Source organism: Xiphias gladius, chromosome 19 (genome assembly GCF_016859285.1).
Source record: "Xiphias gladius isolate SHS-SW01 ecotype Sanya breed wild chromosome 19, ASM1685928v1, whole genome shotgun sequence".
In the NCBI taxonomy this organism is placed as follows: Eukaryota; Metazoa; Chordata; class Actinopteri; order Istiophoriformes; family Xiphiidae; genus Xiphias; species Xiphias gladius.
The window spans coordinates 326219-398307 of record NC_053418.1 but is presented as its reverse complement, the minus strand read 5'-3'; the positions used below and the strand labels follow the sequence as shown (position 1 = coordinate 398307).

At 44.4% G+C, this 72089-nt stretch overlaps 2 protein-coding genes across 8 annotated transcripts in view; both read right to left on the bottom strand.

Moving 5' to 3' along the window:
- Positions 1 to 6878, bottom strand: part of prdm12b (PR domain containing 12b) — an 11818-nt gene extending 4940 nt beyond the window's left edge. Inside the window, exons 1-5 of the mRNA XM_040156278.1 lie at positions 6620 to 6878; positions 4515 to 4580; positions 3498 to 3622; positions 1977 to 2132; positions 359 to 473 (exon numbers count right to left, since the gene is read on the bottom strand). Coding sequence (XP_040012212.1) covers positions 359 to 473; positions 1977 to 2132; positions 3498 to 3622; positions 4515 to 4580; positions 6620 to 6878 — 721 coding nt within the window. The remainder of the gene's footprint in view (positions 1 to 358; positions 474 to 1976; positions 2133 to 3497; positions 3623 to 4514; positions 4581 to 6619) is intronic.
- Positions 6879 to 16440: 9562 nt separating this feature from the next.
- On the bottom strand, positions 16441 to 49777 carry LOC120805079 (far upstream element-binding protein 3-like). 7 transcript variants are annotated; one of them, XM_040154933.1, is made up of 19 exons: positions 49591 to 49777; positions 40327 to 40435; positions 38592 to 38625; positions 38276 to 38325; positions 36129 to 36200; positions 35405 to 35462; positions 35138 to 35300; positions 34933 to 35031; positions 33849 to 33950; positions 33618 to 33720; positions 32452 to 32552; positions 32222 to 32360; positions 28630 to 28790; positions 27860 to 27930; positions 26148 to 26233; positions 25080 to 25148; positions 24110 to 24181; positions 22318 to 22415; positions 16441 to 21274 (listed from the first exon to the last, which is right to left on the bottom strand). In XM_040154933.1, the coding sequence occupies exons 1-19, from the start codon at positions 49681 to 49683 to the stop codon at positions 21266 to 21268; spliced, it is 1689 nt and encodes a 562-aa protein (XP_040010867.1). In that variant the 5' UTR covers positions 49684 to 49777; the 3' UTR covers positions 16441 to 21265. The 7 variants fall into 7 exon arrangements, with proteins under 7 accessions (XP_040010867.1, XP_040010870.1, XP_040010868.1 ...); XM_040154936.1 differs by having other exon boundaries at positions 38276 to 38322; XM_040154934.1 differs by having other exon boundaries at positions 38592 to 38622.
- Positions 49778 to 72089: the final 22312 nt, after the last annotated feature.

Genomic DNA, 72089 nt, shown 5'->3' with positions numbered 1-72089 from the left:
GTAACACGTCCATTCAAGAATGGGCTTTCATGCTCAAGGTAATTTAATTTCATCATTTATGATTCAATCTTGTTAAATCACTTCATTTTAAGATCAGTTTATCTCAATAAGATCTTTATCTTAAGATCTCAAACTATTTTCTCGTGATGACGGTTTAATTATGTCGTTATGTGGAGATAAAATATTGTTGTAAAATTGTGTGTCAAGATTGTGATTAAGTCTTTTTTCCTCTGAGTATTTGTCTGTTTTCCAAATGTCTCCATGAAGGAGCGAATAATGAAACATTTGAGCGATTTAAGATCTGGTCCAGTTTCAGGTTCGTGGATGAGTTTACAGATCAATGATCGATAATCTTTACCGTTCTTGCTCTTCTTGCTCTGTTCATCATCTCCTCCGGGAATTCCAGGGATTCCCAGGAAGGTGTTGTGGGAGTTTCCGTACCAGACCAGCAGCTCCTGGTCCGGAGGGATCGTCTGGGGGGAAAAAAGCACGTAGGTTAATCCTCTGACAGCTTCAGCAAACGCAAAACTGCCTGGAGGAGTTTTACAGGATTTTCTTATTTCAAAGCTGAGAACATAAACACCAGGCTGCACGTATCCTGTCTCTCAATCAAAACAACTAATGTCTATCTATCGTTGATATCGATCTTGACCGGGACTTCTCTGTAGGTTTGTTGTCTGAGAGTTAAAGTCGGAGGAGCAGGAACACTGGAACAACAACTGTTCATCTGTGTGCCAGCAGAGGGCGACACAGACCTGAACTGCTCCTGCTGCTCTTCCTCTGAAGGTGAGAATCCAAATGATTTCCGAACACGTAAACTCTGCCGTTTTCTGCCTTGATTGATGATTTGTTTCGCATCTTTATGTCCTCTGTTCTAGATGAGGAGATGAGGATCACTCCCATGTTTAAAATACTTTTCCTGACTTTACTCGAATGGTCTCTTGAATTCTTCTATCTTGTATTACTGGAATTGGTTTTCACCAATTTTATTCTGGTTCAATTAATGTCTCCTGTTGCCTGAAAATTCTCCATTTGACTAGATTTTATGTTCGGTTTCATCATTTTTCTTGATTTTAATTTTCTGCCTTGTATGAAGCAGTTTGTCAGCTGGGTTTTAAAAAGTGCTCTAGAAATAAAGGTCATTATTATTAGAGAAGCTTCAGTTTCTGGAGAACTGATACTAAATTACCTCAAGACCTGTTAGAGTAAACTGGTTTATAAATTACACCAGAATTTACCAACCCGTTACCGGTTTTTCTCACATCCTGAACTTTCCAGATCCCATTCCTGTGTCTCCACTGTGTTTTTCTGTATTCAATAGTATAATTTACAAGATTTTACATGCAAAACATATGAGGGGTTTACAGAATATGATGCAGTGCTTTACTATTAAACCAAGCCGTGGTGTGTAAAGTACATAAAATTGGCTATACATTGACAAATTACAACATTACAGCATTATGTTATATGGGCTGCGTTCAAAATCGTTCACATTCACCTGAACTTGACTTTTTGAAAAAGCAACTGCCCTATTAAGTAATAATATCCAATAATACGATGCATTATAAATAAGATAACGCTCTGAAAGGAGTCTTTCTGACTTTTGCTGCATTATGTACATTTTGCAGATAATATTTCTGTAATTTTATATCAGAGTCACAATGAACGTGTGATTTTTACTTGTAATGGAGTATTAGTAGACTGTGCTATTCTACTTTTACTTTAGTAAAATATTTGAAAACTTCTTCCACCACTGCTTTCACTTAAATATCATGTTGAATGCTGTACTTCTACTGGAGTACTTTTACAGCGTTACTGTCACCCTTACTTCAGTAAAGGATCTGAATACTTCCTCCCTGACAGTCAGTACCGGTAAACAGCTCAGAGATACACTTTTAAACTGCAGAGTGTCTGCAAAACAACAGGGTCTGTGGTTGTTACTAGGGTGGGGGTGAAAAGGTGACGCGTTCACTGACCTCCACAGCCTTGTAGAAGATGCTGCTGCCAATCTGAACCACCTCCAGGTTCTGCTCCTGCTCGTTCCTCGCACATTTAATATATGTCATCCAGCTCCTCTGGTCCTCCTGACTCGCATCGATGAAATACCTCACTGTCCCATCCTCGTTAAACACCTGAGAACGAGAAAAACACGTCAATTATATTTCTTTTTTTCTGGTTACCTGTTTTCAGTAACTACGATTAGCTCTCGAGCTACTTACAACAGGTTACTGGTCACTAGTCGCAGTCAGTTATTTACATGGTCGCTCAATATTTACCCAAGTATTTAGGTTTTCTGTTGTTACCTAGGCAGTCATTAACCATCTAGTCAGTTAATGTAGTCAGCTAGTTAGTTAGTTTGGAAAATTAGTTAGAATACCAGGACGTCTACACTAGCTTGTTTAATCTGCTGCCACCGTGACACCATCTCTGGAAGAGCGGTGGCAGATGGATGGATGGATGGATGGAAGGACGGATGGATGGAAGGATGGATGGAAGGATGGAAGGAAGGGGTGGATGGATGGAAGGCTGGATGGAAGGATGGATGGAAGGGTGGATGGAAGGATGGATGGAAGGATGGAAGGAAGGGTGGATGGAAGGAGTGAAGGAAGGGTGGATGGAAGGGTGGATGGAAGGAGTGAAGGAAGGATGGATGATGGAAGGGTGGATGGAAGGAGTGAAGGAAGGATGGATGGAAGGATGGAAGGAAGGGTGGATGGATGGAAGGATGGATGGAAGGAGTGAAGGAAGGATGGATGGAAGGAGTGAAGGAAGGATGGATGGAAGGATGGAAGGAAGGATGGATGGATGGATGGAAGGGTGGATGGAAGGAGTGAAGGAAGGGTGGATGGAAGGATGGAAGGAAGGGTGGATGGATGGAAGGGTGGATGGATGGAAGGATGGATGGAAGGAGTGAAGGAAGGGTGGATGGATGGAAGGATGGATGGAAGGGTGGATGGAAGGGTGGAAGGCTAGCTGGCAGTCAGTCTGTGCCTGTTACAGGTAATTGGATAGTTACTCACATCAGCTCGAGCTAATCAATCATTCGCTAGTTACTTAGCTAGTTAGTTTGTTACAGTCAATTAGCTCGTTATGTACTGTAGGTAGTTAGTCAGTCAGTCACGCAGCTGTCAAGATAGCCACCACTTTGTTGGCTAGTGAGGAAGTGGGGTTATTCAGTTAATTAGTTGCAAGCTATGAGTCAGCAAAGTGGTTTGTTGCTTTTCTTAGAAAGCAAGCTAGCTGGCTAGCAGTCAGCTAAAGCTAGCTGGACCTATATCAGTCACGCAGTTGGCTAGCTACGTGGACGCCTGCATTCACCGAGTCACCTGGTTGGGTAGTTACCGAGCAAGCTAGCCGGCTATCCGGGTAAAGTTGCAGTTAGTAAAACAAAAACAGACCTAAAATATTAAATGTGTCCTGGATAAATCCATCTGCCATGTGTCATATAAATATAACGTAACGTGGTGAGTGAATGTAAAACGTAAATGTCAGTTTACCTCCCACATGAGGTTGTTGTTCTTGTACAGGTCGATGTGCTCAGGTGAGATGAGGCGTCCAGTGAACGGTCCCATCTCCGTTCCTGCTTTGATCCAGGTCTTAGAGAAAATGCCCAGACCTTCTCCTGCAAAACAACGACACAACAACCGTGGGAACACGAACGCCCGTCTGCTGCCCGCACATTGCCCGCACATTGCCCACCAGCGTCCGGCTTTACGGCGTGAAACCAACAGGGTGTCGCCTCCGTCCCCCGCCCGCCAAGTCACAGGCAGTCGCGCAGAGCTGAGCCGGGACCGGATGAGTTTCCTCGGGTAGATTCTTTCTAGCTATCGAAAGGTCTCGTCTCTCAACCTGACGCCCAAGTCGGCTGGACCCAGGCCACTTATCAACACGTTACTGTCTGTTTCATCGTTATCCTGCACAGGCACAAGTAGACCAGCGCACGTCGGTGCATTCAAAGTCTGAGCCATCGGGAACAAAACGACGAAATAAAAACAGCCTCAAAATGTTGCACCGGATCATTTATCAGCTCGAGTCGAACCGTCTGGGCCGGACTTGAATTCGGCATCGTCGCAGAAAGGTGGTCTCGTTAAAACACACGAACACCGATGGGTTGATCCTTGTGCTCTGCGGGGGACCCTGGACCGCAGAGCTCTCGGAAAACCCGTGGCCTGGACGAAAACCATTTCTCCCAGATTTATAGTTTTCCCAGACTTTTCCCAAATTCCCCCGATATGAACCAATGGGCAAAAAGCCACGAGCCGCTCGCCGACGTGACCCGCCTTGGTTGCAAAGGGGCAAACGACAAACAAACGATTCGCCCCCGTTGTACGGTTCCCGGCCGGCAGTTACTAAACCGGTCGGAAGAGAAGAAAATATCCTTCTCCGAGTCCTGAAGCGGAGCCGCAGAGGAGATAAACTCGAATAAGGCTCGGCTACAGGTGCGCTACGGAACGAACAAAGGTCGAGTGTGTGCTCACCCCCCAAGAGACCGGTTAGAAAGAGAGAGGCTTTACCTGGGACCGAGCTCTGGGCGATGATCACCTCACTGGGTAACACCAGACTGGACAACTTCTGCACCTCTGGACACAAACACAAGTAGGAAACATCTGTTCAATTTCGCTCTTCAGACCCTTTTCAAGTCATCGTCTCCGCTTAGAAACGACTCGGATCGGAAGAGTAAGATAAGTGACAAAAAATAAAATAAAAAAATGGATTTCCCCTCACCGAACTCCATTAAACATTTGGCATATTTTACATGGAATGAAAAGGCTTAGTGTGTGTGGTGCCGCAGCCCTGTTTTCAGACACGGCCTCGTGTTCCTGGATCCAGCCGAGAGGCTGAATTTTCCCCTGAAAACGGTGAAAACCACACGAAACTGCGCGGAAGAAAGAAAAACCTCGGCGAGGAGAAAAAAGGAGGTTAAATGCTCCTTTTTTCTCCTTCGGCGGCCGCATGCTGCCCACACCCCCTCCCCGCTGTCCACCGAGCCGCATGAGGGGAGAAATCTAAATTCATGACCGCTTTAGGAAGCCGGAAAATTCAGAGAGAGAGATTAAGAGGAGGCCAAGTCGGGACGGCACAGCGAAATAGAATTTAAATACCAGTAAATTTAATTTCATTACAATTTAATTTAATTTAATTACAATTTAATTTAATTTAATTCAATTAAAAAACACACACAATAAAATAAAATGAAATAAAATAAAATGCAAAGAGAAGCAGAGAAAGTCTCGCTCCTCCTTTATGTCACAACCTGTTTCACGCTCCGGACAGAGCGTGAAACAGGTTGTGACATAAAGGAGAAAAGAGACTTAAATGGAGAGAAAAGTGCTGAGAGATTATCCCGATTTAAAACCGCAGAAGAAGAAAAGAAGAAACTCATAAACGCCATCGGGAGAGACGCGAGGCGCTTCGAGGGCAGCGGCGGGTCCGGGAAAGGCGGATTTAAACTCCTGCGGAGCGAAATAAAGCAGAAATAATCTGGTAGAAATGAAACGGGAGCAGCCGGACACCGGGGACGAGCTCGCCCGGCTTCTCCGAAATTGTTCCCAACGAATTTTACCGAGAACGGAAACGAATTCCACGTCGACGTGAAGTTGAAATTAAAAAAGGCGCGGGGTGAGATCGGAGCCCGAGCAGCGGGGACGGCGAACGCGGCGGCGGCTCCGCTGCCGAGCAGCCGCCGGTCGCCGGAGTCCCCGATTAGCTCGTTAGGGGGGTCGACGTGATGCCGGAGAGTCCGGGCGGCGGCGCGCGGGTGGAGGGTCTCGAGGTGACTCCGCACGTTCCCGTTTAACGGCCTTCCACCTGCCCCGTCGCTCATCGATCAGGTCAAACTCATAGATTATCTAACGGACAATAATTAAATGAAGTCGGCGGCAGGTTGCCCTCGCCTCCGGACGCACGTTACACCTTTTACACCTTTTTTAAATCCACTCTTTTCACTTTTTTTTGCTTCTTCAGGCGGATTCTACTCATCAGCTCGTGTAACCGGGAAACGCGGGTTCTCTCTCCCCTCGGAACCACCGGTAAATCAGCGCCTGGGTTTTTCTCTTAATCCGGTCAAGTGACTGACAACTAATGAAATGATCTGCAGGTTTAGACCCAATCGATCGATCAGTCAATCAATCAATCAACCAGACCGAAACGCAAGTGACTTTCTTAGAATTCAGAACGAGGCATTTCGATCGAACGCCGCCCGTCATTCGTGTGTGTGTGTGTGTGTGTGTGTGTGTGTGTGTGTGTGTGTGTGTGTGTGTGTGTGTGTTACATGACGAGACTACTCTCACGCCTCAGCTCGGGTTTATCTCGGTGTGGTTTCGGCCTCCGGTCAGATCCGCGTCTTCTGCCGTGTCAGGTCGGAGACGAGCTGCATTTTTCCCCCCGAGGGGAAGAGAAAGTTTAGAGCTGCAGCCGGACAGTCGGTGATCGAACGGGAGGGAATATCGATTCGATAAGATGATATCTTATCGATGACTTGACTGATCTTCCCAGAGGCGAACTGGGCTGAACCGAAGCTGAATTACCGAATCGAACCGATCACGAGATTAATTTCAATTTAATTTCAACTGGGACATTTGATTGAATCTAATCGGTTCATCGAAGCGTCGTCACTGACCTCCGGAGAAGGACTGCGCGAGCACCTCGGCGGTGAACGCGGTCTTGGGGCTCGCGCTCGGGGCGGTGCGGTCCTCGGGCTGCAGGTGATGCTGGTGCGGGTGCGGGTGGTGCTGCTGCTCGCCCAGCACGTGCCTCCAGCGGCCGTACAGGAAGCTGTGCAGGATGTCCGAGGTGATGATGTCGGCCAGGGAGAGCGGCTGCTGCGGCTTGAAGCCCGGCTTCAGGGCCAGCGAGGAGCCGGGCAGCACGGAGCCCATGGCGGGGCGGAGGAGGAGAAAAACCCTCCAGGTGACCCAAACTTTAAAAAACCAGAAAAGTCTCGCAAAAATTAAAAAGCTCCACCTGTCGCTCGTCCTTCTCCTAAATGTCCGGACAAAGTTGATCTGTTGAAGGAGCGAAATTCGGCTTGAAAACGGTTCAAAACCAGAAGAAATCACGGAAATAAAAGAGAGTCGAGTGTGAACAGAAGTTAGGAAGAGCCGAACTAAACCGCGCTGCCGGTCACGGAGCAGAGAGAGTGTGTGTGTGGTGTGTGTGTGTGTGTGTGGGTCTATATACACTCTGTCTGTAATGAGCTGTTATCACCTCCTCCAACATTTCTATAAAGAGAGGAAGGGGGAGAGCGGCACTGTGTGTGTGTGTGTGTGTGTGTGTGTGTGTGTGTGTGTGTGTGTGTGTGTGTGTGTGTGTGAGAGAGAGAGAGAGAGAGACCCTCGCGCGCTGTTTGTGGGCGCCCCGCTCCGGCCCGTGACACCGTAGAGACACTCAATTAGGACTTAATGAGAAAACTGCAACAACAGAACAGACCTCAGACCAGCAGTTAGAGACCCGGTCCTCGGGCCAGGATCACCAACCCCCGCAAAGTGGGGAGGTGTCCCAGGGGCCCCGGACCCCAGGTTGACTCCACATCTTTTAGGACGTGAACTTTCCTCATCTGCAGTAGAACGTCCGCTTTATCGGTCCTCGATTTTCTTTGATAATCGATCGATCGATCGGCCGATAAAACGTCAGAACAGAGCGAGAAATGCCTCATTTCCCCCCGAAGCCCAAGTGAACACGTTCAGACGTCCTGTTGTGTCTGAGCAACGGTCAGAAACACAAAGATGTTGAGTTCACTGTCGGAGGAAACACGAAGATTCGCACTGAGAAGCCGGAACCAGAGAAACTCTGGTTCTGTTGCTTAAGAAAACGACTGAAACAGGCGCCGAACGGTGGAGGCCGACGCCGCCCAACCACCGATGGCCTCTCTCCCAGGCTTTGGCCTTTATTTCCTGTCAAATAAAGGAAAACGCCCCAAAATTAATCTTTAAAAACGACTTCAAAGGTTAAAACACAGTCAAAATGGTTGCCGATTAATTTCCCGTTAATCGACAAACTGATTTGCTCTTGACAGGCTGCTGGTTGGCTGGTGACACCTGAGGGGTTCAGGAGTGGTTGTGGTTTTCCGTGTCCAGGTTCTCAGACACCGGACTCTGGCGTTTCTGCCACGATACTGAGAAACCACAGGAACCTCTTCCGGAGGATCCGCAGAACAGTCAGCAGGTCACGTGGAGAAGTGTGTAGTGGTTCTGGACCGAAGCTGAGCAGGTGAAACTCATCTGTGTGCTCTGATTGGACGAGGAGCTGACTGCTGCGAGGACCTGCAGGAGGCGGCTGACTCCCACCACCTCACCGACCGGTCTGGGACGGTTTGATCAGGTGTCCATGAGGTGCAGGTGGTGCCGAGACACCTGACGCGTCCAGGTGGTGCCGAGACACCTGACGCGTCCAGGTGGTGCTTCAACAGAGGAGAGTCCAGGACTCCAGGATCATCCTGGGTCCAGTCGGTCCCGCGGAAGCTGCTGCAGGGGTTGTGAGGTCTGACGCTGGTTCCAGCTCGTGCCAGAGGTGCTGGACGGCGCTGAGGTCCAGTTCCCCCACACCAGACCGGGACCAGATTGCTCATCACAGCAGGTGGCGGCTTCCAGTCGTTGTTGTTCCGAATGAAAACGAAGGAGCAGAACTTGATGTTTCTCCTCAGAGCGAACAAACGTCTGTCAAAGTTCTGAAGCCGGAAATGTCAGCTCCGCGTCCACTGTGATGGATCACACACCTCAGGCCACTTCACCTCGCCATCGTGTGTGTGTGTGTGTGTGTGTGTGTCTGAAGCTTTAACACATGGAGGTGACCTCGGAGCTCCAGGGCCGCTCTTCGCGAGGTGCCTGGATACTCCCGCTTCCAGGCGAACCGGCCCCCTGACTTTTCCTGTGGTGCGCCCGAATCGTCAAGTCTGAGGGGCGGATTTCCGTGGACCGTGTCCCGATCCGGGTCCTGCTCTCCAGAGGACTGTTTTTACAGAACCATCCGGGTGTGTTTAGACGCCGAACGCTCTTAGTTACGGTTGCGGAAAGACGCGATGGTTCACGCGCTTCTCTGATATTTTACAATAATTAAAAAAGGGTTGAAGTTTTAGTGGAAGAAGCAGTGGAATGTGAGGAGGAGGAGGAGGAGGAGGAGGAGGAGTGCAGCAGCAGCAGTGTGAGTGACAGAGCAGGAAAACAGATTAGAGCACAGATTACCAAGACAACAGCTGCTTTCTTCGTCCCTCCATTCACCCTCCTCCTCCTCAAACCCTCCTGTCGTCTCTCGACAGGATTATTATTCTCTCTTTCACTCTGATCTGTATTTATGAGCTTTTAAACATTTATTGTCGACACTCGTGAGCGCGACACACACACACACACACACACACACACCGTTTGTTGTCGTCTTTCTGTCGGTTGAAACATCAGAATTTTATTTGATTTGATTGATTAAAAAACTCCGGACCTGTGATTTTTTTTTTAAACGTTTTCCTCAAGATTAAAAAGAAACAGGAACAAAAAAGGAGAAAAAGTCAAATCGAGCTGCCGGTTTCCGTGAGATGGAAACGGAGGCCCGAGTCCGTCCGGAGCCTCAAACCCAAACGGAACTGAGGGCAGATTCTTCTGGGTCGGACCGATGGAGAGACATTGATCTGGATCTGTCCGCCGCAGAAACAGCTGGATCTCTGAACCTTTGTATTTAACGCGTGTTCATCTGAATGTGTTGTGTGTTTCAGTCATTTTCAGGAGGACATTTCAGATTTTCCTTTTCTTTCTTTCCTTGTTAATAAAATGGAAACATTTTAATTTGAAATATTGAAACATATAAAGCAGAAAATATATCCACATTTCATTTAGAAATTATTTCAACGCCACGAATCCTGCGCCGCTCAGAAACCCTTCCGCGGGCTCGGCGAGTCCCCCGGCCGGCTCCGCGCTCTCCTCGTGCGGCTTCGCCCTCGGCTCTCCCCCGCCGAGTTCCCCGGAGCTCCGTGCGTAACGGCTCGGTGCCAAACACGGAGCCTGCGCGCTTTTGTCCCGAGGCACAGAAGAGAGAGCGCGGAGAGAAAATCCGGGAATAATGGCAGATTTGCAAATGTTTTTCAATTGATTTGACTCAATAAAAGCGGGATTTTCTTTTGCTTTTTTCTGTCTCTTTCTTTCTTTTCAAGGAGCCGAGGAGAGTTTGGCTGCAGCCGCCACGCACGCGGGCCGAGCGGGAGTTTATTAATGGAGAGTCGCGTTTTTATTGAAGGACGACACGGTTTAATGAGCTTTTTACAACAATAAGCTCTCAGTGAGTGTGTCCCGGTGTCCTCTCCGCCTTTATGCTCCCTCTATACAGCCAATAAGAAACCACTTTAGTCCCGAAAAGACGACGGGAAGTCAGGAGGCGGAGGGAGCGGCAGGTGACTGGCACGCGTAAAGACAAGAGGACAACGGGAGCAGAGAGAAGAAGAGGAGAGAGAGGGGGACCGAAAGAAAGAGAAGCGGAGAAAGAGTGCGGTGCGCGATCCGAGGATGCAGAGGAGGTGAAAGGCGAAGTGCCGGGGGTGGGGGTGCTGGGAATCGGCCCAAATGGCGCACTAATATTGTTCCGCTAACGTGATTAGGCGCTGTGCTGCGGCCTCATTAGTATTCATGCGGCCCCACAGACGCAGCATGTGCGCCGCTAATAATCCTCCTTTAAAAAGCCTTTTAATCGTCATCAGCTGCTCGGGAATCAAAATCAAACGCTCCCTCGCCTCCTCCTCCGTCTTCAAGGGTCTGGCTTTCTCACCGCTCTTCATCATCTTCACCACCTTCACCTTCACCTCGTTCAAGCCCCCTGATGTTCAAGTCGGACGGGTTCACCTGTCGCGCTCATTCAGGTTAAGCGTGTTCTCTCACCTGCGGGATGCAGAGGGACCTCGGGCCGACGCGGAGCGGCGGCAGGTCAAGACCCGACCCTCGCGGGATCCGACTCGACCAGACGCTTCTCGTTTCCCCTCTGTCGTTTCAACGAGGTTGCTGCTTCTACCTACGGTCCGGTCCGGACGGATCCAAACGCGCCTCCTGGGAACTGAATCCACCGGTCGTCAGGGATCCCGGATCGGGTTTTTCGGAGACTCGTTTTTAAAGCGGTCGGATCTGAGACCGGCACTAATTGATGATAGGTCTGATTGGCGGGCTAATTAAGTGTCTGGAGAGAGAGAGAGACATGAGAGAGAGACAATGAGAGAGAGACAGAGACAGAGAGAGACAGAGAGAGAGAGACAGAGAGAGGGAGAGAGAGAGAGAGACAGACAGACATAGAGAGAGAGAGAAATTCAGATATAAAGAGAAAGAGAAAGAAAGACAGAGAGAGATAGAGGCAGAGGGACATTCAGATATAAAGAGAGAGACAGAGCGAGAGAAAGACAGAAAGAGATAGAGAGACAGAGAGAGAGAGGGAGAGAGAGACAGAAAGAGAGAGAGAGAGAGACAGACAGACATAGAGACAGAGAGACAGATATAAAGAGAGAGAGAGAGAGAGATAGAGAGACAGAGAGAGAGCGAGAGACAGAGAGAGAGAGACAGACATAGAGACAGAGAGAGAGAGAGACAGACAGACAGAGACAGAGAGACAGATATAAAGAGAGAGAGAGACAGAGAGAGAGAGAGACGGACAGAGAAAGACAAAAACAGAGACAGAGAGAGAGACAGACAGAGAGAGAGAGACAGACAGATATAAAGAGAGAGACAGAAAGAGAGAGACAGAGACAGAGAGAGAGACAGACAGAGACAGAGAGAGAGACAGACAGAGAGAGAGACATTCAGATATAAAGAGAAATAGAGAGACAGACAGAGAGAGAGAGAGAGAGAGAGAGACAGAGACAGAAAGAGAGAGAGAGAGAGAGATTCAGATATAAAGAGAGAGAGAGAGAGAGAGACAGAGAGAGAGAGAGACAGAGAGAGAGAGAGAGAGACAGACATAGAGACAGAGAGACAGATATAAAGAGAGAGAGAGAGAGACAGAGAGAGACAGACAGAGAGAGAGAGAGACAGACAGATGTAAAGAGACAGAGAGAGACAGACAGAGAGACAGAGAGAGAGACAGATAGAGAGACAGACAGAGAAAGACAAAAACAGAGACAGACAGAGAGACAGACATAGAGAGAGAGAGAGACAGACATAGAGACAGAGAGACAGACAGAGAGAGAGAGAGAGAGACAGAAAGAGACAGAGAGACAGAGAGACAGAGAGATGTAAAGAGACAGAGAGAGAGAGAGAGACAGAGAGAGAGCACAGGTCCAGGTGGTTTGGTATCAACATAAACCTGAGACCCCGGTGATGTGGTCTGAGGTTTGCTGGGGCCTCCTGGTCTGTACATGTTGATTAGTGGCTGGTAGATAATGGATCAATTGATCTATCAACATTGATCCGTAGTCTGGTAGAAAATCGATTACTGATAGAGTTGATTGACTCAGGATGTGGCCCATCGCTGGTTCATCTCAACAGGGAGAACTAACGGGCCTAGCTGGTCAGTCCTGGGGGGTGATCACCGGCTGGTTATTGGTCAACCGGTCCCTAGCAACCGACTTCATTTGCGACTAATTCGCGTCTGTAAATATGTTTCAGTTTTAGTAACATAACAGAGAAATGTTAGTTTCCTTCCAAGATCTGCTCCTGGCTGCGAAGTCCTGATGAAGGCTTTCTCTGGGTCGAGGTTCAGGAGAGACGTGGTCTTGGTGGAATGCTGGAGCATGAGACAGGACGAGCGGACTCCTTCAATACTCAACCAAAGTGTTCTGGTGCCGTCCAGCAGAGATCAGGATCTGAACCCTCTGTCTGGCCGAGCGTATTACTTGAGACCTCGGGTGTCGGTTTATTAGGAACACCCAGCTCAGACCGAGTCCGTCTGATCCACCAGGGTCTGAGGTTCAGTTTGCAGCTTGTGGAGCTGCTGGACTGTGTTGCGTCACACAGAGCGGAGTTTCTGTTACTCAGCCCACCCTCAGTGATAGAAATGGTGTGGACAAAATAATAGGAACAGCTGTCCCCCTAACGAGCTGCTACCTGAGGGTCTCTACGGTAAATGGACCTTTTTTTCACCATAGTAACCAGGAGACTTTTGGTTGTTTAGCAACAATGAGTATAAATCTAAACACTGAAGTGACACATTTCCGTCCACGGACTAAAACACAGACAGTCGTGTCTCGTTGTACCTGGAGTCCGTTGACGTCCAGCGAGAGAGAGTCGGCCACCGGCTCGGACGTCCCCTCTCCATACGGGACCTAGCAGACCAGCAGGCAGATGGACGGGTCCACCTGGAAGCTCAGAGTCTGTCTGCTGTCAGCACTGGAGACGACCCTACGGCGGCCGGAATCCACAACCCAACACCTGATCCAGTTTGTCCCCATGGACGGTCTTCAAACCTAAAGGAGAGCAGCAAAGAGAGCGGGACATTTCACGGAAATCTGAACAGCAGTTTTGAAATTTCTTGTGAATAACGTGAGACTCTGACCTGAAGGTGGCGCCGGAGTTAAAGTCAGGCGATCGCCTGGATCCGCAGGGTTCATCCTCTGGGGAGCAGGACTGGGTGGAGTGTGCATGACCTTTATGCAAAAAGGTAGAAGTGGAGGGGGAGCAGGTTGGTCTGGGGGGGACCGGAGCTCATCTAGATGATCTCTCCATCACGTTGAGGCGGAGCTCCGCAGATCCACCGTGTCGCTCCGACAACGCTGTCGGAGCCGTCGCCGTCTCGTCCTGTTGCTCTGCTCCCTCTTGCCATTCACTTTGTCTGTCCCTCACTGAGTTGAACATAAAATGACTGTGTCACTCAGACGGGACGAAGGCTGGGGGGGAGGGGAGTGGATCCGGGAGGGGGGGGGGGCTGTTAGAGCAGCACATTAACGCACGGCGTGCGTGTTCGGCTGTCCACATACTTCTGGCCACGCAGTCCGGTTGATTCAGAGAGACAGTTTATTGCCCCCCGTTGGTCCCCGAGCTTCATGGGAAAACATTTGGACTGGATCCAGATCACCATTACTTTAATCTTTAATCAGGGCTGACACACACACACACACACACTTCATCTGTACTTACCGAGCTCTTTCCTGTACTTTATGACCACCAGCACTCTGCTCCACACAACAACACACACACACACAGAGACACGAAGACACACAGACCTGTTCTTCTCTCCTTGTGAGGACACTCATTGACACGATGCATTCCCTAGCCCCCGACCCGAACCTAGACCTGATTCTAGCCTGAACCCTAAAACCAGGTCTGAACCCTCAGACGTCCCTTTGAAGGTGCGAGGGCCGGACCAGATGTCCTCACAGGAGAGGTAAGGTCTAAAACTTAACCTGGTCCTCACAAAGACAGAAGTACAAGGACACACACACCTCACAGGAGAGTAAGGTCTAAAACTTAACCTGGTCCTCACAAAAGACAGAAGTACAAGGACACACACACACACACTTCATCTGTACTTACCGAGCTCTTTCCTGTACTTTATGACCACCAGCACTCTGCTCCACACAACAACACACACACACACACAGAGACACGAAGACACACAGACCTGTTCTTCTCTCCTTGTGAGGACACTCATTGACACGATGCATTCCGTAGCCCCCGACCCGAACCTAGACCTGATTCTAGCCTGAACCCTAAAACCAGGTCTGAACCCTCAGACGTCCCTTTGAAGGTGCGAGGGCCGGACCAGATGTCCTCACAGGAGAGGTAAGGTCTAAAACTTAACCTGGTCCTCACAAAGACAGAAGTACAAGGACACACACACACACACACACACAGAGACACGAAGACACACAGACCTGTTCTTCTCTCCTTGTGAGGACACTCATTGACACGATGCATTCCGTAGCCCCCGACCCGAACCTAGACCTGATTCTAGCCTGAACCCTAAAACCAGGTCTGAACCCTCAGACGTCCCTTTGAAGGTGCGAGGGCCGGACCAGATGTCCTCACAGGAGAGGTAAGGTCTAAAACTTAACCTGGTCCTCACAAAGACAGAAGTACAAGGACACACACACACACAGAGACACGAAGACACACAGACCTGTTCTTCTCTCCTTGTGAGGACACTCATTGACACGATGCATTCCCTAGCCCCCGACCCGAACCTAGACCTGATTCTAGCCTGAACCCTAAAACCAGGTCTGAACCCTCAGACGTCCCTTTGAAGGTGCGAGGGCCGGACCAGATGTCCTCACAGGAGAGGTAAGGTCTAAAACTTAACCTGGTCCTCACAAAGACAGAAGTACAAGGACACACACACACACACACACACACTTCATCTGTACTTACCGAGCTCTTTCCTGTACTTTATGACCACCAGCACTCTGCTCCACACAACAACACGCACACACGCACGCACGCACACACGCACACACACACACACACGCACGCACACACGGCTCTGAACATTAAAGGGTCAATGTGTAAGAATTGGCCAACTGTCGAATTCATAATCCAAACCAATAGGGGGCATCATATAACCAGAAACTTCGGTTGTCCAACCACATCGTAAGAAAGACGGAAACGGTCTCTTTGCCCCCCCCGCTCCGCTTCCCCCTCCCCCTCTGACTGGCCCTCGGGCAGACCCACCGCATCGATGGACCCCTCCAAAAAACATCCATGAAGTTTTGGTTTTTTTTACCGGCCTTCTTCACGGCATCAGGAGCTGAACTCGAGGAAAGATGGAGGAATGTCGCCCAGAGACGACGACTGCAACACGGGTTTGTAACCTACTCGCAGCTACCACTTCTTCGTCCTCTCATGTCGGGCTGTGGGCAGACCGGACGCTGCAGTGACTCACTGTTGCCTCTTCAGGTACAAAGGGGAATTAGGAGACAGGCCGGGGCTAGCGAGTTAGCATGCTAACCTCGAAAGCTCAGTAATTAACACGTTATTTAAAAAAATTTTAACCTTAAAAAAAAAAAAAAAAATTTAAGTTTGAAAATAACAATTCGACATTTTAATGAGGTTTATGCGCTGGACTGTTCTGTTGCTTGAAGACGTGGTCAGACGACCAAAGGGCGACTCCACCCCGCTCCATTTTCTGCTCAGAGCCATGAAATCGTTGGGAAACCCAAACAGCGTTCGGTGACTTACTCAAGCCTGACTTACTGAAGTCAGGCTTCAGCTTATCGACCTTATCGAGCTTAAACTAATTGAACAATGAACATGATCCCGTGAGATTTGAGCTTCACGTCGTCCTTAAAAGGATCTGAAGCTACGGATTCTGAGAGGACATTGGACAAAGATGAATTGGGGTCTCACGTGACCACTATTACAGTTCAGTTCATATGGTAATCTGGTTGTCATTCTGTTGCACATCAACAAATTATCCAGGTCGACATGTTCTTTTCTACGACCTTTTGGTCCGTTTGTACCCCATAACGATAACGTTCACAAATCCTTAGTGTGTCAGAGACTTTAGAACAGAAACAGATTCTGTATCTGGAGATAAAAACACAGTCAGTCAGAAAGATTGAGCCTGTTTATTAGCCCTCATGTTAATCATCATCGTCATCATCATCCATCTTCCTCTTCCTCGGCCACCGACAGTCTCGTGGCTCGGGTTCATACACAACTATCTGTCAATAGAATCTAATAGAAAAATCTGCAGGTTACAGTTAGGACGTCTGTCCATTAGAAAAACAACAGAAACCATGAAACCAAAAAGCTCCCAGTCACCCCTTCAGGACGAGGGGTTGGGACTAGGAAGATCTAAACTGGAGCGGACGGGTGATGTTGTGTCCAGTCCCGGTTCTGGGGACGTTGGGAGGCTTGGTGTGACCCCACTGAGCAGTTGGTTGCTGGTTTAGTCCGCACCAAGCCTGGAACTGCAACTGGACACCAGTCCACCGTCCGCTCCGGTGTTTTCTTTTTTAATAATCTTTTGGGGACTTACCCCCTTCACTACAGCTCTCCTCGCCTCGGAGCCGCCACGCTAACAAGCTGCAGGGGGACCGTTCAACACGCCTGCGACGATAACACTCAGCACTCGTGACGCTTTCGTAATCACATGGTCCGATTGCAGACGTGTTGAAAAACATCAAATCCTGCCAACTTTTTAACGTGGCAGCGTCCAGACAGAGACAGACAGACAGACAAGGAGAAGAGATAGAGACAGTTAGCCTAGCAGTCTTGAGAATATAACATACTCAGCTTCTCTTTGCAAATCGGTTAGACACAACATGTGAATTAAACAATATCATTTTTAAACAGGATAACAAAGTACATTTTTTTTACTGGAGAGCACCCGCCAGAGAGTGGAAATTTACACAAACCATATTATCTTATCAACAAACTGAATATTCATAACTGGATTAACAGATTTAAATAGACCCCTGTACAGGAGAACTCATTATTATCGTCGTCATTATTATTATTATCGTCATCGTCATCATCGTCACACATACAAGAAGCGGAACCACTGATTCAATATTCAACTCAACAACAGCCAGATCTCCCTCGACGCCAGACAAACCTCTCTGTGGTCCGACACACGTTCAGCTAACAAACACACAACATTCAGCCAACGCACGGACGTGCACACCAGACGGTTAACACACAACGCTAACAAGTGTACAGCCAAGGCTGGAATCACACCCGCGAAGATACGTCTCTGTGAATTTATACAGACGCGCTCTCACTTCCACCGCTCGACGACGAGCGCTAATCAAGCTAATTGCTAGATGCAAAATCCTGTTGAGAAGTGGGTCCGAAAAAAGAAAAGCAAAAATACTTTTACCTCCACATAAATATGAAACAGCCGCTCGAAAACGTATCCGAAACAACAACGCGCACGTTTGCGAAGCGTAATCCAGCCTTAGCACACGCAGACACAACATACGACCAACACAAAACACTGTTCAGCTGACAAAAAGACACTGCTAACGCACACACTATACAGTTAAGGCTGGAATAACACTTCACAAATACATATACATACATACATACGTGTATATATATATAGATAAATGTCTCTGAATTTATAAAACAAAGGGTGTTCTAGGTAACTGTGGGTCGACTCGCAAGTCTTCAAATACCATCGTGAGTTAATCAAGCGAATTGGTGAATCCAAAATGGAAAAGCAAAAAATACTTTTACATTTGTACAAGAATAAAAAGCCACACAAACTTCTCTGAAACGACAACTGTGCACGTTCGAGAAGCATAATCCAGCCTTAACGTACACACAACGAATAGCTAACGCACACACTGTTCAGCCAACACCTACACACCAGACAGATAACACAAGCTACTCACAAACATACTACTACTATACTATACTACGGACTAAACACAGTTGAGGCTGGAATAATACTTCTACAAAGACACACATAAACATCTCTGTGAATTTGTGAAGAGAGGCCGACTGGCAAATCTTCCAAATATAAACGTGCGTTAAAATAAAAGCTACTTAGCAGATCCAAAATCCGGTTGGGTGGTGGGTTCAAAAAGGAAAACCAAAAATTTATTTTATGTCTTACAACGTTAAAATGGTAGAACTGCAACTGTCGATTATTTTCTCGATTAATCGATTTGCCGATTGATCAATGATATTTCAAAAAAAATTGTGAAAAATTTCCATCCCAATTCCCCAAAGCCCAAGAAGCTGAAACATTTTCTTACAAAAATACTCAAAGTGATAAATCGATTATCAAAATAGTCGCTGCTTATTTTTCTGTTGATTGACAAATCATTGCAGCTCTATAAAAAAAAGTTTCTGAAATGACACGTGCATGTTTGAGAAGCATAATCCAGCATTAACGGAAACAAGGCACAGCTAACACACACACACACACACACACACAACACACTTGGCACACAAGTTGAGCTAATATTATACACATGTTCACGCAACACACCGGCTAGCTAACGAACATTCAGCGCCATAAAGCTACAACACACACACACAAGAGTTTCGCTAACGTACATAGTTTAACTAACCTGTTCACACTGCCAGCGCACTTTGTTTAGCTAACGAACATTCACACCGCGTCGGCAGAACCGGGGAGAATTTGGGAACGACGACAAATTATTCAAAAATGTTACACCCGTTTGCTAGCCATGTAATTATACTAGCTCAATGGATATTAAGCTTAAACTTCCTATTTTTAATAATCATTACGTTGTTTTGGCAGTTGGCAGCTTGTTTTTAATTAACTGAAGAGATTTTATTAATGTCAATATTTAGCTTTTAATACCAGCAAAGACTCTCTGAACCATGTTGTCGCTGGTTTGCCGGAATTATCTGTTATGATGAATAATTTTTTTTTTTTTTTTGCAGAACGGCCAACGTGCATTCACACCATGTCGGCTGAATCGGGGAGAATCTGGGAACATTGACACATCACTCAGGTGTTACCCCCTTCTTGCTAGCCACGTAGTTATACCAGATAAATGGAACGTGAAGCCTAAATTACCTATTTTTAATCGTTTTACATTGTTTTGGTAGTTCGTTAGCAAGTTAAATTAGGTATCTTCTTTAATTAGCAGAATGTAGAGCTGCGATGATTGACAGAAAACTATTTTGATAATCGATCAATCTTTTTGACGTTGTGAGAAAAAATGCCAAATATTTGCTGGTTCCAGCTTCACAGATGCGAGTATTTGATCTTATTCTTTGTTGTACATGATAGTAAACTGAATATCTTGGGGTTTTGGACTGTTGGCCAGACAAAACAAGACATTTTAAGAAATTATCTTGGGCTGCGGGAAAGTAAAACGGGCCGTTTTCAGTTTCCTGATCAGCAGATTAATCGATTAATGAAAATAGTTGTTATACACTGGTTTGCTAGTAGTTCTGTTAATTGCAACTAGGAGGCTGATATAAAAGTTCTCACTCAGCTACTTACTGTCTATGCGATATGTTGCGAGCGCGGCATACAACAAATTTAAGCTAGCGTACGTTTAGCTTATAGCTACACATCCAGCTAACATACACGCCGGACACACAATAACAGTTCAGCCACCAACAATTTGTAACACGCGTGTTCAGTAGAAAATAGCAACTGTTGAGTCAACTTTCAATACTCACACTGCTTAGCTAACACATACTGTTCAGATATCTTTTCACTAAGAGACATCTTTCAGTTAACTTGTGCATTCAGCTAACTAACAATTTAGCCACCACATTTATTTTGCTAACATTTAGCTAACACACAAACACACCACACAGCTAACATAAACACTTCAACCACCACATTCATCCAGCTAACACACAGTTGAGGTAACACACACCTTTTTGCTACCAAATATTGTTCAGCTAACTTGCGCATTTAGCTGACGCGCTCGTTGAGCTAATACATTGCTAATAGAATCGATAACTTCATTGTTCAGCTCCTAACACTTCTGCTACAAACAAATCAGGAAAGTAGAAATGCATAACTAAGTTACAACAACAATAATAATAAAGTTTCACTCTGTAAGAAAATAGTATTTTTCCCGCTTTTTGTAATGAAAGTTGAGGCGGGGAAACGTGGTGTCGGCTGGAGGTTAAATCCTGTGGAGGACACAAAGTGTTTGACCACAGAGAGATCTGGCTTTAGACAACGCAATATAAATCGTCATTTATTCATCGTTACATCATAAAAACTAAAGAATCACTATAGAGATACAGGAATAAGAACTATCATCAAACCAAAAAGAAAACAAACGCGTCATTGCACCTCCAAGATGGCGACTAAACAGGTAAAATTAGATCAAGAACAAACAGACCCAGCGAGCACAGATTTAGTACAAAAAACAGTTTTGTCTCTGACGGTAAAACATTACATTTCCATCTGATGCTATTAAAATATTTCTATGCCAAAATAAAAAAAAAAAAAAAAATAAAAAAAAAAATAACTGAGAGTCAACACACACACAATCTGACGCATGCTTTAAAACATTATCATAAACAAAATAATAATAATATCTGATTTTCTTACTCAAGACTGCTAAGCCTTATACCGTTTTCTTATTGGAAAATAAAACTAGACAAAATATAGATTATACTGGATTTTTTTTGTTCAAAGCCACACTGATACATTTTTAAGTTCAAGTTTGATAAAAAATAAAACAAAAAGAAAAACCAGGTCTACACTGTGGAGAGACCAGAGGCTATTCCAAAAAAATCTGCCCGACAAAATATCAACTTTGTAAGGTTAAAAAACAGAAAGAAAAGAGTTCGTGATTTTTCAGTTAATCCTTAGTTTTTCTCTACAAAAGGAAGGAGGAAGCGGCGGAGCGTTGCTAGGAAACCTTGATTTGGTTGCCAATGACGACCATCCGAGGCCTTCACCGGCGAGGGAGGAGCCTCTAGTGATCCTAAAGAGACAGGAAATGACATCGTCAGCCAGAGAGTGGAAACAAGAGCTTTGTGTCTGAGCCGTCCACAGGGTTTCTGCAGGATTCACCAAATGAAATTTAAGACTTTTTAATACCACACAGAAACTAATTTAATGCCCATTTCATGAACAAAGAATGACAGAAAACCTGTAGGGACAATGAGGCTACAATTATTCACTTAGTAGTGATTCATTCACATTTGCCATATCGGGCTGAGTAAGATGATATGTTTGAAATGAGGTTTGAAAAAGTGGGGGTCGACTTTTAATCCAGGACTAGACGAGACTAGCGAGTGTTTGCACTCTGTTTATCAGGAGTCGGTCGGAGTCAGTCGGCACTAAAAGTCGTTTGGTTATTCCAGTTTAACCTGCAGGAGTTTCTGTTTCAGCTTCTGAGTCTCCGACGTCTTCACTGCAGAAGTGAAGCGGGGAGAGAGTCTGTCAAACAGCAACAAGAATCACGGCTGATAAAGACGACGAGCTCAGAAAGACCGAAGCCTGAAAGATACCGAGTGTCAGAGGAAATGGTTCTGACCTTCAACAGTCTGACGGGAGGGAGAGAGACACAAGATACACTGACGTGGGTTTACGTGTGGTTGTATTTCATGTTCCACTTCTACCAGAGAAAAGGCTTCAGTGACGAGGACTCTCTCCTCCTCCGATTAACGGGACTTTTAGTTTAGAGGTAGGGGACGTCTCCTGACAGTCCCAAAAAAAACAGTATGACTGATGTTACTGTTTACAGCAGGCAAGACAGAATATTTAAGACTTTGTACATGAAATTTAAACCGTCTAAGGCCTTTTTTGAGGAAACTCAATTAAATGCTTTGTGAGACTTTTCAAACCGTTCAGATACGCTGAGCCATGATGATTGTTACTCTATACTCCACCCAGACGGTTCCTGGTCCAGCAGAAAGTCTTGTTTCAGAGACTTTTAAAGGAACCAGCAAAAACCAGGAACAGGTTCCTGCAGGTGAGCTACAGGTAAGATGGCAGGTACCTGATCGGTTTCCTGTGTCTTACCTGTATCTGGGCGGGGTTCCACAGGTAGGGCTGCTGTCTGTAGTATTCTGCTAACGCTGCAGTGTAGTCTGGCACCGAACTCTGCTGAGACGACTGACCTGCAAACAGAAAAACACGAATGGTGTTAGTTACTTACTTATTGCACCTACACTTTCAGTTGACATGTTGAACTTGTCAACAAGCAGTTACTCATTTCCAGACCCAGGTGTTACAGAGCAACATGATCCTTCATCTGGATCTGGTGTCTGTATCGTCTGATGAACTCCCTCTCTTATAGCTCTGTTTTGGTCTCCACCAGCTCCTGAGGGAAACATCTGGCTCTTTAGCTGCTAAATGCTCCACCGTGTTCACCAGCTGGTCTCTGACCGAGTCTGTCTGTCGGTTGCTGTCGAGCAGGTAGCGGACGGTGGCTTCTTACGGCTGTTTCTTTGAAAGCATCTGCCCGCTGTATGAGAGCGGTGAGAGCGAACCGGAGCAGTAAACGGATGAACGCTGAGCTGAGACTAACTGTGAAGCTCCGTGAAGCCGAGCGGAGCTGCAGGCTCAGATTTTCACGTTGTTGTTTCACACAGTGGTTCTATATAGAAACATTCACCGGTTTTATTCAACGGGTTTTAATGTTGGGGCTGATTCGCGTAGATTATAGATGCTTTAATTACTCCTCTGATCCCAACATGAAACAAACAGCAGCCGACAGTATCACTGAGAACCAACGGCTCAGACGTCCCAGTCCAGTTTAGTTGTTACCTAAACCTGAGGTCTGACTCCAAATGACTCGGATCACGGTGCTAGTTCCTGGCTGTTGCTTGAGCCGGTTCAGAGTTGGTTCAACTTGTGAACCTTCAAAGAGCCGGTTTGCATTTCCACGGGCCAGAGGGCCACGTCACTTCGTCAGGGTATACGTCTCTCTGGTGGTGGCCCTTCCCCAAGGCAACGGTAGGGGAAACACTGAGTAAGTGGTTCTTGGTTCTACACCAGCAAAGTACCGGGGTTGCTCTCGAACCAGTTTACCTGGCCGACAGCCGGATCTTTGGCAGCTGAAACACAAAGAACTGGTTTGAGACTACGCAACGGCTCTGAACCGGCCCTCGAACTGCATTGGTGGAAAAGGGGAGCCGATCAGCATCTGATACATCATCTGAGTCTCCGTTCTTCACTACTGTTAGCTCACGGCGATAAGTTTGATGAGCGGGATGTAATTTGATTTTTTTTTTGTGCTGGGTTTCCTCTCTCAGGAAACATGCATACCTGTCTTCTTGGTGGAGCTAGCTGGGTCTGTATGGAGCCTGAGACCAGTCCTTACACCCCCCATTCATGTTTTTCAGATTTAAAAACACAGATTTAATAATGTTGAATCTTCTTCTAAAATGAACTAGAACTGAAGCTTTTTCAAAGATAAGGCAGTCAAGAGCAAAGCTCTGTGTAGTAAAATACAAAAATACATTATTTTTCAGTAAGCGCCAGAAATCCGTCGATGAAATGAAACAGTTTTCAGAAGGGTTAGAGCATAAATAATGCAGCAACTTACATAGCATTTCTGTTTTTTGTTATAATGCTAACCTTTATAAAAATCTATTTTAATGTGTCATTTCCTTGGTTGATGTGAATGATACAAATGCAATTGTTTGGGCTGAAGAACCTCCATCTTCATTGTGTTCCTCTAGAATCAAACCTACACCCTCGGCGGTTTGATGAAGATCAACCACCTTCTCTCTGCTGTGATTTACTTTCTCTATCATTTGCTGCGTTTTGTTAGGCGACAGACAGAAACACAGACAGGCAGGTGTCCTACTCTGTTTCTTGTAGTAGTCCTCCCAGGCCTTACTGTAGTCTGTCATCAAGCTCTGAGGCTGGTTCTGTTGACCTACAAACACACACACACACACACACACACACACACACACACACACACACACACACACACACACACACACACACACACACACAGTCAGGAAGTGTGACATGTGACTGGACCATCCCCACCACTCAGAACACACACTAAGTTCAATTCAACAGATCCCTAAACAAGAAACGTCAACCTCCATTCATTCCCTTCTCGCAGCCGTGTGGAACTAACGCTGTGTTCAGACAAAATGTTGATGTTAGACGCAACAAACGCGCTCACGACGTCAATGACGAAACAGGTGTGGATGCTCTAGGCAGCCTGCACTCAGGCAAAGACACACATTAGAAAATGCTGAGCAAAAGCCCCGATCCCAGGGCTGAATGAATCCACTGTACTTCATAAACACAGGAAAGTAAAACGCTACGGCAAACATCTGTACAGTCGGTACACCGGCTGTTTGAGAAATGAAACTGAAGAAACCCTCCAGTCTTCAAATGTGAGCCAATAAAATGAGAAGAAAATCTTCTCCACACCTGAACGGGTTTGTGTCATGAGCTGGAAGGATCCTTTAATGGTAAACACAGAACAGAGACGAATTCCAATCATCTGTTAGTGAGAGAACAACTCACTTCTTTTCCCTCCCGTCCGCTGTTCAGCCACAGGAGAACAGTGGGCACAACGTCACGACCGGTAGTGTTTCCAGAGCAGTGTAACGTTCAGAGGTGACGCTGATCAGACAGATTTCTATCTTCACTGAGCCACAGACACACAACTTTAGGTCAACCTCAACTACAACTGCCTGAAAATAAATATGGCCGACGATAACCTGCTCTAATATGACAATATCTGCTGTTATAACCCTTGTATCACCCTGCTCCGTGTGTGTGTGTGTGTGTGTGCGTGGGCGTGGACTTGCCTAGCTTCTTATAGTACTGCTCCCATGCTTTAGAGTAGTCCATCTGTCCTGTCTGAGCCATATTGTGACCTACACACACACACACACACGTGCACACACACCACACACCACACACACACACACACACACACACACACACACACACACACACACACACACACACACACACACACACACAAAGAGAGTCTTAACTGCTGGACTCAAAAAACCAGTGTGTGTTTATGTGTATGTGCATCTGTGTGTATGCGCTGTCCACTGTGTGTGTGTTTAGGTCCACACCTAGATACTGGATCTACACTGTTCGCTGGTATATTTCACTAAATGATTAAGACCAGGGACCAGGTTCTTCAGCATCTGATCAAACCCGAAGCCTTCTGAATCCCTTAGTGAATCTTTTGAAGTCGTTTGTTTGGTTAAAAAACCTTCTCTTTTTATTTCACTCAGCACAGACACAAAACTCATTTCCACTGTTTTATGGAACCAAAGATGAAACTTCATGTTTCAGAATGTGGCTTCTTCTAATCACGTTAATAACACGACACTGACTCAAATGGAAACTAATTAACGATCAGACCTGAACCGTGGATCCTGCTGAGCTGACGGGTTGTAGGACTTTCACCACATATTTCATCTCTGCTCTGTGACCTTCATTGTTGACTTTGAGTTATCCTGCGTTTGTTTGTGTCACCAGTGTTTTTTTCCCCTCAGCTGATGTCTGTGGCGTCAGAGAGGCAACACAGACTAAACAGAGATCTTGACTTAAAGATTCAATAAGTGATCCGTCGGCCACAGAGCTTCATGAATCCAGATACTTTACCAACATGCAGCCGGCAATCAGAACCCATCGCTAATTAAGACACACAACATGTTGTGAACATCCAGATGTTCTGCTCAGAACTTGTTGAACAGTTCAGAACTGTCAGTGAGAAATATTAGTTTGACCAGGTTCAATATTGAACAGAGGGGAAACCGAGGAATGTAAAGAACCTGCATCAGTAACTGCTGGTAGACTGTGTGTGTGTGTGTGTGTGTGTGTGTGTGTGTGTGTGTTAAGTGTGTGTGTGTTACCAGGGTCTTGTTGTCCAGGGTTTTGCCAGCTGGTCTGGTAGGTGTTTCCCCAGACACCAGTCAGGAAGGTCTGACCACTGCCACAGCTACAGACATAACACATACAACTCAGTAAAACACACTCCCCGGTGCAGAGCTACTCAAGCACACAGTGGGTTGACATGTACAGAACAGCTGTACGCTAAAGTCTGGACACCCTACCTACTACCAAGGGCTCTGTAGTACCACTGCCCCCCTCCCACACTGAGCTGCGTGTAACAAGTTACAATTTTAGATTAAAATATGCAGAGCATTTCATGAAATACGTGTGCCGAGGCCACCGGGACGCCCAAAAGACCACTTAGGTTTTAAACTCTGATAGGGTTCATCTTATAGGTGGGTGAGGTGTTTGACTGAGGACTAAAGGTGCGTTCAGACGGCGACTGGGTACTGTTGTGTCTAAAATCAGGGACCAAATTCTCATCACGTGACTGCTGTGGCAGGACCCTGACCACAAACCAACTAATCACAATACAGTATAAACTGGGAGACCAGACCAAGATCTTATACCGTTATGTCAATAAGTAATTGGACAGTACCATCATTTTCATAATGTTGATTTGAAACGAAGCCTTCAAGATGTGATTGAAGAGCAGATTTTCAGCTTTGATTCAACAGGTTTAACAAAAATATCACAACAGTTTAAGAACTACAGCCATTTTTATAAATAGTTCCTAATTTTCAGAGCCTCAAAAATAATTGGACAAACCAACATAATTATACATATAAGGATTATTTTTAATACATGGATGTAGTCAATGACTGGCTGAAGTCTGGAACCCATCACCAGATACTGGGTTTCCTCCCTTGAAATCCTTTGCCAGCCACCTTCAGTTGCTGCTTGTTTGTGGGTCTCTCTGCCCTCAGTTCTGTCTTCAGTTGGGGAGGTCAGGTGACTGACTTGGCCATTGAAGAATATTCCATTTCTTTGCCTTGAAAAGCTCTTGTGTTGCTTTCGCAGTATGTTTTGGGTCATTATCCATCCGATCAGACTTTATCCTGCTGCTTCTATCAGCAGTCAGATCATCAATAAACACTAGTGACCCAGTTCCACTGGCAGCCATACATGCCCAGGCCATAACACTGGCTCCGCCATGTTTGACAGATGATGTGGAGGCTTTGGATCATGAGCTGTCCCTTTCCTTCTCCACACTCTTCTCTTCCCATCATTCTGGTACAAGTTCATCTTGGTTTCATCTGTCCACGGAATCCTGTTCCAGAACTGAGCAGGGTTTTTTAGAGGTTTTCTGCCGTCTGTCTGATAGGTTTGTTTTGTTTTTTCAGCCTACCGATGGCCTCCTTCATGTGCATCGACACCTCTTTGAACCGCATATGGAGAGTTGCCACCAACAGCCACCAAATGCAAATTCAACACTTGGAAACAACTCCAGACGTTTGATCTGCCTTATTGGTTATGAAATAACGAGGGAACAGGCCAAACCTGGCCATGAAACTGATCAACTGTAAATTGTCCAATTAACTTTGAGCCTCTGAAAATGAGAGACTATCTACAAAAATGGCGGTAATTCCTATTAAAATTACAAAAAATGTGTCACTGTCCAAACACTTATGGACCTAACTGTATGAGCCATCTCACACAGTGGGACATGACTTGAACCTGCAAGATCGCTGTTACTCAAATTGGGATATTTGTATGAGTGTGCATGTCTTACTTCTGGTGTGTAGCAGGGCCCTGGGTGAAGGGACTGAAGCCAAAACCTCCATTACTCATAATACCTGAACCCTGCAGAGGAGAGGAGAGAAGCTTTATTTTCTGTATCTTGATTCACCACGTTCAAACCTCACATTTATCACGACACCTTAAATATACCATCTCACAATTATCATATTAATATCTACTGGACCTCAGAATATTGACTGTAAACCAGTGAGAACTCAAGTTGCTTGAGGTTTAATTTTCCTGGGTGTGTTTTTGTAAATAAATCAGGCAGATTTTAATGATTTCATTTTTGAGTGGAGTTCGGTGACCACAACTGGAACTTTACAGTTTAGAGTTCGAGAAATTATTGTATGTTTAACAGCATATAGTTTTTATGTGAAGTGTTTGTTTTATTAACTGTCATTTTGTGATGTGTCTATTTTTATATGCAATAATTTCTTCAATCCAAGACAATTTTCTTTCTTAGAAGACAATGATGTGTAGCGTAACACATGCGGCAGAATTCATCACAACACCCAAAAGATCTGCTCAGTGTAAAATGTTATGTTCTGAAGCAGAAACCAAACTGTCAGCGTGAGACACATCGGCATCAAAGTTCAGGTTTAAGACTCGAGCCAGATAATAAACCTGGACTGTAATTTTACAGGTGTGATGACTTAAACTGGGTTAGGCGTTGTGTCGGATACGGTGCATTTAATTCGGGCCTGTTTGATGAGCAGAAAGGTGCAGTTAGTTTTATTGAGGTGCATTTGTTTTGTGTACCCCGATCTTGTCGTCTATGAGCTGGCGAGCCAGGTCCATCTGCTGGGCGGTGCCTCTGATGGTGAAGACCCGGGTGTTGGGGTCGGTGGAAGGCGGAGGGTTCCTCTGTAGCTCCACATGAGCTCCAGACTGCTGGTTAATACTCTTAATGGTTTCCCCTCCTACACACACACACACACACACACACACACAATACCAGCATGTTGAACACTGTTTCATCTGATTATTAACTTAACTAACACAATCTCAGAGGGATGAAGTCCCCCTCTGCCCCAGAGTCCTGATGAAATCAGCTGCTTCAAACACTCATGTGTTGACTCAGTCCAGCTGAGTCCAGCTCAGTCCACTTTAAGACGGAGTCTGATCTACGACAGCAGACGCATCAAAAACTGGACGCTGAACCGTTTTGAACAGGAGTGACTCGCTGGTTGAACCAGTGAGTCTGTGACCAGCAAACCCCCTCGCCATCACCTCCTCCTCCTCCTCCTCCTCCTCCTCCTCCTCCTCCCTGCAGAATAGCCCGAGGTCATTAACTCTTTGTTAACCAAATGAAGAGACCGTTAATAGACCTTTTATGAGGCGAAAAAAGAGCGGCCGAGAGAGCAGGCAGGCTATCTGAGGGTTTTCACCCTCTGAATAAATCTCCATACTCTGCAGACTTTATTGATTTATTTTATTCGCAAGTTGTCACATACAATATTAATGTTCCCATGTGATGTGTTGCACCAGAGTTAGCTCAAAGCTAATTTTCATCTGCAGTCCCTTGGCAGGTCGCAGTTAAAACAGATGCAGAGGAGCAGAACAGCATTAGAGAAGACGCATAATACCAAGTCACACACAGTAATGCATCACGTACACCATGTCAGTACCAAGTGTACTGTGTGTGTTGGACAAATTCAAGGCCAGTTATTTACTTATTATTTATCTGACGTAAACTCTTTTTATCTAAAATCCTGTAAATTTTAGATCCTATAAATCCAGTTGCAAATCTGTTTTTGCTGAACTTTGTTTCTTTTGGTCTCAGTGCATCCGACTGATGGGTTTGTGTTTATTTGAAAATGTTTTAGTGCAACTGTCGGGTCTGTTATGTTCAAATTAGAGCTGAAACAATTCATTAGCTGATTGACGGAAGAATTTATCGATGAGAAGTTTCACACTAATGGTTTAAGTGGATTCTTTACTAAAATTCTATTAATACATTAACCTGGTTCCATTGTTTGTTTCGAATCACTGTAACCTGAATGAGTATTTTTACATCACTGTCATTATTTCTGACATATTATTGACTAAATAATTAGCTGACAAATCAAATATTGCTCCATAGATGAGCAATGGATAAACTATAATCTATTTCAAATATCTTGTTTCTGTTTAAATTGAATTTTAGTTTTTTTTTTTAATGACACTTTTGAAAAACAGGTTTTAGTGAGACACACACACACACACACACACACACACACACACACAAGCAGACCATATGGTGTCTAAACATTGGGTACTTGACATCTTTTTTGCACTCCTGCTTTTATTTTGGAAGCTGCTGCTCGACCCTCTTGACCTCCAAAACACACACACACACACACACACACACACACACACACACACACACACACACACACACAGAGAGTCAGGCTGGTAAGTGGTCGATGTTTTAAAGGGGTTTTTAAATAGAGTGAATGGGGCTGATGGAGCTCTCATCCTGAATCTTTGCTGTTGTTTGTTGTGGGGTTACAGGCTGCAGATATCAAAAAAAGTAAAAACTTTTTAAGACCATAAAACAATTTATTCCTTAGCTGTACTTTATGTTTAACACTACTTTACACTAATGAAAGCACAAGTGATATTTGAGCTTTTTTATTTAAAAAAAAAAAAAAAACTTCTTTAATCATTAAAAACAATAATGGCAAATAATTCTGTTTTACTTGAGTCATGTTGTTGGATGCAGTTCAGGGATAAATTGATGAATTAGTGTACTTAATTTTTGTGAGAGGCAGCAGCATCTGTTGCATCCATCATGATCCCTATGCAAGACTAACAATATATTTTCAGTGCGACGAATGCAATGCATTTGTCAGGCAAACAGTGTGACAGTATAAAAATGGCACAGTTAGGAAATGTACTTAAGTAATCAGGACGACTACAGTGGCAGCACAGTTTTTAAATCCTGTCGGTTGAAAACTGCTTTTGAACTTTGTTTTGTCTGAATTCTGTCCAAATGTTCCTGCTATGAGATAAAGAGATAAATTCCTGTAGGATACTGTACAAGATATTAGTTACCAATACGCAGTAAAATGAGCCGAAACCAATGTTCATGTTCAGATGATGCTTCGACCTCTCGTTTGGCCCCGCAGCAGGTATCAGGCTGAGCCCTCCGACAGGGGAATCCCTCCTTCATCCCCGACTGAAACTACCTTTACTCTGCTTTAACTCCTACGGAACAGGTACGGACCTGGCCTCATATCTGCATGGTCTCTGCTCCGGTTGAAAATATCGGAAACTTTTCTCACCACTCTCTGTCTATCACGCACACTTTCACACGCTCAGTTGTCCAACCACCATCACTGTTTATCTGGCTGCACTAGTCTTACTTATAGCCGCTAGTTCGTTAGGTCTAGGTAAGTGGTCACCGCAGCAACCCCCACCTGGGGGTCGATTAACTGATCGACAGAAAATAAATCAGCGACCACTTCGATAATTGATTCATCCTTTTAAATAACTTTTTAAGAAAAAATGCCAAAATTCTCTGATTCCAGCTTTTTCAATTTGATTATTTGGTCTTCTACAATTGTGAACTGTATATTTTTAGGTTTTAAAGTGTTGGTTGGATGAAACAAGACATCGGAAGACTCTGCATTTGACTCTGGAAAAACAATTTTCTCACATTTTTTCAACAGATTAATTAGTCGAGAAAAAACCCAGCAGATCACTTGATAAGGAAAATAATCGTTAGCTGCAGCCCGACTCGCTGCAGCACCAACAAAAAAAAAAAAATCTTTCCTCAATGCTCTCAATGTATTTTTCACACACAACAGTGGATATACTAATTGTTAATCAGCCTAATTTTTCTTTTTTAATCGAAGATCAATTTTGGGAATTGGATGCACACTGGGGACGCACGTGATTTGCCACTGACGGACCCTGACGCCCTCCGTACCGACCGGCCCGCGAGCAGCTCATACCTAAATACACAGTATTCATTTTTATGAAACATCTAATTCTCTGAATTCCTGCTTTCTTGTGGCTTCACGTGATGACCTTTCTGTTTACACTCATCTTACTAATATTTATAATGAACTCTTTCTATTGCCTGTGAATCACCACACACACACACATCTGTACATCGATACTCAGAACACGATAAACCCTCCTGTTGCAGGTTGACAGAGAGGTTTTACAGGTATCATTGGCTTGCCAGGCTGCTGTCACAGGTGGTTACACAGCTGCATATTCATAAACCCGATCGCATCAGAAACGCAACACCCACATTAGCAGTAGCACGTTCTGTCATTTCGGTCTGAAAAATACCAAAACTGGTGATTACCTTCTGCAGCTGCCAGAGTTTTGTCAGACTGAAACAGATTCCTTCTCCTACCTTTGCCGATGACCAGGCCACACTTGTCAGCGGGGATGGTGTAGGTCACTTCCTGCAGAGGACCAGGAGAGCCCATAGTCCAGTCACCACGACCTCTGACCCTCCCGCCCCGCAGGGCTGAGCTGAAACCGTCACGCTCCTACAAAAACAGAAAAATCAAAGACGTCTGTAGCGAACGTCATCCAGTCCAGCCTAAACTCCCCTGTTTTCTGTGTGTGTGTCTGTGTTACCTGTGCAGTCTGGATGAGCTCATTGATGAGGTGGACAGCGTGCTGACAGCGGTCTGGTTGTCCCATCACCATGGCTACACGCTCTGGACTGATGCCATCATCTGGATGACACAGACAGACTAAGAGGTCAGAGGGTCAACGTCCCCCCTTAATCTGGATCATACAGGTGTTAAAAAAACCTACTTTAAATTGAATTATACTGCCACAAACAGATTACTCTGGATTATTAGTGTTAAACTACATAAAACTGTAAATTGGATTTTCTATCTAAAGAGACAGACTTGAAACTGGATTATACTGGTGAAAACGGAGTTGTTTTAATCTAGATCACACTAGTGTAAATTAACTGGAGTAAACGGACCAGTTTCACATTGGATTATTCTGATATAAATAGATCGATTTAATCTGGATTATGCTGGTGAAAGTAGATCTGCTTTTAACTGGATTATAGCGGTGTTAAAAAGACCAATTTAAACTAAATTATACTAGAATAAACAGACCAGTTCAAATTTGGATAATACAGGTGAAACAACACTTGATTGAACCTAGAACATATTGATATCAGCAGACTCGCTTTAATTTGGATTACACCAATATAAACAGATTTACCTTAATCTGGATTATACCGAGTGTATACTTAAAGCTTTTGAAATACTTTCAGTGTCTGCGGACTTTTCTCTGTTCACGCAGACGAGCACGCGGTTCCATTCATACTACAATTGAGGGTCCGCATTGGTCTGGCGTTCCACGCGTGCGCATTTCCCAGTCCACACTCCATTCCAGCTGGTGGCGGTGATGCACCAAAACGCCATTTGCCGACTGCTATGAAAATCCAAAAGTGGAGGAGCATTTGCCTCCACACGTCTGTCTCGCAAATGTTTCCATTTTTGACGGCCGACATTTTCATCTCTCCCAAGTGTCTGCGCAATTTCTTGCCAGGACTTCAACGCCATTCATGCCTCGGAAATTGGACGGATGATGACAGTTACGTCACGCAGACCAAAGCGGACCTTCGCTGACACGCGGAAAGTAAGAACTGGCCTTTAGTGTGTGGTAAAACAACTAGTTTTAAACTGGATTTTAGTGTCACAAGCAGACCAGCATTATATGGATTTACTGGTGTAAAGAGGCCTGCTTTAAACTGGGTTTTTCTGGTGTAAACAGACCTGTTTTAAACTGGATTCGGACCCCTGCATCATTCTGGATCTTCTTGATCATTTCTCCATTTCTGCCGATCACAATACCAACAGCAAACCTTGGAACTGGGACCTGGAAAAAGACAGAGGACGTACCCTGTGATATCGATTTAGTGGAGACTCCTACATGCAAACTGCTAGCAAATCCTATCGTTTGCATCTGTGTGTGTGTGTGTGTGTGTGTGTGTGTGTGTGTCATACGTCCAGGCTGGTTCCTCCCAGTCGGGCGCTGAAGTCGTTGCGTCCCGACCTGAAATCTCCGTCCTTCTCCCTGATCACCTCCAACACCAACTCCCTCGCGGCCTGGAGGAGGATGGGGAATAGAGAGATGTGTAGTGTATTCGACTGTGTGTGTTTGCGCGTACTCTTGAACTTCTATCTCTGTAAGCACCACCAGCCCTTCGGAAAGACATTTTTGGATAGTGGGAACATTTTGTCCTCACATCTTCAGAGGGCAGTTTGAAGGTCCAAACCTGGTTTTATGGTTAAAATATAAGTCTGCCGATGTTCTGCGTTGGTCTGGTTGTCATCAAATCAAATGTGCTGAATAAAGCCAACACGGAACTTTTCCTATTAACAAGAACTGTGTGTATATCACAGCCTGATGTATCTGATCCCTTTGATCAACAGAGCTCCACTGTTTCCAGAAACTATTAAAACACATCAGTGAGCCACACTGTTGCTCTGGGTCACATGTTCCTTCTTCACCATGAACACACACAATGTAGTTTATTCAGACTCAGTCCCACACACACACCGTCCTGCTGCCAAAAATACTCATTACAGCACCGCTGAAAGTAGTCCCCAACAAATGCACTGTTTCCTCCTGTTTGTTTGATAACGAGACTAGGTCATACCTAGTATATGGCTGGACTACCTACGGTCAATGAGCCGAACTGAGGATATAGCTGAAAACTGTTGTGGAACCGCTGTAAACAACGGTCGCTTAATGTCGCTAGATGACGTAATACGCCAATCAGCACATATATGACGTCATTGCATCGTATTTGCGTTCTGCCTAGCGTCAGCTGGTTTCAGCCCTTTATCCGTTTGCTTCTCTCCTACTCTCTGTGCTCACATACACAGTAATTTAATAGCGTCCTGATAAGTCTGTGAATCCAGCGACAGAGGCACTAAGTCGGCAATAAAACTGTCGGTAAACGCCCCCTGATGATGCAACAGAAACTGTTCGGGCCAATTCATTTGGAAAGAACAACCACCAATGGGGGAAACTCTAACAAAGAAACTAACGAGGGTCCTCTCATGTCTGGAGTAAAACGTGTACCTGCACTTTGTACGGGTCTCCAGAGATACGAAGGGGTTTGTCGGCTCCTGTTGGCATCGGGCCGTCCTGGATCATCATCATCTTTACTCCTGCTCGCTCCTGGCACACAACAACAATGTACATCAGAGATACTTAAAGGGACAGATACTCCAGCAGGCGTTCGAGAAAACTGTATTGTCCGGGTGTTGTCTGTCAGACACCGTACCTGCAGCTGTTTGATGGTGTCTCCTCCTCGGCCAATCACCAGCCCCACCTTACTCGCCGGGATCAGCATCTCCTGCACTGAGGCCCCGCCCTCCCCATCGCCATGGAAACCCGGACCATTTCTACAGCGGTCCACGATCTGGACCAGAAGCCGCTTTGCCTGCCTGTAAATACACACGCATAAAAATACACGGAGGAGTTTAGCAGCAGGTGGAGGTTAAGAGGTGGTGTGAAATGAGGAGGTTGAGGTGGGTGTTTAGAAACCTACTCAATGCTCTCTGGAGTTCCAGTCAGAGAACACGGCCGCTCCATCAGACCTCCACTGTCTGCACACACATTTACACACATACATACAGAGCGTAAGTTACACGGTAGGCCTACAGTACGTCAACATGTGTTTTCATGCTGCCTGTCATTTACTTGATTTTTTTCCAACTGTTTTGTAACTTCAACAGGGAAGAGCTGTTTATCATCAGTTTTAGATCAAAAGACCAACCACAGAAGAGAAGGAGCAGTAATTTATTTGAACCGGCTATTCAAAGATATCTGGGGAGGGTTGGCTCCAAATTCAAAGCAAGTACAGTCAAGCAATTCTCCTTTTACATGTTTGGAAAAAACAAAACAAAACAGAATACTGAGCAAATATTTTAGGCACTTCAGTTAAGACCCAAGATGCTGGAACAACCTACCTGGCAAGAACCTGCAAAACTGTGCGCAAGAGGAGAACTGGTGCAGCAAATACTGATCTGATTTAGGTTTTTTCTCTTTACTGCACTTTGGATGAAGGTCATTAATAAATTAAAACTAATTGTGGCTTTATTTTTGAAAACATCCTCATTTTACTTTTAGTACCTACAACTTTTTCATAGTGCTGTATATATCCATACTTCAGTTGCGATAAAACACAGCAAACCAGGGATGCCAAAACACGGTTGAATTAGAGATGTTAAATTAGAGGGAATGAAGAGGAGGTCAACAGACAGACGTCTTACCAGCAGCGATCTGGATCTTGCAGCCGGACTCCAACTGGATCCTAGTGATCTGTTCTCCTCCTCTGCCAATAACTAAATTAGGAGGAGGAGGAGGAGGAGGAGAGTAGGGTCATTTAAAAACATTTTATCGTCTGTTCACGTTCCTGTAACAACCAGCAGCCCTTGTTCAGGGTATATGTTCTCGCCTTGAAAATTTTAAAGATCTTTTCTAAGTCAGGAAGAAGATTCTAGCTCAGTTGGAAGGGTCCAGGTCACTTGAAACTGCTCAAAATCAGCAGGAATATTTTATTTCAGGTGAAAAGGTTCTACCTCAGATTAAAGGTGCAAACATTCTAATGTGGAAGGCTGTTGATCATGGTTATAGGTTATAACCCCATTTCAAAGTGTTCTAGCTCAGGGAAAGAGTTTTAGCTCAGGTGGAAGGTTCTGCATCAGGTGGAGGGTTCTTGGTTAGATGGAAGTTTCTAGATACACTTTATATGTTATTGGTCAGATGGAAGGTTCTAGATCACGTGGAAGGTTATAGCTTATCTTACAATGTTCTGAGTCAGGTGGAAGGTTTTAGGTCAGATGGAGGGCTTTCGGTCAAGTGAAAAGGTTCTAGGTCAGGTGAAAAATTCTACGTCAGGTTGAAGGCTTAAGATTAGGTGGAAGGTTTTGGTCAAGTGCAAAGGCTTTGAGTTAGGTGAAAAAGTTCAAGGTCTGAAGAAAAGGTTCTATGGTGGGTTAAAGGTCCAGATGGGAGGTTCTACATAATCTTAAAACAGTCTGATTCGTGGAAGGTTCTAGATCAGGTGCAAATACTTTGGATTTAGGCAAAAAAGGCTCTGGCTTAGGTTAAATGATCTACAGTACGTCAAATGAAATGGTTCTAGGTCAGATTACAAATTCTACACGATAGGACACTTTTAGGCCAGCTCAACAGGTTTTACTTCAAATCAAAATGCTCTAGATTAAGCTAAAGGTTCTAAACTTTATTAAACAATTCCACCTAAAGTGAAAAAAATTCTAGCTCAAGGAAAAATTCTTGGTCAATCGAAAATGTTCTATCTTAGGTTCAAATCCAGAATAGGTGTAAGGTTATAGAGCAAGTTAAAGGTTTGAGTGCAGCTGGTAAAACACTTAGCATGTTAAAGGTTCTAGATCATACAGAGGTTTGTAGGTGAGGTGAAAAGGCTCTCGCTCCTGATAAAGGTTCTGGGCTAGATGGAAAAGCTCTAGCTCAGACATTAGGCTTTAGTTCAGGTTGAGGGTTCTAGCTCAGGAAAGTTGTTCTAGGTCAGGTTAAAGGTATTACATGAGACTGAATGTGAACTGCTTCAGGTCAGGTGAAGGTTCTATGTCATGTCTAGGTCTAGGTCTAGGTCTAGCTCAGGTTAATCCCTTAAACCCTAGGCTATTTTTTGAATTTCCCCCTGAAAAAACATTCCCAAATTCAAATAATAACAGCTCTACAACTGATAGGACAAAATGAACAGACACTTGGGAGAATTTTGAAATAGAATAAGCCTCCCTGTTCCCTTCAACAGATTTTTAGCATGAGGCTGCAACATAACAAAATGTGAAAAAGTGAAGGGGTCTGAATATTTTCTGAATGCAGTGTAGAATTTTGTCTGTGTGGCTGTAAAACATGAAGTTTGATTTCTTAATTTCCTCTGGGCTTCAGTACTTGTGCTGCTCATATCGTGATAAGTTTGGCTAAAAATGAGAGAGAGTCTAGTTTCATATGAAACCAAACATGTTGAAAAGAAAATGAAAAATTCTGCAGTCACGCCTTAAATTTAACAACTCTTTACATTTAGGAAGTCGACATTTTTGGACACTTAGATTCAAACCATTACTAATCAGGAATACTGTACACTACACATTTTGCTTACATATTCTGAAGCCACTTCTGGCCTTTTAAAAATGGCAGAACACGCACAGCGACCTTCTCAAAATGGTCGCGGCGGGTTGAATTTTGATGACAGATACGGCCCGATCCCGGTACCGCTTGGGTGGGTTAAGTGTTCTAGGCCAGGTTCTTTATTAAATTTAAAAGTCCAAATAAACAAACAAACAAACAAAAAACTAAAATCTTATTGGACAATGAAAACCTCCGACACCTGACCAGCAGGACTGACTGAAAGGTCAGAGGTCATACTTACTGAAGCCCACCATCCTGTCGGGGACCTTGTAATCCTCTGTGATTACCCTGCTGCAAGACAAACACAGACACACATTAACATCCAGGTCACACAGTAAAACCCACAACCACAATGTGTGCGTGTGTCAATAAGTGATTATGTTGATGCAGATAATAGGAGGACAGATCTATAACACTTATCTACTGTTACACCCCGGCACACAGATGTCTATTTGCAAAGAGAGAGTATGAGTATGATGGCGAATGTTATTATCTGTGCTGCCCTACTATGTGTGTGTGGGTGTGTGTGTCTAATCAATATGAACTGCTGGTCGTACCTTTGATGCCCCATGGCTGCTAGCTGGTTACCTACTGAGAGACAGAGACAGAGATTAGACCTGAATACACCTTTTACTGCAGTATTAGTGATCTGATGGAGCTGCTGACCAAAACCACCAGTGAATCTGGTTAGATAATCATGTTGATGCAACGTATAACACGAGAAAAAAACAGGATGTGGTTCTATTTTCTAGCTACAGTGGGAATGTGAGTTAAGGATCGTGTACAGTGTTATCCTATTGCTTACTTTTTGTCCTCAAATCTTATGTACAATCATTGGCAAAGCAATGTACAAAACATTCAGCTACCAGCTTTTCATTTTTAGCCAGTGCTGAGCATTGCTTTTGCTGGTTAAAATGACAAATGCTGCTGGGGGTACGTAGGTTTGTGTGCTCTCTGAACGCTCTTTTCAGTACTAGCAGAACCTCCACTCTGTAACACCACTGTCAAACCATGACTGACAACAAACAACAAATCAAACAGAGTGAGAAGTCTACCTGTCTACAGATGTTCAATGGGTCAGATACACAGGCTATCTAATCAACATTTAAGCAACGTAAAAAGAAGTATCGGATTGGATTCGGATTGGCAGATACCCAATATAAAAGGATCGGATGAAGGCTGAAAAAAACTTGATCACGACATCCCCATTACAGACCCAAACCAACAAGTTTGTTAGTCCGTTTCTCAGCACTACCTGTCTGTGGCTCTCAGCTCCAAGCCCATTGGTTCATACTGAAGACATACAATTTTAAAAAACACCTCACAAATTTATGGTTTTATTTTTAAAAAAAAGCCCAGTAATTTCCAATCCTCTACCTAAGGTGAGAAAAGGTTAGCTCAATAAAAGGCTAATGGTTAATGGCCGTAGGTTAGGTGACAATGTTCTATGAGATTCCTGGTCAGTTAAAAACACCCTGGGTGAGGTTAAAGGTTCTTGATCCTGTAGGAAGTTCTTTGTAAGATGAAAAGGTTCGAGGTCAGGTGAAACAATTTATTTTAGGTGAGAAGCTCAGTTTATAAGTTCTTGTCAGGTAGGTAAGGTAAGGTAAGGTTCCAGTTCAGGTTAAAGGTGTGTAAAGCTTCAAGAACAGGTTGAAGGTTATAACTTGGGTTAATGGTTCTAGTCATGTAGAAGGTTCTACCAGGATCTAGGTCAGGTAGATGATTCCAGGTCAGGTAAAGAGCTCTAGCTCAGGTTAAAGGTTCTTGGTCCAGTAGAAAGTTCTAGGCCAAGTAGTGGGTTTAAAGTCAGGTGGAAGGTTCTAGTTCAAATGAAAGCATTCTAGCTCTGGGGAGAAAATTGTATACCTTATAATAAATGTTCCAGGTCAAGTAAAAGGTTCTAGGTGTGGATGAAAAGCTTGGTCAGCTGGCAGGTTGCAGCTCAGATGGAAGAGTTGGGGGCATTTTAAGAGGTTCTATGTCAGGTGGAAGGTTAAAGCTCAGGTGAGAAGAATGTAGCTGTAGTAGAAGGTCCTAGATTAGATGGAGGGTTTTAACTCAATTAAAAGGTTGTAAATCAGATGAGAAGGTTCTAGCTTAAAGTAAAAATGTTCTAGCTCCAGAGAGAAAAGGTTTCAGCTCAAATTAAATTTTCTCATTCCGTTTGAAGGTTCCTTATTGGGTAAAAAGGTTCCAGTTCAGGTGAAACATTGTGGCTCAAATAAAAACAAAGTTTAAGTGAAAACCTTCTGGTTGGATATTTATGATTCTCCCCCTCCATTTTCTCACCTCCATCCTCTCCTGGTCGTTTCTGGCTGGGGTAGTACAGCGAAGGCTCGACACTTCCTGAGGAGCTGTTGAGGTGGGACATGGCTTCTCCGCCCATCTTACCCACCATCTGAAACACAGACAGAAAGAAATGGCTGTAACTCCTGGATGTTAGAACAGATACACTAAAGGCTGGAAAAGGAGCTCAGTCCCAACATGGCAGAAACAAACTACGGCTCAGTAGCAACAGAGATAATAGTAAGTGGTGGGACAAAGCCAGTTACAAGTTAGTGTCAAATCTTGGCTATGAAGTCCAGAGCCAAGACTAACAAGTTCCAAACCAAGCCCAGAGTCTGAAGTCCCATCCCAAGTCACAAAAGATTAAGTCCCAAGTCAAGATCAACAAGTCGATGGCAAAACCAACAAGTCTAATGTCAAGTGCCAAGTTGAAACCAACAAGTCCGAAGTCATGTCCCAGATTGCGACCAATAAGTGCAAAGTCAATCCATAGTTGAGACAGACAAATCAAAACCAAGTTCCAAGTCCCAGTTCAGGTTCCAAGTCAAATTCCAAGCCAAGACCAACAAGCCCTAAATCAAGTTCCAAGACAAGACGAACAAGTCCTCAGTCAAGACCAACAAGTTCAAAGTCAAATCCCACAGTGAATAGCAAGTCTGACATCAACACTTACAAAACCAAAATCAAGTCCCAAGTTGAGAACAACATGTCCCAAGTGAAGTCCGATACCTAAACTTGTTGTTTTGAGTCTTAAACAACTCATTGTGTAATTTTTAAGTAATTGAATGTCATTTAGAGTAACAGTTCATGATTACAGAAATAATGAACGCAGTGCTTGACCGGTTGAAGCTAAAAACAGACATCTATTAGAACTATACCGAAGTGGAAGCGTCAGCTCTCCTTACATCTCAGAATAGCATTCTGTCCCATAAAGAATCTGATGTTGCCTGTTTGCATTCATCTTGTGATTTACTGCCCTCTTGTGGCCACAGTAGGCTACTGTCTCTAGAAGCTGGGGGGGGGGTTATTTTCCTCCCACCTTGTTCTTTAACAGGAACCTTCCTAATAAGGTTCCTTGTTTGGCTGCAGACCGACTGAGCTCCTCTGCAGAGTCATGTTGGAGCAAGCAGCCACTGCAGATGTGATGTCGTCAGTCTGATAAGTTTCACAGATACTATGATGGAAATTACTAATAAATACAACAGAAAAGAAATGTTCAGTGTTAAACTGCGTTTTCTCTGAATGACATATAACATGCTCATAATGTTCACCGAGATGGATAAAACCTGTATTAAGGTTATAAGTCATGTGGTAATAGCAAATTATTTTCATTATTTCATTATTAATTATTTTGTCGAATAATCGATGAATAATTTAGTTTATAAAATGCCAGAACAGTCAAAAATGCCTTTTATAATTTTACTAATTTTCCAGAGCCCAAGGTGAGGTCAGAAAATCGTTTCTTTTAAGACCAGCACTCAAAAAAATCTAAAGATATTCCGTTGATTGTCACATACAAAACCTGCCAAAAGTTTTAGGATACCTCAATTTTTACAGCAGTTATTTAAATTTACATAATTCAATGTCTCATTGGTTCTGAAATTAAAGCATAGAACTAATAAAACCCTGCAGAAAAAAAAAAACCACAAGGAATCATGGAATCTAATCTAAATTTCTGACTCGTCCAGCAGCTGAACTCGCTCGTGATGTTTCTTTCTACAGTGGAAATCAAACATTGTTCAGAAAGTTGGTCCCAACACTGTTGCAGAAATTCCCACAGATGTGTTGCACCTGCAAGTTGCTTTGCTTTCACTTTCTCTCCATTTCATCCCAAACCAGCTCCATGTGGTTCAGGTCTAGAGAGTGTGTGCTGGTCTTCCATCATGTGAAGTCACCGTTTGGTTCTGTTCTTCTAACGTTCTGGGTCATTATCTTCTGTTACTTGACTTTTTCTCACCATCCATCTCCTCACACTGGAGAAGCTGGGACTAGGGAATGTTTGGCACTTTTGCTTGAAAAATAATTGTAATGATTAATCAATTGTCAAAATTGTTACCAATTAATTTTCTATTCATTTTCACTAATCAATTAAACAAATCAGCTGCTGATTTGTTTCAGCCCCAGCTGATCATTTCAGCCCTTGTTGTTTGTGACTTGCTTATCGCCTGTATACACAGCTGTACTTTTAAAACTGTTTAACTGAATTTGAAACAAAATTTTGTTCCATCAGACACACGAGTCAGATGATTGACAAACAGCTTAAACTCCATGTGTACCAGCCATAACTACACAATGTTCCAGCTGTACCACCTGAGTTTCAATATAGCACTGGAAATGTTCCACAGTTAGGGCATCGTCAGCATCATCTTCATCTTCATCTTCAGCCATCTCATTAATCTGACAATCGGATCTGACACCAGAGATTCGGGTTTTCATGGTGGATTTTACTCTGAGGGCCGGTTATCAGCGGCAGATACCAGAGTCCTGCTGTTTTCTGGCGGCCTGTCGGAGAAATGTCGACAGCGGTTTTCAGAGTTGTTCAGGTTTCTCTCGTCTACTGACTAAGGAGTCACTGAATCAACAGCACTACAGCTCATTCACAGCTATTAGCTTTTAGCTGAAAGCTGACCTCGCCTTGGCTGGAGAACACACTGCAAAACACACATGTACACACACACACACACACACACACACACACACACACACACACACACACGGAGGTAACCTTGAATGTCTTCATGATAAAGAGAAGCAGAGAAAAGAACAGCAGTAAAACCAGAGGAGATTACTCACAACACACACACCTAACATTCGCTGCTACACCTGTTCACACCTGTCAGCTGCACTCTGACGAAACCACTGTTTTATAAATATGACTGATACAACAGGGCGGCAGGATTAATCATATTAAAATCTTAAAATCATAAGATCTCGATTCATGCCTCTGTGACCTCTCATTCACGGTAACAACAGTTCTGACATACACCTGTATCAGCAGCGAGAGCCCTTGCATCAAACCAAACGCATCCCAATTTCACCAAGACACTTATGAAGGAGTGAACTGAGCGTACGATTTGATCGATGAGTCACCTGCCGACCTGAATCCCGATATATCTCATCTCATTATCGCTGTAGTTACCGATTATGGTTTAAATAGTCCCATTAAATATGTGCTCTTTGCTGTGTGATGTAGTCCCACGGCTCGCTTTCCCTGAGGATTAATAAACCTGATGGATATGTCATTAAAGTGTCACAATTTCCTCTGATGTTAGCGGAGGCAACAGTTGAAATGATTAGTGGATTATTAATTGTGATTTTATCAGAGTAAACTGAATATCTTTCTGTTTTGGACTGTAAGTCGGACAAAAGACACTTGAAGACATCACCTCGGGCTCCGGGAAGTTGTGATGGACATTTTTCCCACTATTCTTGACATTTCATTGACCAAGTGATTAAGTAACTGATAAATAAAATTGACAATTTGTCAAATTAACCAATAATGAAAATAATCATTAGTTGCAGCCCTGGTGGAGTCCCACTGCAGGAAATCCTTCGGTCACAGGCACATAAGTAACTTTACGTGACCGTGTAGAACCCTCGTCAACGGTCACAAAAAATGAAATACGATGAAGGTGTCAAAGCCAGTAAAACTTAACTTCGAGTAAATCGCTCCTCCTCAGCCAAACAAACATCCATGGTAGAGCCAGACACAGATCACGGTCATACACGACAAGTTCTCCGACACAAGGAGGCTAAAGAGGCTACGACGTGAACACAGACACAACTCTAAGCACCTCTGCATAGTGAGGGAGCAATGCTACGCTGGACAAGCACCACTCAATGCGCTGCTGCTGCTGCTGCTGCTGCTGCTGCTGCTGCTGCTGCTCTCATGTCATACAGTAACATGACCTGGCGAGCAGCAGTCGAGGCAGGAATGTGTCAAAGCCGTCATTTCGCTGAACCATGCAATCAACAAACGAGACTGTTTTTATCAGTCATGAATTAATTAAAGCTGCAACGCTAGTTGATTAGTCCATTAGCTGAGTGACAGAAAATGAATTGTCAACAATTTTTCAAGCAAAAATGCCAAATGTTTGCGGATTCTAGCTTCACAACCGTGAGAATTTCTTCAATACAGAAGAAAGTAAACTGAAATATCTGAGTTTCGGACAGCTGGTCAAATAAAACAAGCAACCTGAATACATCACCATCAGCTGTTACTGGTATTTTTCACAATTTTCTGATTTCTTTTAGACAATTAATCATTGATTAAGAAAATAACTGCCAGATGAATTGAAAAAAACTGCTGCACTACACTTTGTCACGGAAAGCCTGCCCTACACCAGCTTTCATTGGTCTGTGTGTTTCCTCATGAAGGTTTTCTGTCTCGAGTGTTTCTAGGAGCTGAAATATGTTCCTGTTTTCTGCCCAGATTCTGTGATAAATGAGGATGTCCTGCTGAACTGGACGGAAACATCTGAACCTCAGCATTTACAGAAACATATTAAATATATTATTTTATTAGCATTCAGCAGCTACAGCTTGACTGTGGCTAAGACACGTGATACGCTTTATCTTAATGCTAGTTTTTTCTGATGAATGACTATTACAAATTTACGATTGGTTTTCTGTCGACTGACTAACAGTACATTTTCTCTGCAGAGGTTTTGACGTGTGAGTAGTAAAATCACAGGCGTAAATAATAAAATGAACAATGTCTGAATTCAGTTTCAGGGTCCTGCTATTGTTCATCCGCCCAATGTAATGTTATTAGCAGCTGTGACAAGCTATGGCTAACCACACTACCTCAGCTACCATTAATGTATATCTATATTGGGTTTTCTTAATTAACCAGGAAAGCCTTGTTTTTTCAGAGTGCTCTGGCCAAGAAATACAGTGGTAACACCGAGAGATACAGACAATACAAGACAGAAAACACAAAATAACACAAAAATACAAAAGGCGACAACACAATCTGCCTACATAATCACAACCAGACATAAATGTCAGTGTAAAAACAAATAGCTGATTTCCTGAGGTTACCAGGTTTGGGACCATTATGCCTGTATAGAGACCAAAACCAAAACCTGTAACCTACACTTTACCTGGAGATTCTGCACAAAGTACTGGGATGGATGGATGGATACACCGTTGTTTGGCAAGACATAGTTCCAGGTTGCAAGTCCCCTTAATACCACAAGCGTTTTTTTCTACATTTCTGTTTGTGCATAGACTAAACAAACCAGATACGTGTTAATCATTGATCCTAACATTTGGCAGACACTGTGCACATTAACCAGTTGTAACCCAAATAATTTGCCTCCAATGATTTTTAGAATCCGGCCAAATTACCATTAGATTGATTAGTTTTACCATCAGTTTGAGGGGAGTCGGGACACGATTCATTTACGATTAACTGCCTTAAAAATCACCAGTCTGGCTGTTGGACGATCAGATGATTTCAGGGGGACGGAAATTTTGGTCGTCCGTCTGCAGTTCGTAGTAAGTACTTCTATAAGACTTTTTAAAAAACCTTTTAATTAGAATGAAATTCAATACCTTTTTCCCAGCCATAGTGGTTGATGAATGACAGTAAACAAACAATAAGGCCTACAATTATTTATTTATTATCCTAGTAACATAATTAATCAATTAATTTGACCTGGACCCATGTATAGATTACATGGAACAGTCCTATGGGGCACGGGTCCAGAGACGCAAAACGACCACACAGAGACGGGCCTAGGGGGCACAGGTCCAGACACCCGAGAGGTCAGAGGCCCCTGGACCAGAGCCACTGTCTCAAGTGACCGTTAATATCTCGTTTGAAAGTCATAGAGCTCAGTTAGAGGAGACAAAACAAGCACAAAAACACACAAAACGACCACAAAGACAAAAATCCAAATGAGACTCAAAATGACCACAAAGACACAAAACTACCACAAAGCTACACAAAATGACCACAGAGATTAAAAAAGACTAAAAACAGACATTTTGTGTCTCTTTCAGTCCCCTACAGTCAGGTCCATCAATATTTCGACAGTGATGCAATATTTGTATTGCTGGCATCGATAAAATAATTGATAAGCTCAGAAGCATACGATTCTGATGGAACTGGTTCTCAACTGGCACCGGTTCAAATTCCCAACCATCATCTTATGTACAGCTTGGTCCATAAATATTTGGGAAGTGACACAGTTTTCGTAATTTTGTCTCTGTACACTTCCGCAATGGATTTGAAACAAAGCCATTGCAAATATCACATTAACTGTTGAACATTTACAGCCATTTTTATACATAGTCCCTTATTTTCAGAGGCTCAAAAGTAACTGGAAAATTGACAACTGATCAGTTTCATGTCCAGCTGTGGCCTGTTCCCTTGTTGTTTTATGACAAATTAAGCGGATAAAAGCTCTGGAGTTGATACCGAGAGTTGAATTTGCATTTGGTAACTGTTTTTGGGAACTCTCAGTATTTGGTCCGAAAAGATGTTTATGCAAATGAAGGAGGCCATCATTAGGCTGAAAAATACCCTACAAACCTATCAGGCAGACGGCAGAAACTTCAGGAGTGGCCAAATCAACAATTTGGTTCGTTCTTAAAAAGAAGGAATGAACTGGCGAGTTCAGCAACAACAAAAAGGCCTGGAAGACCACGGGAGACAACTGAAGTGAATGATGGAAGAATTCTTTCCTTGGTGAAGAAAAACCCTTCACAACATCTGGCCAGGGCACGAATCCTCAGCCGCTTCCAGGGCTGTGTTCTGTGACTTTGTGCTGACAAAAGTGAGAGTGAAATACGTCTATTTATTATGTTTGATAAACGCCAACGTTTAGAAACTGCAGTTCGGAGACGATAACCTTGTTACATGTGAACACGCATTCACGGAGTGAACGTCGCACTTTCCAGCCGCGATCTGTGGAGACCAGGCCAGACAATATATGGGCGTGATGGAGCTCCTCACAGGCGCATTGATTATCTAGTCTTTCAGTCTACTTATTCTTAGACCGATAGATGGAAAAAACTGTTTTAAAGAAGGGAGGATTGTAGTGGGATCACTGGGGTGTCAGGTGTGACTGTTGCAAAAACCCACGTCGGCCTACTTTTGTTCCACAGAAAATCGTTAAGGGAATCGATAAAGAATCGGCATTGGGTTTTACTCGTCAATGCCCAGGGGCCTCTTGTCTGATAATCTGTAACAGTCTGGACTCAGACAGGCAGCAAACAACTGTTGGATAGATTAACCAATTTAAAAAAAATTAATAATTCATTTCTTCATTTTTCAGTTTTTGCTAAAATCAAGACGTGTCCAATCTGAGTGAATAAAAATTAGAACTAAAGTTACTGCCAACAGCAGGAGGGAAAATATATTCACGAGCTTTGTAAATGAAATTTAAGGCGTTTTAATTGCGCCTAAGGCCTTTATCTGAGGGAACTGAACTCAGTCATTTTTAGAGACTTTGCTTGAACATCTCAGCTGTGTGATCTAGTGTCTAAAGCTTGGCCAGTTTCTTCACACCTCCTCATGTACAGTTGGATGCACCTGAACTGAACACATTAGTTACAGACGACAGTACCGTGAGTAACGCGGGGAGTCTGTAAGATACAGAAATATTTCAGTTTAAATAATAATCACACTGTGGTCGCTGAAAGATTCCGTTAAAACACTCCGGATGCAGGGCCAGATCAACCTCCTGAGGGGCCCCAGGGCAAAAGTGTGTTGTTGGGCCCCTGTTGAACCCCACTGTACATGTCAGGTTCATTATTTCCTCAGACATCTAGAAAGCAACCGGTACTGTAGAGCTGCAATTGTTAGTTGATCAGTTGATTAACTGAAAATGGCAACAATTCTGACAACTGATCAATCGTTTCAGTCGTTTTCTTAAGCAACAGAACCAGAGTTTCTCTGGTTCCGGCTTCTCAGTGCGAATCTTCGTGTTTCCTCCGACAGTGAACTCAACATCTTTGTGTTTCTGACCGTTGCTCAGACACAACAAGACGTTTGAACGTGTTCACTTGGGCTTCGGGGGGAAATGAGGCATTTCTCGCTCTGTTCTGACGTTTTATTGGCCGATCGATCGATCGATTATCAAAGAAAATAACCGTCAGGCGTATCGATAATGAAGACAACTGTCGGCTGCAGCCTCACAGTTCTCCTCTGGTGGACTAATACGACCTCACCTGAGGTTTTCCGTCTGTTAAGGACTCAACACACAGAGAAAATTACTTTACGACAAACCGCCTCAATATAAACTAAAATAGTTCAAGTCCTCAAAGTGGATTCCGACACGGAGTCCCGCTACAAGACCAGGACCGAGGACGGAGGACCCGATAAGCGGATGTTCTACTGCAGAGGATCAAGGTTCTAACAAATATACGATTAATTGAATTACGTAGACAGAAAGGGTCCAGACTAAACCTGGGGCAGCTGCCCACTTTGCCCGGTTGTTGATCCAGTCTTATTTGCATGAAACAAACTTCGGCACAGAGATGAATCCAGTTTATCAGCGAGTATGTGCACATACAGGAACACGCTGCTGGTTCCCACACAGTGAGACGTCCTGTCTGTCTCTCTGTCTGCCTGCCTGACCTTCTCCCTTTCTGTCTGTCTGTCTATAGGAAGCAGACACACCTCCCCTCCTCTGTATATGGTTCTGAGGCTGTTGCATAACGCCTGCCTACTCTCTAACCAACTTACAGTAAACAGCAGCCTATAAGGGGGGGGTGGTGGTGTCGGTGTCGAGGGTGGGGGGTTCCAACTCTCTTATTAACTCCTGGAAAGCAGATGAAGCTTTAACAATCTGAACGCACTCATTTCAGTGCACCCCCCCGGCCCGTTGGGGACAGTTTGTGGGAGATTAAAGTCCTCACCGTTTCCACCGTGTTTCTGTCCCGCAGCCCAACAGGTTGTCTGCTGCCTCAGTGACACGTGTGGCCAAACTTCTGTCCTGCTCCCACCCCCCACCACCGCCACCCCGGTCCCACTGCGCTCCCCTCCGGGTGACAGCTCCACAAAGTCCCCCTAAACTAACTCCCGGACCCTGTCAGCCCGGACAAAGTGTGTAAAACCGGCCACAAGTCTAAGTCTGAACAGCTTTCCGAGCTAGTTAGCATGCTAGTGTGTTTGTGAGTGTGTGTTGACGGAGCATAAGTTCGGAGCAGCAGCAGCACAACACGGGAGAATTCGAATAAAAGTGCTTTGGCTCGATCTAAACGGCCCGGTTCGGCCCGGAACGGGTGTGTGCCGAGCCCCAGTAGAGTTGTTACCTGCCGGGCCCTCTGTAAAACATCGGCCAGGCCGTCTGACTTCAGCCCCGGCTGGTTCATCGAGGCCTGTCCCTGCACCAGCTCCGCCATCATAGCGCCAGTAGCTAGCCGTTAGCCGTTAGCTCTTAGCCGGATTAGCTCGAGCTGCTAGCTGAGCTGAAGCTGCCGTCAGAGAGCGCTTAGAGACGAGACGTCTCACTCCGAGGGCTTTTTCAGGAGCCACAAGGAAGTAGACCAACCTACTGGCAGAATGATGTACAGCGCTTTTGTACATGATCGTGTTCGGTATCCGCTGCTTTTCTTAAACTTGTATTTGTATAAATCGCATCAGTGCATCAGTGTTTGTATCTGGCACAGTGCATCTTCTCTCTTTGAATGAGAGGAAAGTTTTTTGGTTTCACATGGTCCCTGCTAAATACAAATGCAATGGACTACAAACCAGATTTAGGGCTGTGGGTTTTTCATTTATAAGACAAATGGCAGTGGTGGAAGAAGTATTCAGGAAATACTCCATTACATGTAAAAATCCTGCGTTCAAAAACTTCCTGGGTAAAGGTGCAGGAGTATTATTAGCAAAATATACTTAGAATATTAAAGCAAAAGCAAAAGTACTACAAATGCAGAGCCCAGGGCCCCTGTCAGTGTTGTACTATCACTGAGTCACGGAGGCTTCAGCAGCATCTTTCCGTTGGAGCTGCTCCAGGTGGAGCTATTCATATTTTAAGAAATGTAAAGTTTTCTTATCACCTGACATGGTGCCTTCCTCGACAGAAAAAAAACTGGCATCGCATCACACTCTTTTTCAATCAACAATGATTTTCTGCATCAGTGTTAATGACAATATATAAAGAGAAACATTAATAGACAGTGCATCAACTGCAAACATTCTCTCAGTACAAGGTTTGCAGACCGGTTGATTTTTAGAGGTTTTGTCTTTTAACGACAGAGTGGTTCATCCTGTTCATGGAAGATCTCTGCCGCTGCTCAGCTGTTGGCAACTCGCTGCTCTGTTTCCGCTTCCGCGTTCAGTCACGTGCTTCAGCCAGCTCCACAGGTGGAGAGAAGAGTGAAGTTTGAGAAGAAGAGGAAGAAGAAGAAGAGGAAGAGGAGTCTGATTGATCAGACTGATCGGAGTGATCGGATTGAGCGGAGGTTGAACCAGCCGCTGTCTGTCGGTAGCGCCTGTGTTCTCTCTGAGGTCACTGTGCTGTTTGTCTCTGTGACCTCTGACCTCTGACCTTTGTAAATGTTGCTGTAGAAGATTATAAAACAAACACAGATTCTGTCGCATTGACACTGTGAACTGTTCTGTGTTTAAAAAGTGATTGTAAAATGGATTAAGTTTGGGCGGTGAAAAATAAAGTTGGGCCGCCACTAATGATTACTTTCATGATCAGTTGATCCGTTGATTATCTTCTTGATTAATCGATTGATCTTATGTCCAATAAAATGTCAGAAAATAATGACAAATGCATCGGTCCAAAAAACCCACGGTGACACATTTAAACGTCGTTTAGTCCGACCGTTAGTCCAGAACCCAGAGACGCTCAGGCCACGTCCTCATTAAACCGGCTGAATCTGTAAACGGAGACTTTACTAAACGACACCGCGGCTGCTCAGCGAGGGTCGGAGCTGCGGACAGTGAGGTGAAGACAAGCCCGTCTGTAGAGCAGATTCAGAAACAACAGACGCTGAAAACAGGGAAGGCCGAGGATCGACGGACACAGTCAAGTAAAATCACCGACAAACCCAGGACAAGATCATTCAACAAAACAGCACCGCACAGAGAAGAACAAAATAAAAACAAAGGAGGGAATGTCGTCACCATGGTTGTTAGAAGGCCAAAGAAAAGAGATGAGTGTGTGTCAGGCCTGGGTCGGGGGGGGGTCTAATAGTGAGGTCAAAATCTCCAGTCGCCTTTGGGGTTGAACCTGGGAGCGTGGGCCAGAGAGCAGCGATTGGTCGGCAGCTGTGAGGGTCTGAGGTGGAGCTAAGAGATGAGAATGGCTCTGCTGCGGGTCCTGGGTTGAACAGCACGTTCCCTCCAAACGTTTTCTCTCATCGCCGGGTGTGTCAGAGGTGTTACCCAATCAGCAGCGACGTACACGGCAGGGTGTTCAAACCTTGTCTCTGCGTTCTGTCGGGGCTGAACGTGCCGCCGGCGTCGTCCACGCAGAGCGTTAGAAACAAATCTTAAAATCCGTTCCAAAGAGCGGTACAGCTTTTCAGGGTTTCCACCGCCATGGTAACTTATGCTGCACACCTGACCTGCTCCGGAGCAGGTCGTGTTCCAGGTAACAGATCAACACCTATGAAAGCTCCGCCTACTGACCAGTCAGATCTCCTAGAAATGACATCACCGTTTTCCCGGACAATGAGAGGGGCTCGTAGGAGGACTAGATGTTCACAGCCAACGTATTTTTTAACGGCAGCAGAGTTTCAGGAGGTGTTCGGGCTGGATGGACGACTGTCTCGCTAGAGACCAGGTCCACATCCAGAGTCCCGCCTGTGGTTCGGACAACGACAGCTCGGTGGTTCTGGTTCGGTGTAAGTAAACAGGTTGCGTCTGAAGTTTTTCTGTGTTAAACCAGACCAGGATCTTTCCCGAGCCTGAACCAGCTGCTGTGAGAGTCTAACCGGAACCGTAAACCGGTTTCGTGACGCTGGAGTCTCTACAGGTGGATGTCGCGCTGCAGGATCAAACATTCTGGTGGAAAACAAACTCGTTGTCTGTGAAGATTCGACTGATTCGTTCAGTATCGACGTGTTTGTGACTTAAATATGTAAAAGAGCAACATTTCCTCGTCATGTTCGTAGAAAACCTGATCTGGTCCCAGTTACGTTTCCTACGGGACATGTTGCTGTTGCAGTTCAGTTGTACAGAAACATCATTTGTAGGAGACAGGGCTGGTTTATGAGTTTGAGATTGATCATTATTTTGTCCTGGTTCAGTGTAAATGAGACCAACGAGATGTTGAACTCAGCTGCATGAAGATGGTCACAGAGCAGGAGGTTTAACAGACCGAGTAGCAAGAAGTCAAGACGTCTCCTGTGATCACACATTTTAAATATCGATCACGCAGCAGAACGTTCGTCATAAAATCCAGATGTTACCAGCTGTCTCTGGGATGCAGTTTGGTTGTTTAACTGAAAAGAGACGTAGCTGTTTTCATGTTGTCCAGGTGTCTGACTCTGGACAGAGCTCTCTGCTAAAACCACCCGGACACTCTGTCAGTGTGAACGCAAACTGTTTTCATCTGGAAACGGTGTTTTAAACGGTTTAGACGGCTTCATGTAGACGGAGTCTCGGTCCATCAGGTCAAGTTTTGGCATCTTTTTTTTTGGTTCCAAACATTTCTTTAACAACGAATTGATTATGAAAATGGATAATTTTTGTCAGCTCCAAAATGAAGTGAAAGAAAATTATTGGAGAGACTTTTCAGTGAAATCGCAGCTACATCCAGATATCAAAGATAAGAAAAGATAAGAATATAAAAGTACCAAACATACGATGGCGAATATAACAAGGAAGAAAAGTGTGAAGAATGAAGGAGATACTGTTCAGATATAAATATCAACATGGAAATATCACAATAAGGCCTCAGATAAAAATCCTGAGTTGTGAAATAAGATGGATATGGAATCGTTATATTTCACGATTACAAATTATTGTGCAATTTTAGTTTTTTGCTTTTGTTATCTGATGTTTTTACTCCTGCTTTTATTTTGTTATTGTTTGTGCTATATGAATGAATGAATATTCTTTTAACCCGAGTCTCACAAACCTAAAGCCTACATGAGTTTACAAAACACCACTTAAATCACCTTCATATGCAGAGAAAACAGTAAGTGGTCCTGTAATGGTGCATATTCATAAACACATTTACACTTCATTCAGACAGTCAACCGGGGGCCTCGAGACCCCTGAGGGTCCGGGGTCCAGGAGCAGTCGTCTGTGTTGCCCGGTTGGTGTTCAGGGCCCATATTTAATATAAAAAATCCTTCACTTTTACTCACAAACTCAGAGTGAAAACTATTTATCAAACGAGTTTTGACTTGAGAAGTTTCTTCTGTGTCAGAAAATCCCCGATGACAGCGGCACAGGGACGGAGCCCGGTCTGATAATACCGACGGAAGCTCAGAGACAGGATGTTCCAGCACTCGTTCTTTTTTAGTCGTTTATCACCGGAATAAATCCGACCCTGATGTGATTCACAGTCTCCGATCATCTTTAGTCTGCTCTCGTCAGCGTGGAACTAAATTCTCCTCGTGATCTGGTTTCTCTGAGGAACCTCGTCCACCGGCAGCAGAACGTCTCTCAGCAGAGTTTGGTTTCCTGTGGTTTCTTCCCTGTTTCTAAATTTAAACCTTATAAATAAACCAGACCGTTGTTATTTATTCCTGCAGATAAAATGATGAACTTTTAAAAAAACCACAATTCTACATGTTCTTGCAGAAAAACAAAAGCACTGAATAAACTGTGAGGATTTTTTAAAAGGCAGCTGTCGGGTCGATCTACATCTCTGCTTGGTTGTTCCTTCTCTGATCAGACGTACGATCAATCATGTGATCGATCATGTGATCAATCATGTGATCCGGTGAGAGTTGGCTGTACGTGGGAGGAGGTCGCTGATAAATGTGTCTCACTGCTCAGACTCAGACAACAGCTGTTTTACTCTGACGTTGGTTCTTTGTCACTTCTGTCGAGTCGTTGCTACAAGTCGGATCCGTACGGGACCTGGTCTTGACAGGACGCTGACAGATCAGAGGAGACACAGTTCTAGAGTAAAGTGACATGTCATTAAAGGTCAGAGGTCATTACAACATCAGCAGGTGGATAAAAGTTTGAAAGTCTGTTCTTTGCATCCTCAGAAAACACGACTCCTCATTTCAGCTTCCCACAGAAACCGAGTGAGAGCTCTGACTTGAACTCAGAGGATCGCTGAGACGCTGAAGACCCGCGGTGACCCCGTGACCTCACTGTGACCTCTCATGACATCAGATGACCTGCCCCACACACGTACACACACACACACACCTGGCAGGTGGTGTCGGATGGTCAGATAGGTCAGATCCACCTGATGGAGCCGAAACTGAAAACAAAATATCCAGCTGTTTGTTTCTTTGTGGGTAAAAATGTCTCAAATAATTAAAGACCAGCTTCACTGTAAAAAGAAACTATTTGTTTTAACTTAAAAATTTTAAGGCGACTGAATTGATTCAAAACAAATAAACTTTTCTAGTCAAGTAACCTTGTTATTGATTCAGTTGTACTTAAATCCTTTAGTTTCTGTAACTTAATCACTATCGAGTTCCTGAAGAATTCTCCGGTTGATTCAACACAATCTCTCTGTTTCTTTCAACTGGAAATTCAAAGCTGAAAATGCTTCGGTTTCTCCCGCTGCCTTTGAAATGTGAGTCAACTGAGCTGAGGTTAAAAAGTTGGTTCAACGTTGTTTCATGAGTTTTGAAAATGTAAAACTCACCGAGTTAAGTTCACCGAGCCGGAGAAAACAAGCTCAACTCTGACAGGGGTTGTCAGAGTTCTGGTCCCAGAGTGGACCCTGATGTGGATCAGAGTTGATATTCTACTTCAGGGGAGCAAATTTCAGTAAACCTCGGGTTTTAGGGGCCAATATGCCCACTTGGTAATGCAGCCTGGGTCATTATTGATTATTAATCTGTAAAAATATTTCAGTTCTAAAACCTATAGGAAGCTGACGCCCCAGATGTGTACATCTGTGAGTCTTCAGTAGGAACCAATGGGCTCGGAGCTGAGGACAGAGACAGAAAGTGCAGCAGTTTTGCTTGTAACAGAGAGGTTCTGCATTGTGGTAGTAGTACATATACTTAAAGATAAAGGATGTGAATACTTACTGAACCGTGCTCTACTGCACTCTGTCTTTCAGTCTCTCTCTCCATCACACACACACACACACACACACACACACACACACACACACACACACACACACACACACACACACACACACACACACACACACACACACACACACACACTCAGTCCTTTTATATTTTCTGTTAAACTGCATTGATGTGTGTGTGTGCGAGAGAGAGAGAGAAAAACCCCATATGGTCCAACAAACAAGACCCCAATTATTAGCAGCACACACACACACACACACACACACACACACACACACACACACTGCAGTAGGTCTTTAATGCCACTTAAGGCTATTAGTGTTTCCTGTTGACGTCCAACAACAGGCTCTTCACAAGCCATCATTTTCCACTCTGCAGACCTCTTTATGTACACACAAGCACACACACACACACACACACACACACACACATACACACACACACTCATACAGATAGACAGGTAGCTGAGCGATCAGATGTTTCACTATAATCCTCAATATTTTTTTGTGTCATTGCAAAAATCATCTGCTTCACATATAAAATTTCTACATTTATCAGTGTAGTTTTCTATAAATTAAAGACTGAGATAACGTTTGGTGACACATGACAAAGTAGAATAAAACAAAATAAACACCTGATAAATGGGCACAGAAACAGTAGATGCAGACACCTACACACAGGACGGATCGGCAGGATCGCTGAGTCAGATGTTGTGACCTTCGCAAGACGCCAGATCTCAACACAAATGAACGGTTAGGGAACATCTGGAGAGGGATGCGTCCTTTAGGAGGTATAGTGGACTTTGAGGAGGCTCTCGGGGTCCTTTGGATGGTTTCAGTTGTTCTTTAGGGGGATCTGAACATCGTGTAGGAGGATCTCGTCCTTTAGGAGGCTCTAGTGGTCACAGAGAAGGTTCTAGAGGTCCTTTATGAGGTTCTAGAGTCATTGAGGAGAATTTAGAGGTCACTTAGGAGGTTCTAGTGGTCCTTTGGGAGGTTCTGGTGTCATATTGGAGCTTCTAGAGGTCCTTTATGAGGTTCTAGAGTCATTGAGGAGAATTTAGAGGTCAGAATTTACAGAAGGTTCTAGTGTCATTGAGGATGTTCTAGAGGCCCTTTAGGGACACTTTAGGGGTCACTGCCAAGAATTTAGAGGTTCTTTAGGTTCAGGAGATCACTGAGTTGGTTCTAGATGTCCTTTAGAGGGTTATAGTGTCATTGAGGAGGCTCTAGGAGTCCTTTGGATGGTTTCATTTGTTCTTTAGGGGGATCTGGGCATCATTTAGGAGGTTCTCGAGGAGCTTCTTTACATGGTTCTAGAGGAAAACCAACCAAAAAATCCTGCAGCCTTAGTTTGATGAAAAGGTGCTTCGGAGTGCAAAGAATGAAATGAAAACGTGGTGATACTTATTTTCACAATTTCTGTCCGTGAATTCTGTCTAATGGTAGAAATGAAAACTGCTTCGATTTCTTTTCAGTTGTGTCATGTTCCCACTTGTGAGATATTGACTTGCACTGTTATTATAACTGATAGATATGATGGAGAACAGACCAAAAATATGTCCAGAGTTGGAATAAAGCAGAATAATCCTGAAAACCATTTCAATTCAGTTCATTGTTACTTGGTTCAATAGTGTTGAAAAAACCCCCAGAAATTATCCACATGATTAGACGACAAATCGGCCTCTTTCAACACACACACACACACACACACACACACACACACACACACACACACACACACACACACACACACACACACACACACACACACACACACACACACTTGTACTTCTATCTTTGTGAGGACACTCACTGACATGATGGCTTCCCCAGCCCCTCACCCCAAACCATAACCTAAACCTGATTCTAACCTGAACCCTGAAACCAGGTCTGAACCCCCAACAGGCCTTTGAATATGTGAGGACCAGACAAAATGTCCTCACTCCCAGCGTCTAAAACTCAAACTGGTCCTCACAATGATAGAAGTACAAGTACACACACACACACACACACACACACACACACACACACACACACACACACACACACACACACACACACACACACACACACACACACACACACACAGACAAGCCTTTCAGTTCACGGACCATTTGACTCTAATACTCGCTCTCTCCTCTTTATCTTTAACCCCCCTCCGTCTCTCTCTCTCACTGGGCGGGCGAGGCCACGTCCCCCCCACTGGGCTCTGCAATAAGATGCATCGACACATCGACACACGCCATCGGAGCCGCCGCCGCCATTTAACGGCAAAACAGATACATGGCCAGAAGTATGTGGACAGCTGAACACATGACGGCGTATCACGTGACTGTGGCTCCATGTTCATTAATGTGCTGCTCTAACAGCCTCCACCCTCCTGGTTTCAGTCTGTCCTGCAGATGTGGAAGCTGCAGAGGTTGCGATTTGGTTCCAGACTCAGCACACAGAGCACTGAGTTTCACGGTCCTCTGAAAACCACGTACCAAAACAGAACCTGAGAGACAGGAAAAGGATTAAACTTGACTAGCAACGACATTCCTCATGAAACATGTTTCCAATGTGATCTCTGAAGGTCTGACATGAAGCCAGTCTTTCCAGGGGAAGTTTATCTTGTACATTTTTCCAAGCCCAGGTTGCATAATAAGGAAATGCAGTTTTACCGAGATCTGAGCAGACTGCAGGAACACTGAGGACGATCCATGTAGGTGACCTGGACTGACGGCTGTCAGAAACAGCAGAAAGCATTTCACTGAGGTTGGCAAGAGGTTTACCAAGGATGGCTGTACAGATGAAAAGTCCATCTGAAGTCCATCTAGTTCGCGTGAGTTCTGGTTCACATGTTCAAAATAAAACATAGGGATGAATGATAGACGGGATGGAGCCTACAAAGCAATGTGTCCGAACAAGATATTTCCTGCTGCAGACGGAAAGGATTTCTTAAAGCAAAAATAAAAAGTTTCAGTTTGTTAATTTATTATCCAGCCATACTCCAAGATATTTGTCTACAGAGACTTTTCCAATTCAATTCCTGCAAGAGTTTAAAGACTGATGTGATCCGCCTTCAGCACAAAATGTGCGGGGTTTCTGGAGAAAGTCGTACATTTGTTTAAGGCTCATATTAATTGGTGAAATAATAACTGGAGTGTGTGAAATAGGGTTTGGAGGTCAGTAACAGTCCGATCTAAAGAAGGAGTAACTTTACAACATGTATCATCTGCGGACAAATCCATCTTTGCTGGCTGTATGTCCTTTCCAATACTGTTAATAGAGACAGAAACAGAACTGGTTCCAGTGTAGAGCCTTGTGGTACACCTTTTAGGATCCAATGAACTTCAGACTCCACATTAGCACTTCGTGTTCTGTCTGAGAGGTAGTTTCTGAACCAGCCCGATGAAACCAGTTGGCCCCGGACTCCGCATAACAACTTGTGATCGACTGAGTCAAAAGCCTAAGACAGATCAACAGTTACAGCGGCACAACGTTGTTCTTTATTGAGCGAAGCACTGACGTAACTCATGTCCTGCTCTCAAACCAGACTGAGCGTCACGAAGGAACACGTAATCCTGACCTGAACTCTGTCTGCCGCTCAGGAGCGAGGTGGGGCTTGGGTAGCATTTTACCGAGGCTCATTCCATGATCAGATCAGACCTCCAGTTTTGGAGCGTGAACTGGCAGGACCCTGGACCGCGTCACCAGGGGGGAGAGACTTCATTCGGCTGTCGCTGCCTCTGATACCAAAAATCCAAACCTCATTTCCAAGTCAGAAATGTTTGCCTGTTTCTACTTTCATAACTAATTTGTTTGACAAGTAGTTTGTCACGGTGTGGAAAAAGCACACGTCCTGATGAGCCACGTTACGGACACACTGACCAGGGCAGAGCCACATTTACAATAACTAATGACGAGACATTAGATTTTAAATAGACTGCATGAATTTCTTATTGTAGCATTAGAAATGTTAATGGCTATTTATCAGTTTTTTGATTCAAAAAAACTGTCAAGTTTTTGTTAAATTGAGCCGATAGGTTCAACTGTAATCGACAAAAGAACGTGTACCTCTGTGCTAATTAGGCCCCCGAACTGTTTGAATGTGATCGGGTCAGTCGGTTTTTGTTTGTGTTGAACAGCACACAGCGTTTGAGACAGACAGGTACGATCAGACAGACAGATGATCAGAGGTTTGTGTGTGTATTACTGCAGGCTGCTGCTTTTAGACGACTCATTACTGAGACCTCCTGTGGACTGAATCCATTACACATTACAGAGACGGCAGAGACACGCCCAGACTCATCCCAGCACATCTAAATGTATGGAGCCACAAACCTTCCTCCTGGATCTCCACATTTTAAGGCGTTCAGTCCACCGAGCACACTCTGAGCAGACCGCACGTAAAAACACAGAAAACACCCCGCTGCACGCTGACGATGGAGGCTGTCAGTCTGCAGAGACGGCGGAAGTTCGGTTTCACAGCCTCGACTGAGACCACTGAACATCAGGGGAGTGTCACTTTACCCCCAACACATCGGCTCCATATTCAAAGCCTGATCTGGTATTTTAACTCTACTGTCGACGGAACCCAGCCGTCGCAGGTGGTATTGTAGTGGCATAATGAATGAACTTTTTAAATTAAATATCTGCAAAATTGCTTGTGCTGAACACGTCTGCACAATGTCCACTCACAGCACCTAAAGGATGATTCAGCTTGTTTGTGGCTCTCTTTAGACCCACAGCTCTTGGTCCAGGTTCAGGAGAGATTGTGGTCTCAGGGTTAAATATTGACAAAGTCAATGCTGACTTAAAGGACCAGACAGGACGAATTTTGTTTTTCCTTTATCAGTGCAAAGAGACATAGCACAAAAAAGGACAACTGACGCAGACAATATACAGAAAACAAAACGGGCGAAACAAACGGAGGTTAGGATTTGAATTTGAGACGGTATTTTAGTTGTTCATGTCAATGGGAGAGGTACGTACCGTTTCCTATTTGTACGCGTTTCTCTGCGTGTATGGAACGATAAGTTGACTTCATCAACATTTAACTGAAACCAGAATCGTTCCCTGGCCGTCCAACCCTGAATACCTCTCTTCACATTATTGTCCCAGGTCATGAACGCCCCCCGGGGAGCCCAGCCCTGAGTCTGACGACCATGGATGCTGGTAGGTTCTGCAAAACCGACCATTATTTGTCACTTTCTACAATAAGTATGCATGGAAACTACACTTTGGTTAATAAAAAGGAGAGATAATAATACACGGTAATCTATTACAAATCCAAATCCAGAGTATAAATGTTACTATTACTGGTATAACATTATTAGTTTTCTTATTAGTTTTATTGTTTTACAAAAACCTTTGTATCGTATTTTTAAATTGTACAGTTGTAAGAAATGCGTTGTTGTAATAAATAATGTTTGACCCTACGAACTAACAGACTGAAATTGCATTAATGTCAGTACAGAGAGTCTATAATGTTAGTTAATAGCATAAGGCTAGTGACTGTGAATTAAGAGCAGCAGAGGATGAAGACAGCAGGAACAATGAGGAGGAGGTGATGAAGAGGAGTCATGTTTATCCGATAGATGTCAAACTGAATACAAACAGCCTGATTTTACCTCCCGTCTGTCTGTGAGTGAATCTAAGTGATATTAAAGTGCAGTAAAGTCTTTACCTCCTGCTGCGAAAACTCACATCAGTTCTGAAAACAAAATGTCGTCTGTGGCTGCTCTCTCTTTTTCAATCTCCTCCACTTTAAATCTCCACTGCTGGTGATAGTCTCTGTCTCTGATGTCAGATTGAGTTCACACAGCAGCAACAGCAGCAGCAACAGCAGCAACAACAACAACAACAACAACAGCAGCAGCAGCAGCAGCAACAGCAACAGCAGCAACGACAGCAGCAACAGCAGCAGCAGCAACAATAACAACAACAGCAGCAGCAACAGCAACAATAACAACAACAGCAGCAACAGCAGCAGCAGCAGCAGCAGCAACAGCAGCAGCAGCAGCAGCAACAACAGCAGCAGCAGCAGCAACAACAGCAGCAGCAACAATAACAACAACAGCAGCAGCAGCAGCACTATTGCTGAGAGAGGCCTCTGTGTTTCTGTCCTTTTATTCATATTTATCCTTCACTTCTCTTTCACAGCAACAGACCGGCTCTTGTGCAGACACAGGTTTATCTGTATTAGACTCATTAATGCGGATGATTTCAAAGAGTGCAACGCCCACGCCGAAATGTCGAGACAGTGGTAAATCTCTAAAGCTTAGTCTTTATTTCGGACCACCAGGAGGCACAAACACTAAATCAAGCGCTGCTGATGACGGTGAACCTCACGGCAGAGCTACCTCAGACTTTACGCTTCAGCTCTGATCTTTGTGCACAGCCAATGAAACGACAGCTTTGTGTGATATAACTTGAATCTGACCCACGATGGACGAAAAGGACAAAACAATGTCTCATGCACCGGACGCTTTGTGATCACCAGATTCATGGCTGAACTTCACATTTCCAGCACTTCACCTGCTACCTGTCGAGAGTAAAGGGTAAAGCTTCAGAATCCCTGACTGGCCGCCATTAAAGGCCAGGTTCACACGTCAGTTTTCAAGTCAGTCTTAGACCAACATTCCCATGCTCTAACGAACATGTAAGGCGTTTGTCCTGCTGTAATAATTCCCTCTGCTCAGACTGAACATTGTCAAAATCCACAGTCTTCATTCTGTGTAAAAATATATTCAGAGGTTTATCGGAAAGCAATCCGAGCTAGACCACAGGCCCTTATGTCCGGCTTTAAGTTCATAAGTTTATTTAAAGAACAAATGACTGAAAGTTTTCGAATGGTTTAAATATCAAACATAACTTTGTTAGCTGCAGGGAACGTCGGAGTTGTGTAAACCAACAGACTGAAAGAGGACAGAGCCACAGAATCTCAGGAAATCGCTCAGAGCAAAAACGCTAGCATATTGCCAGCTTTTTCAAAAACCTGCCATTCAAACAGGAAATATAGTCTCAGATTGACAATATACAATATATCCGGTCTTAGGCCAGTTATTGACCGATCAGCCACGACGTTCCAACCGGTAACCGGTTTAATGTGAGCTGAACTGAACTATGGCTGTGAAGCAGCCTCAGACGGCGTCGTCGTGTTACTGTCCCAACACCGTCCTGGCAAAAAGCGGTTACGTTACTTTGGGGAAATGGAGATAAAAGCTCAACGTTCGCTCGTCCAAAGGTAAAGAAAGACGAAACATCAGTGCGGACTCTGACTGACAGACAGGCAGACAGGCAGCAGGCAGGCCGACAGGCAGCCTCCATTCACTCACACACTTCGTTTATTTCAAGTTTTAATCTAATTATTAACTATTTTGAGGGGGGTGGGCTCTTTGTGTCACAGCAGGCCGAGGGCTGGGGGGTGTCACTGACAAACCCCCTGTCCAAAAACATTTAGTCCAATGTTTTGGTGTCATTTAAAGGTGCTGGGGGGGGGGGGGCACACACAGCAGTCATGAATACGAGCAGCAGAAGCAGATGGATACCAGATTAGCCCACCCGTCACTCCCCATTCTCCACACTCCCCGCCTTTCTTCTCCCACAAAAGTTTCTCTCTTGTTTCCCTAAATCCACCCTCCAACTCCCCCGGCCCCGATCACCCCCTCGCCTGTCTCCCCCCTCCTCCTCCGCCACCCCCCGTCCCCCTCCTGTCACCTCCCTACGCCTCTTTTATTGCTCATTTCAGCGCGATAAAGACGAGGCAGCGCGCCTCCTCGGCCAGAAAGCACCCGTAATGAATTCATGGGCTGTAAAGGCCTTGATCCTCCGTCGCCCCCCCCCCCCGCTGCCGGAGGAGGGGCGCTATTGTTTAGGAGTATATAGACTTGTCTATTACCTGCACACACACACACACACACACATTTATACACACTGCCGCTGAAAAGAGCCATTTGTTGCAAAAGAGCCATTTCATAGAGACAACCTCCCCTCAACCCCCCCACATTATAAACACAGTTTCATTCTCACACACTCACACACACAAACGCGCACGCACACACACACAGTTACAGAGCACTACAACAGTAACAGAAGGTGGCGAGCCTGCAACAAAGACAGGCCATGAAATTCAATTAGCAGTTTTTGAATCTCCTGAGTGTGTGTGAGTGTGTGTGTGTGTGTGTGTGTGCGTGTGTGTGCGTGTGTGTTCACTCAGCAGGTCTGGATCACTTCTCTCTTTTACCGCTTCACATCAGCTGTCATCTGTGTGCTGATGGTCCTCTGACCTGGTTGGAAACGTGTTGACCTTCTTAGTTCTTCTTTTTTGGTTTTATATTATTATGAATAACAATAATGATGATGATGATGATGATGATGATGATGATGATGATGACTTCAGTTGTGAAAACAGAACCCACTTCCTGAACAGAGACCTCTCAGGGTGAACGTTAGCGCTCATCTGTCTCCACCCGGCTGTGGAGGACAAAGTCTTGGATCAGTGGCATCACTTTCTTTTCTGTGTCAGAGAAATATTCTTCTTTAAGAGTCAGACGGTGTCGTGCGGAAAGTGAAATCCTGGAGCTGCAAAGTTTTACAGCAGCTCAGTTCGAGTCAAAGATCTGCAGTTTAAAGTGCTGATAGCGTCCCCTAGAGGCTGCAGAGATCATACAAAATCCTGATGATTTATCTGTTCTTAGAGTCTGACCAGTTGTGGAGCTGATCGTGTAAAGTTGTCCTGAAGATGGCGCTAAAGGGAGGATCGCGGGGTTATTAAAATCTAAAGGGTTCATCCTCTGGAGAGCAGGGCGGAGATCAGGGGATTTCACAACAATCCGGCTCATCTCTTTTAAATATTTGTTGTGTAAAAGCAGGATTGTGTCAGTTCCTTGAATGGACTTTCTCAGCTCCGCGTAGAAACGTCCTTCCTCCCAGTCAAACGGAGACACTTTACCTACTGTACCTGGCTGACATCTCGTGCCTTGTACCCGAGTCACGGGCAGACGGGTGGATGAACCGTCAGGCAGGTGAACAAGCAGGTACAGGCAACAGGTAACAAGGAACAGGAAGCAGGAACACAAGGAAACATGGGAACAAAAACAGGAAGACAAAGGCCGAGGGGAACTGAGGGTCACGGACTGTGACATGATCAAAATCGTGATCAGAAAATGCCAAAGCTTCACAGTCGGTGTGCACACATTTTGAACTGGAACAGTGGATTTCTGACGTTTATGAGAAATTTCAGGAGAAATCTTTAAGGTGCAGGAAGCAAAAGGAACACATGCAAAAATCCTGCAGACTGTCTGGGATCAGACTGACTCCCTGAGTTTCAGGACCATCTGACCTTTGGTTGTAGAGATAACGGCTGCGGATGGATGTTCAGACCCAGATTTTATTCCCCCCAAATATTTCTCAGCTTGAAGATGAAGCTGTTTTTAAAACTCTCTTCACGGTGGATAAATCTAAAAACTCCAACATGGCGTTTTAGTGTGAACGAGCAAAACTGACCATCTCAGGGGCCTGTGTGGCCAAGAAGTGAAGAGGATAACGTCCCTGGAACCTTTTTAACATCATTAGCGGGATCTTTTCCTGACCTTTGGATGCTGGACCTGCCAAATACCATCATTCTCTTGGAGATAAGGTTGTAAAATAACGACGGACAGAGGGAACAAGATGAAAAAGACGTGTCTGAAGACTGTAGTATCACGAGGGGATTGTCAGTTTGAAGAAGAGATTCTGTGGTTTCCCTGAGAGAAGTTGTGTAGCCAGTGTTTTCAGATTTAGCCAGAGACAAAAGATGTGGAAACTAGAACCCATGAAAGAGCACAAACAGATGTGGTTTTACTTCATGGAAATAGAGAGTTTCCCCGGGTCCTGGAAAGTTTTGAGATCAGACGGATTTAGTCCGACTCAGAAATGTCTCTGAACGCTGACCGTGTGCGTTGGGGGTCTTGTTAGTGCTTGACAAACGAGTGTGTATTCACTACATGCTCATTAAAGGTCACAGTGTGTCAGTCGGTAGATTTACAGCCTGCGGTCTCCTCCTCCCATTGTTCTAACTTCTCCTCCTTCAGCTCCTCCTCTCTGTCTGTCTGACTCCTCCATCAGGAGGTGTCTAACATCACTGCAGCAGGTACTAAATACCAGCTGCTCTTTGTCCTGCTACAATACAGACTGAGAGTGTGTCTGAGTGTGTGTTGCGTCGAGGGTCGGACCGTAAAAATGTGTCCATCTGTTTGCAAGAACTCCCACAGCTGTGGCCTCAGAGGGGAGGAGTGTGTGTGAGAGTGTGTGTGTGTGTTAGTTTTGACTAATGAGTGTGTTATTGTGTTGATGTCCATTAGAAGTCACGGTGTATTAGTTGATCCTCAGCGTGAAAACAACTTGTGAGTCAATTATGTACCAGTTAGCGTGTGTGTGTGTGTGTGTGTGTGTTACTGACATGACCATGATTAAACACAGTAAATCCAAAAACAGGCTCCAACGTTACAATGTAAGCAAAATACATTTTTAGGAGAAAATCAGACATTAGTTGAAATGAACATAGTTAGAAAGAGAAGCTTTCACATGAATAGAAAGACTGTTGGTCGAGTTAGTTCAGACGTCACAACATTGTTACCGGGGCATTAGTGTTGTTTTATTTCTCTTATTAATTCCGGTCTCCCCTGGTCTCTGGCCTCAAAGCCACATACCTGCTCAAATTAAAATTACATTTAAAAGACATTAAAAAACAAACTTCCGTTGGATCGTTCTGACGTTGCCTTTCTTGGCGACGGCAACGTCGACAGTAGGCGGTTCCACGGCGACCAATTAGAAAAGTGATGCAACGTTAAATGCGACTCAAAGTGACTTTAACTATTTCAAAAGTGAGCAGATCGCTTCTAACTCTACTGTGTGGCCACCTTTGTTATTCTCAGGTTTGTCCACGTCTGCGAGAGGCTGCAGCTTTAACACTTCACATTGATCGCGGCATCGATCTTTGTCAGCTCTGATTCTAGACGTTTGGGTCTCTGGGCTGTATTAAGAAAAACTGGATGGGTCTGGTCTGCGCAGAGACATGTGACATTTATGTAAGTTCAGAGAAATCACCAACGTTCATGAATGCGTCCTGGTCTGACCATCAGGTTCAGGGTCAAGCCGCCGACCCTGCGATTAGCGGACGACCAGCTCCTCCGGCTGAACCCCAGCTGTCCACATTTCTACATGCAGCTGCTTAAATGCAGAGGAGGTCACGTTCATCCGTGTCTGCTTGTCAGTTAGTTTGTTTGTCAGCAGGATTAAGCAAAAACTACTGAACCGATCTGCATCGGACTTGCTGGAGGGATGGAGCCTGGGCCAGGGGAGAACCCATTACATTTTTTTGCGGATCCGGTTAAAAGGTCAGATCCAGGACTTTTTTTTAAAATCACTTTCCTTAGCATTGCGAGATTTGAACTGGGCTTCATTTGTTCCAGCATGTCGTCGTCCTCTTCTGTATAATTCTGTATTCGTTTCTCCACTGTGTGTGTGTGTTTATAGAAACAGACACACACACTCCTCAGCTCAGAGCGAACTCTTTATGTTTTGAGTCTTTTGTTTGAGCTGCGGCTGATGAAATGTCTTTTCTTTTGTGTTTTTCTTCATTTTGTTGCAGTTTCTTAATGAAAAGACCCTGAACACAAACACACGCTCGCTCTCCTTCTTCTACATCTGTTCTTCTTTTCTTTTCCTCTTTTCAAACAATCAGAGCTGCTGTCATCAACATTCAGATAATCAGCATTAACAGACCTGCTACTCTGTCTGTTCCTTCAGTATAAACATGTTTTGTGTGGTTTAATGGATAAATCTGTTTATGACTGATTTTCTGCTGTTTTTGTTGCTGCAGCATCAAAACATGAAAACACACCTCTTCAAACACAATGAGCGTGTTTGTGTTTCCCTGATTTTCTTTGTGAATGTGACTGCCATGATAATAAAGACAAATAAAGAGGAGAAGAGAGGATATTTGTTGGTAATTTTACTGTTTCACTCTATGCAGTATCTTCTGATGTGTAGTCCTGTCCTACATTCCAGTTTGTACGTTTTCAGGCGTTAGGGGACACAGACGACTTGTTACAAACAAAATTCTACATCTTAAAATGATTTCTAACCTGCAGTAGGTGATGTTTCTGTTTTCAGCAGAAACATCAGTTACCATAACACTGACAGGGCAACATGATCCTTCATCTGGATCTGGTGTTTGTGTCCACCTGATGAATCTAGGTCCAGTTCTCCCTCTCTTTTAGCTCTGGTTTTGGTCTCCACCAGCTCCTGAGGGAAACATCTGGCTCTTTAGCTGCTAAATGCTCCACCATGTTCACCAGCTGGTCTCTGACCTTGTCTGTCTGCAACCAGCAGACAGACATCCTGTTGCTCTGTAGGTAGCTGTGAGCGAGTGTCCTGGGCCTCGGCCAAAACGGTGGCGTGACAATACACGAGACTGAACGTGATGGACCGGTATCATGTCGATAGATTAGGGAACCCAGGTCACACTTTTATTATGGTTCCACTATAAACTATATTGGACCTTCCAGCGTTGGCACAGCATCTAAACAAAGTGTGGAGACAGGTCTTGATGTGTGAGACTATAGTTGACTGACGTTATGTTTTTTTGAAATAGGATTCATTAGCGTAATATCATTATCAGCTAGATAGGTGGCACAAAATAGGCTAGTGACACTGAACTAATCCATTCTCGTTGCATGATACATTGACTGCATTTATATGATTTGTCAGCGTTAGCTAGCTAGCATTATCAATAACTGTTTTTCCAGGTTTCACCCAGAGGCTCAGCAACGTCAGCAGAGCTAAATTTTCTGGATGATGACGCCAACATTTAGTGAACTAGGAGGAAGATTATAAATATAGTGTTGACGTGGTAGTTTCCATCAGAACTCTCATTTCACTAAATCAATGCGCTAATGTTTCAGCATAACAGAAGAGACCTTTTACATTGTCAAGTAAGGTTACTGTACCGAATGGGTCAGTCCGTGGGTTGAGACGACGACGATGCTAAACTGACGTCAGTTATAAACAGATGATAGGAGTGGGATGAGTAACGTCAGACTGGAGATAATGCACGAGATCTACACAGTAACAGGTTCCCATATAGCAGACGCTTTGTTCTGTGCTGGGAGTCAGTCGTTGTTGACGCCATTTCTAAGCTAACATTAGCTAGTGTTGCAAACTGTTGGCTCTGTAGGGGAGCAGAAGGGAGTTATCGTTACAATCCATTCACACATTGGCAAGAAAAAAAGTTATCATTACATGTAAACTGCTTCACATTCTTACATATAGTACCTTTAATGGTAAAAAACAAACGTAACAGTGAAAGACATTTAGCAAGGACATAAAATAAAAGCACAAAAGCAAGCACTAGCCTGTGATAAAATAACCCAACAAATTGATAACAAAACCTGTGACTCTGTTAGAAACTACAGGAACTCTAGGAAAACATCTCAAAGCCTACAAATCTTACAAACACATATCTTGTTGCTGAGAAACAGGTCAGAGTGAACCACATACATGAACTTTCTTTAGTTCAAAGGGCTTTCTTAGATTTATAATGAAGAATGAATGTTGAATGCTGATATACTGTAATTATCATGAGAGACGAGAACATGCAGGTTACTGAGAAATCACTTTGATCTGTTGGTGTAAATATCACTAACTATATTTATACATGATAAAATATAAAACAAAATGAAAGTTTGTGCACTAAAGAAGAAGAACGAAGCCAAATTTTGAGATACAGTGAGCAAAAAGACATAAACTCAACTAAAACTTCTCATTATTAAAAGTCAAATGGAGCCAGAACACGTGGTATTTAATTTGACATTGAAATGAGAATTTGTCATTTGGAGTTATAACTTTAGATCAACAGTTTATGTCTTAAAATCTGTTTTTTAAGAGATTTAGTGAGGTTTGATTTTGATGACAGGCTGATGAGTCTCGGTGAAAAGTGTCTGCGCGTCCATCGGGGATTTCCTCGCCCGTCGTGCACCAGCATCACCGTAGTCTGACACATTCACCGGTGAGACCTGATTGTTTAACGCTGGTTAAAGTGTGGAAACACTGCGGAGCTCAGTGGCACCAGTAAAATGCAGGAACACGGGTAAAACGAGGCTTGTGTCCAGGAACCTATAGCCCCAGTGCATGCTGGGAGGCCATGTAATTTAAAGTGTGAGTTCAAACAACAAATCAAACCTCAAACTGCTTTCAAAGAACCACGTTAGCCTCAAAGAGAATAAACGGGATTATTTTAACCTGACAACGGCACGTTAGTCTGGATTAGTTGAACCACAGTTGAAGAACAGGACCCTGGTTGTGTGTCAGGGTCGCCTCACTCTCAGTGTGTGATCCACCTGCAGGTTTGAACTCAGACTGGAGGTGCTTCGTCTAAAAATCAACTCAGTGAGCCTCTGAAAACCTGTAGAAACAAGATTATAGACACACACACACACACACACACCTCCCCGCTGCAGTGTGACAGGTAGTGTTTTTGACCTCACCGTACAGCTCTGATGGCAAGCTCACAGAAGCCTGTGATTGGCTGAGAGCTGTCAGCTATCAATCAGAGCAGGCTAACACACACACACACACACACACACACACACACACAGCGAGTTATAACATGCAACCAGGGGAGTGTGTAACATCAGCTACAAGGTTCAGGTTTAAAAAGGAAATAAGATCAGTGTCACAGAAAGAGAAGAAGAAACAGATAAACAGCCAGAAATAAAAACTGTAGTCCTGGATTAACTCTGGATTAACTCGGGATTAACTCTGGATCCAGAGTTAATCCAGAGGGAGTTACTGGAAAACAGACTGGGATAAACAATATTAATCAATCATTAGGTAATGATTAGTTAATAAATAAATGTTAACTGACATAATATGATTCATGACCACAAAAAGAGTAACTACTAATTGAGTAATTAGTAATGAATTAATGATGTAACTCGTTAATCAGGAATGACTCATGAAGAAAGTGGCTGTTACTTTGAGTCACAGATATTTATGAACTAATCATCACCACTGCTGCTTCATTAACACACTACATCCAGCCTGTTCTCATCTTTACCTACCACACAGGCCTCCATTCGGTTGTTCAGGAACTGGTCATTAACAGTGGTCGAATAATCAGGCCGCGCCCGATTGGTTCCTCCGCCATTTTGTGTACCGCACGCCGCGCCCGCTGCGCGAGACGGGCTGTTGTTGTTTGAAGGCAGATCGCCGAGCCACATTCCTCTCAGCTAGGACGAAGTGGCGGTGAAGTGCTGAATCTTGGAGAAATGATCTCATGCTGCTGGTCCGGTTCAACCATCCCCAGACAGCTCAGGAGATTTTGGGGTGTCGCTTCCCTTATGTGATTTGAGTCCGCCATCGCGTCATGCACCACACGTGACATTTAACGGTGTTCTCTGTCACTTCCGTGTCTCGTGTTTTAGTCTTCTCTCTTCCCGGACGACGAAGCTCTGTTTGACTCGGGCTCTCGTGGTTTATGTCTTTCTGCTGTTTTTTGTACCGGAGTCGTCCGACTTAAGTATCTTTGCACAGTGTTGTGGATGCGAACACACGGGGATAAACTGAATATGATGACAGAGTGAGAGAGACTAAAATGGGGGAGATACAGACTGAGAGACAGACAGACGGAGAGACAGACAGACGGAGAGACAGACAGACGGAGAGCAGTAATTTTGCTCTGTGGGGTTCGGTCATTTAAACGGCCTCCTTATAAATGACACCGTAATGAATTCACAGCCTACCTGCTCCATTAGCAACCCCTACTGAGACAGGCGCGCGCACACACACACACACACACACACACACACACACACACACACACACACACACACACACAGAGTACACATTACATACACACACACACACACACACACACACACACACACACACACACACACACACACACACACACACACACACACACACACACACAGAGTACACATTACATACACACACACACACACAGAGTACACATTACATACACACACACACACACACATACACACACACACACACACACACACACACACACACACACACACACACACACACACACACACACACAGAGTACACATTACATACACACACATACACACACACACACACACACAGAGTACACATTACATACACACAAACACAGACACACACACACACACACACACACACAGAGTACACATTACATACACACACACACACACACACACACACACACACACACACACACACACACACACACACACACACACAGAGTACACACACACACACACACACACACACACACACACACACACACACACACACACACACACACACACACACACACACACAGAGTACACATTACATACACACACACACACACACACACACAGTGCTGGAGTGGTTGGGGTGGATGCATTCGACTCTCTCAGGCTCTCGGGTCAATTAGCAGCTAATTGGTAGACAAGCGTTCCTGTTTGATTGGGTAATTGTCCAATTATCAGTAAGAGCTAAACGGACAGGAAGTGCTGGCAGTCCGTCCGATCACTGACCTTCCAGGTGCAAGGCAGGTATACACACAGGGTAGAGTCTGGGTACACGCCTTAC

What these genes read in the sequence shown, in the direction of transcription:
- LOC120805079 (XM_040154933.1), bottom strand. Translation starts at nt 49,683, where the DNA reads ATGATGGCGGAGCTGGTGCAGGGACAGGCCTCGATGAACCAGCCGGGG. An exon ending in GGCCCTGCTACACACCAGAA is followed by an intron (nt 26,234 to 27,859) that starts GTAAGACATGCA and finishes TTATGTCTGTAG; the next exon opens with CTGTGGCAGTGGTCAGACCT. An exon ending in CCCTGGACAACAAGACCCTG is followed by an intron (nt 25,149 to 26,147) that starts GTAACACACACA and finishes GTGTGTGTGTAG; the next exon opens with GTCACAATATGGCTCAGACA.